Here is a 72,089-nt window from a genome sequence, read left to right as displayed (position 1 = left end):
CAAAAAATTTATAATTTTTAAGTTAATAAGTTATTATTGATTCTCAAATAGGCTAACCATACACCGACACCATTTTATTATTCACAATTAATAAATTATAGCATCAACAAATGTAAAATTTATTGTGAAATTTGTTGTAACTTTATGCTTATTCTAATTTAATTGGAATCCTCTTTGTGATCACAATTGGGCGTGTATATACCAGAATCTAGTCAACAGTTGCTTTATATCAATGAAAAAAGCAGGAAAGGAATGGCTCTAGAGATGATAGTGTAAATAGTCAGGATGGCCACATGTTCACATGGTCACTCACCTTATATTATTCTGTACCTTCAATAATCTAGCCCTCTACGTCGTCTAGGTTCACTTCTTACAGCTTTATTTCCTAAGATTTCTCTAATTTCGAGCCGAAGTATAGAGCTATAATAGAGGACCTAGGTAGGCAACTAATTCCAAAGATAGGCACTAGAGCTTGCTAGAAATAGTAGGCTTAGTGCTTATAATCAGGGTGGTCGATACCATACCGGTACCGGCCGGTACATACCGTACAGACCAGTATACCGGTACCGGTACACTTCTATTTTGTACCGGAAAAAATACCGGCCGTATTGGACCGAAACACAAAATGCTGCGTTTTTTTTTTTTTTTTTTTTAATTGTGGTAGTTTTTGTCTCTAAAATAATCAATAATGAAAGTATTTTGTAGATAATTTCATTATTTCACCTAACCTTTGATCTCTCCAATTCTCTTACTTAATTTGGATTTGGTATTTGAATCAAGAGTTCCATTTTCTTCTTTTTTAATTTTTTTTATCTGCATCAATTCTAATCTCCAGTTGATCTTTAGGTTGCTGTATCAATCAGTACACAATAGTTGAAATGGAAGGTATTTATGAGACTAAAAGTTGGAGAGTCTGTGTGTGTATATGTGTGTAAATAGAGATTTTGTGTGTGTGTGTGTGTGTGTGTGTGTATGTGTATGTGTATGTGTGTGTGTGTGTATATATATATTAAATATATAAAATAGCGGTAAACTCTAAACAGTACACTGGTATTAACCGGTATCCGAAATATATCATACCGGTGGCTAAATTGGTACAGTCTCCGGTACGGTATTGACTTCCTTGCTCATAACCATACCCAGCAACCCAAACAAATGGAAGAGCCAGAATATGCATGTGTCCCCTAGAGTTTCCCTGACCACTTCACTGGGAACTCTCTTATAACTAAAGGGTCATTGTTGCTACTGAAGTGTTTGGAGGAACTCCTGGTGGCACTTGATACTCAACAAACAAAACAAGATCCGACTGATCTTCATTTGAGAAGCTGTGAATATTATATTCAAATGTCTGCTATTTGCATCTTGCTCTTTTTATGACTATATATGCTTGCTGTTTCCTTTTAATATCTTCAGTATTTACAGCCTCCTTCTTTCCCTTTTGTACTTATTTGCACATTGGACACTTCTGCTTGTCATGTACAATTTTAATAATTCTTTAACGTAACCTACAGAAGCATAAAGTTTATTGTTAATGATTTATATATAGCACAAAATGAGGATACCGTTTTATTCATCATAAAGTGAAATTACTGTATACCAATAATAAATTGATATCCAACATTGTTATGAAATTGAGTGTGAATTTTAGTGTGGATTTGAAATTTTTCTTATTTATATGTGATTAGGAAACAAGAGGTGCCTCATACTTTTACTATTATTATTATTATCAAATTTTAGGAGCCATTTGTGAAACTATAAGTTCTACTTAAAGATCCACGCGTTTTTGTTTTTTGTTCACCTTGAATATATATCTTTCCGTTGATCAAGTTGACAGCCATTTTGAATCTGAGACTTGATACCAATAAAAATATGCTCTAACCGGTGAAAATAAATTGTGCAGATTTATTTATTTACTTATTTATAAAAAAATTACGAATGTTCTATTGATTTAGAGCTCAACAAATCCAAAATTTTCTTGGATTGGGTAGATTGGGTGGGTCAGTTTAATGGATCACTGACCAGCCATAACATCTAGTGAGTAGGAAAATAATGAAAAGAATTCGGAAAATGTATGGAAGTCAATATATATGTCAAAATAGACTTTTTTTAGAAATATTTAAAAAGAATATAATTATTTTTTATCAATTATAAGAATATGTAAGAATCGAGTTTCTATTACGGAAATTTATTTTATTAAAAACAAGTAGAATGTGACTTGTTCAATGTGTTTGAGGGTCCTAATAGCCAGTTTATTGTGGTCATGTTTAGTAATGGGCCTTGGTAAGACCCTATTTTTCTTAGACTTGTATGTAAGATGCAAGCATGATCTATGATGGATAGATATAACTATTAAAACTATATCCCCTTCTTCACTCTTAAGGCTAGACAAAACCTTAATTTATCCCATCAAACGACATCCTCACAGAGGGTGGTTGGAAAGCAAGACCTGCATAAGTTGTGTGTCAAGTACGTGCATGTGAATTGTAATTGTTGTTGTTGTTGTTGTTGTTATTATTATTGTGGATTAGCTTAGGTTTGTTCATGTTATATATCAAGAGGTACATAATTAAGATCCAGTTATTTTCATCATCGATCCTGTTCTAGTTACTAGCATGTTTTAGTTGAATTTCAAATGTGGTTTTATAGCAGATTATGCTAGGACTAGAAACAAAAAAAGATATTGAAAATTACTGTATATGGTATATAAAGTTTGATAAAATTAATTTTGTTGGAAATTATACCCCCAGTTGATATAATGCAATGGAACCTTGGGGAAACCAAACCTCAAGAACCAAATGCATTATTAAGCTTTTAAAGAGTTGCCTTTTGATGTGTCTTATAATCCTTCCAGACACTTCGGCATCAACTTGAAGGAAAATATTTAGGTTTTATGGTGTTTTTGAAATTATTTCAGGTTGGAAAAATTCACTAAGATGAGAGAGAGAGATATGACATATAGCTAGGTTTGTCAAGTCAACCTTCAGTTCAAGAATAGGGTTTGGGTTTTAAGGTGTAGCGTTTGTTTATTCGTTAAGTTTAGGGACTTTTTAGTTTTTAGTGTCATTTTCAAGGTAACACAATGCACTAGCTAGTATAAGTTTTGTATTCATTGGAAATGATTTTGAAAAATTCCAAAAAAGTACTTTAAAGAAGTGAAATTTTTTGAATTTAAGGATTATTACAACAACACTCATTCATGTTTTAATAGAAAAGAGACAGATTTTATTAATTAAATAGAGTGTACATCATCTCGTAACAACTTGGCAATAAATGGAGGGTATCCTCAAGCCAAAAATTCAAATTCTCCCTACACTGTGCCCCTAGAGCCAAAGCAAGGGCAGCTCGATTACAAGAAAATGGGATTAAATTGAAGACAATCTTCCTAAACTGTGAACATTTCCCCTTTGCCTCTTGAATCAAATGGTAGAAAAGAAAACAATTTCTTGGCAGGGATGATAAAACAGTAAAAATAGTTTTAATGTCGCATTCGGCAATGATGACCTGCACTTTGTCACAACAAACTGATATATATATCTATATAGAGAGAGAGAGAGAGAGTTGTGTTAATGGGCACCGTGTGGTGTCTGTTAACCACAAAATTCTTTTACTTTTTCTGACACAAATTGTCTTTTTTTGCCATTCATATCATTTTTTTCAGCTTTGTAGTATTATATATAATTTTTTTTTACTTTTTCTGACACAAATTTTGTCATTTTTTGTCATTCATGTCATTTTTTTCAGCTTAATTTGTAATACTATTCATAATTTTTTTTTAACTTTTTCTGACATTTTTTTTGTCTTTTCTGCCCTTAACCAGCACCAGTTGGTGCTGGTTAACATTCTCCATATATATATGCAGTGTCCTATACAATTACAGTTCTCATTTGTTCAGCCATCTCGCATGAGAACATCCAAAGGGTCGTGACAAACAATCTCTCTTTATCTTGAACCAGAGTAGACCAATAGGGCAGTAACATGCATGTTGATTTTTTAAATGTCAAAATCTCTTGATTGTTTGACATAAAAGAAAAACATGTATAACTGAATGCTGTAACAATTTGCTAACCATAATTTTGTGCTTGATTATCTTTTTAAGTATATTTGTTTTTTTTTTCTTGGGTCTTTTTAAGTATGGTTTTTGTTATTGTTATTGTTTTTTTTTTTGGACAATTGTTACAATAGGTGGGGAATGATGATTCGGATCCTAATAATCCTCATAAGAGAGATCAGTTAATCTTATTAAGTTATTAAGATTATTTACAAAAGTAAATATTAAAAAAGAATAAATATTTAATTATGAGTTTTATATACATATTTTTCAAAAATAAAAATTACATTTGTTAATACTTTATTGGCTGACGTACACAAAACCATTGTAATAGTGTTTTTTCTTTGATATTTGTGTATAAATTGAATTTATTTATTTTTTTGAAAAATTATGTGAAAACATTATATAATCTAACATTAAATGCATTTCTGAGGACACACACAATAACACGCCGTAGATTCATTTTCCATGTATAATGATAAGATACCTTTAAAACATTTGTTAAATGAATAAATTAAAATAAAAAGTTTGATTATTCTTTTTATTAAAAATATAAAATTTTATGAAAAAAAAAAATCAGTTACTAAAAGCAAATATATAATGTTTACGAGCAAATATATAATGTTTATGAGTAAAATTTTCTTATTAATTTCTATAATAATTCATTTGAGTAAAATTTGAAGGGAATGATAAGGAGTTCAGTTTTTAGTGTAATGAGTTAAATTAATTATGAAATGCAAAACTTTTTTCTATCCATAAAGTTATGGATAAATTAAAATTTTATTAATATGTAAACTAAAATTAGGAGTAAAATATTATTTCAAATCTATAATATTAGAAGTGTTTTTATCCGTTTCAAGGGTCTCGTATCCTTTTGTTTATTTTCTTTCTTTGTCTGACCAAGCTCAGACCTCTTTGTATACTTTTTGTTGTTGTTTTAATAAAATTTTTATCTCTTCACTCTAAAAAGAAAAAGAAAAAAAAAAAGAAGTGTTTTCATTAGAGAAAAATCCTCAAAATTAAAATTTTCCTCGTGTTATATTAAATATATATTAAGAAATTTATACTAAAAATTATTCTTTAAATCTCTTAATTTTAAGACTTCAAATCCAAAGACAACTTATAAAGTGAACTCTCAAGTTCAACCCTATTCAAAATCTCAGGCGCGCGAATAGACTAAAGTCTTGTGCTCTGAAAAACGATTTCCAATTACTTCTAATTAAATGATTCTAGCAATAAATAAGTATATTTATACACTAAATGATAATTATTACGACTAATGTAGAGATAGGCCAGGAGTATTCATACACACTCTGTGGTGTCCAATGTTTCGAGCCCTACCTCCCCTCTCTTTCCCTATTATTTAGAATTTTGATCAAGTCTAGGTATTGCACCCTGTGCAATTACATTTTGCTGTTGAGAATTGAAATTAATTTTTTAACAATAATCATATTTGTTGAGGATTGAAGTTAAAAAGTTAAACTCAATCTTCAATTGTCGCCTGTAATTGCACGCATCTAGTGCAATACCTTAGGGGATTTCAATCCAAACCTATAAAAATAGAGATAGTGTTTATTACATACAAGCTATTTGACACAAACCTTAAAGAGCAAGTGAAATAGTGACTTGAAGTCGTGATTTTCAATTGTATAACAAGTTTAACCCAAAAAAGATTATTAGTGCGCGTGTGGTTAATGTCGGATATTGATCAATGAGACTTGTTGAAGCCTATTAAAGGGTACATGTGAGACATGGAATGCGAATAAAGAACCTCAAAAATGATTACAAAATGAAATGTCAAAGAAAAGCAAATAACCCTATATACCTGAAAATGAACACTGCATATATATGGGTATGTTTTACCCACCAACTCTCTTTATTGTTTATCAATGTCAGGTGACAACCAGAGTTCCCCCAAACACTTCAATGGACTAAAATTACAGTTCCAGTGAAGTGATCGAGGGAACTCTAGGGGACAGCTGATCTATACTTTCTCTTCTTCTTGTTTCTTGGTAAGGCAATGTACAGTAAACCCTACTATTTATAGAAGAGGTTCTCTATCTTTAGTCACATGATTCTGTAATGAATGCCTTTTGGATTTGATGGACCAATAGGGATGAAAAATATCCTCGTATATGGACACTTGAATGTTGAACCTAGTCTGAATTAATAATGGGTCACATGAAGGGTAGAGAATAAAATTTTGATGAGTGGTCAGAAGCTAGCTTACGACTTACCCAAACACATGCTTCCTTTTATCTCTAATGGTCTGTCATTTTTCAACATAATAAGGGTACAAAAGCTTGCATACTAGAAGCACTTATTGGCCTAACTAACACATTAGTATTACGTACCTAGCTTGATGAATGGTCACAATGTATGTGGTCCTATACCTTATCGTTTTAGACACACAATGGTTTTCACAATCTTTTTCACAATTATTGAAGAGAAAATTTGTGCTTAAAATAATATCACTTTCTCAAAAATTTACTACTTACATCATTTTTAATTATTAATATCAATTGTAATGTCACATCACTAGGAAAATTGTTAAGGCTCAAGGCTTATTGATAGTTTTAGTTTTCACTTGGCACTCATTTAAAGTAATGCTATAGATATAAATTTTTCATAATAAATCTCCCAATGTTGTAGTTTAATAAAGAGGCTCCGTCTCCAATATTAATTGGAATCTCTACGTTGTCTGCACTTGCAACACATATTGCTTCCAGCCACCTTCAAGGCACAGCTATTGCGAGTAAGATAAGAGAAATCAACAACATATATAGAACTCAAGAAAAGTATTATGATATTGTTAAAAAAACTATATATTCAAAATTTATTTGAACTTGATTACTTACTTAATACTTATATAGAACCCATGTTAGGGGAATTTCTTTTCAAGATCTATCAGGAACAAGGATCGCTTCTTTCAGCCTTGAGTGCCAATGCAAAAATCTTTATGTCCAAAAATCATTTTGAACAATGGCAACCCTATCATAAAGATGATGAATTTCACAAAAGATATGTGCTCCATCTCTCTTTCTTTTTGCTTTCTCAAGTAATCACTTCATCTACGGTCGAAATGACTGTTAACCTCAACTTTATATAGGCGTGCAAATATAAAATGCTTTCAATGCAGCATTTAGATAATATGTAACATATTACACATTGTGATGTGCCATAGCTACCAAGATTCATCCATATGCTCAGAATTTGAAAAGTTATCGTGTTGTTCCTTCTTGCACAAATCCATGTATGGAAAAACTATAATGTTCTCATGCACTTCCCATGTTTTAATAATTAATATTTCATTTCCCTTCAATTTTGCTATGATTCCCAGCTAAAATCATATATCTAGGATAAAATTTAATAATTAATATTTCATTTCCCTTCTTGTCTTTCCTTTTTAAGCTAAACGCAAGGGACAAGTCATGTAATTTTGGCAGGTAGGAGAGAAGCAATTATGACTGTAAAATTTGGCAGCACAAGTAAGTGGGTGATGCTTATTACTCGTGCATTCACCTTGCACCAAAAGAAAGAACGAATTGAATGAGGGAGAGTGGGGAAGAAAGAAAGAAAATTTTATTTCATAAATTTCTTAAAAGTCACGAAATCCATTGTCTAGATTTCTTATTTTTTATGGATATTATTATAAATTTATAATGTTTGTAGGCAACAAAGTAATAAATTGTATTATCAGTATTGTATACTATTATATATGATAAATTACTTGAGAGTGGGTTTGAATTTAAGATTACCTACTTTAATATCATAAATAAATATTGACGCTAAAGGCTTAAGCCTTTTACATAATTAGGGTAACGATATTTATCAATATCCACTTTTATTTCTTGTCAACACCATTAACATAATGATCATAAGACCCATAGAGACTTCCATGTACATAAACATAAAAGACTGTTGTTGAGTAGAAAAGAACTAAAATGGTAGGAAATATATAATTTCTCATTATGTTATATAGAAATTGCAATCTACAATTCATAAATGGAACAAGGGAAAAAAAAATTGGGACATCCCAAATGCTTTGACTCTAGACGGATGGTGTTGCACCCCACATACTAGAAAACAAGATCAACTTTTCCTAATTCACTACTTGATTATTGGGAGAGTTGTGCTTGCTTCTCCATGAGTTTTCTCTTTTGTTGTGGTCCTTCCCTTCTTCTATCCCACGAGTTTTAAGTGTAGCTGAAGTGCCGAATTGGATTATGCACCAGTTTGGCTAAGGTAAACCTCAGTTTTTGTAGCTTCTTTTCCCTGTGCCTTATCCTTCTCTTTTCATCTTGGTTTCCGTCCCTCGGTTCAACCTCCTTATGGTGCAATACTATAAGAATAACAACAGAAAAAAAAAATGATTTACTAGTTATTTACATAAATGTAGTACTTTAAAAAAAAGGAGGTTATTAGCTAAAATGTTGATATCTAACTTCAACATTTTGCAACCATAGCCAACATGGATGCATAAATAGTGTTTTATTCGGGTAACACTATTTATGTATCCATGCTGATATCTTCTACATTAATAAAAACGACGATGAGACCCATAGCAACTAAAATGCTTGTTTGGAAATATCATTTTCATATAATGTTAATTATGACAATTAAAAAAAAAAAAAAAACAAACCAAAAAGGCACTCATCATTGGCTCGTTAAGTGCATTGCAATTTGTGTAAAATGAACAAAAAACTATAAAAGGAAAGATGTCGTCAACGAAAATCATTTCTTTAGTAAATCAAATGACACCCGGGGTTCCCTCAAACACTTCAGTAGGGAGGACAACCCTTTTGATTAGTACAGATAGTTCCCAAATGAAGTGTTTGGGGAAACTCTAGGGGAAACCTGATCATGCCCTCTTTAGCTACTTTGCCTTATTTGCTTTATACAAAATGGTTATTAAACCACTCGATTTATATTGAGTTCTTCTCTTTGCATTTAGATGCTTTTGTTATTTCTGTTCAAGAAGAAGAAAGGTAGCAAGTGAACTTGGACGTAACTATGGACTAGATGGTAGAGAATATTGGACAAACAACTTCGGGAGGCCACACATGCCACTAAGATTCGGAAAATGTCATATCTACTACTACTTTTATTAAAAGATTTACAAGTGAATGAGACAATAAATATAAGTTATTTTTTTTTTAACTAGTATAATAAACAAACGTTTGAATTTCTTTTCCTTCAATTGTTTACACATTTTAGTTTGTAATTGTAGTATCTATAGCAAAACTGTTGTTCAGTGTTTTTCACTGTCCCGCCAATCCTTTTCAGCTTTTCCACTACAAACAAAAGCAACTCCTTGATAGAATCTAGTACATACACCCACTGAATTATGCATGTGAACTAGGTGGTATTAGATCAAAGTTTGTTCAAGTTGGTACCAATGCAACTCGTAGAGCTATTCTTGACCACCCAACACATTTCTGACAATATCTGAATAACCCTACTAAAAAATATTACGCATGTGCATGATATAATTGATTTGCATCATTAGCTATCAGAGCATAAATTAAGTGGGAGAACATCTTATATCCATAGTCGTTCTGGCAAAATCTTTTTTGATTGCAGCATTCTTTGAACGTAATTTTGTTTCTTTCTCCTTCTTCTTTGTATGAATCTGCTAATGAATTTTTTACAGAATGATTAGAGAGAGAGAGAGAGACGTTTGCTATTGGAGTTGATGAGATTACTAGATTACAGTTCATGTGCTCCAAACTTGTAGTACCCTATTTTCCTTAAACATTCTTAGGTTACTTATTGGCTAAAAAATGCAATTTTTTATTATTTAGTTTATTTTTGCTATTATTTAGCTTGTTTTTGTTATTATATTGGCCCTATTACACTTTTTGGTATTATTCATGGATATCATAATATTATTTCAGCTACCTCTTAATTTTATCTATAATACTTTCAATAAAAAAGAAATTAGTCTGAGCTAATAAGTTGTTACTAAATGGACTCTTAAACTTTTTCTGGCTTTTAAATTTGTCGAGATTGGTTAGTGGAGTCACTAGTAGTAGTGCACGTTAGCTATTAACTTGTGTTCTCATGCACTTCCCATGTTTTACACAAAATCAATTTTGCTATGATTCCCTCTTAAAATTATATGTCTAGAATCAAAATTAACAATTAATATTTCATGATCCTTCATGTCTTTCCTTATTAAGCAAAACGCCAGAGTCAAATAATGTAATTTTGATAGGAAAGAAAGAAGTAATCATGACTATATAAAATGTGGCAGTACAATTGAGTGAGTTATGCCGATTAATTACTCGTCCATTGTTTAGATCTCTTATTTTTAAAGACCTTATATAAATAAAATGCAACAAACTGATATTATTATAATGTCCATAGGCAACGAAGTATTAAATTTTAGAGAATTAAAATAATCAAGTATCAAACATGTACTATTAGTAATTCCCATTTCAAAACAAGCAACCAAATTATTTATTTATTTTTAAAAAAATTTTGGAAATTCTTAGGGCATTATTTAGGAATTGAAGTTTTTCAGTAGGATCGAAACGTAATTTTGCTTTCTAAATTGTCAATACCTTTTTATTTAAAGAATATAATAATAGTTCTTAATTTGGGGGCACGCTTAAATAAGGATTAATGGTAGCTCATCCTAATTCTTGGTAATGCAATAATACTTTTAATAAGATTAGAATGAACAAATCATAAAATCAGCTTAATATATTAAAATAGTTACTCTATATATATTTGTGTGTTTCAAGTCTAGGTGGAGCCATGACCCCCCTGGCACTGCCTATGATTATGATAGTTTAATATTTAATGCCCCTGCAGTGTATTTAGAAGTTTGGGAGAGAAGAAGAGAGTATAGGGTATGATGGGGAAGAAGAGGGGATGAATGAGGAATTGTTCTCCCTTCCCCTTATCTAAATTCTTTAAAATTAAGTAGGATGGGGGGAATATATATATATTGGACGTTTTAAAATTTTTTTTTTTTTTCAATAATTCACTAGTATAGTGGGAAGACTATGCGATTGAGTTATTATTAGATGTTTTAGAAGTAAAAACTGGAAGAAGAAAAAATAATAAGATATCATATAAAGTGACAATTATATCATTATTGTAAGGATACGTTTTGGATCCTAAACCCAAAAAATAAAGGGATTAAGGCCCTAAGAGCCCAACACAATAAATTTGTAAAAAATGAGTTTGAAACTATACTTCAATGAGTTGGAAAACAATCATAATGGGCTAAAGATGACAAGAAAACAAAGAAAAAAGTTTCGTGCGTAGAAAATCTTCCTCGGCAAAATACAAGGAGAGTAGCTCTTGTATATATTTCTCTTAAACTTGATTACAATTACTGTTCTTATTGCTACAGTGTTTTCTCTACAGATTCTCAGATGATCCCCTTATAATGGGTTTTTTTTTTCCTTATATTCTCCTATTTTGCTTCATCTCCACTCTCCACGTGTAAGTCAAGTTGCTTGCTTTTATCTTTATCCCATCAGCATCTTCTTGAAATCTTTAGAGGTAGCTGTAAGACTGAATATCACTATTCACGTATCACCTCCACATTAATGCGGCCAGAGAGTCAGCTGCAAAGCATTTAATACGGTGGTACCAGCTTTCTCTTAGATATTTCTTAACTTCCCTTTGTCCTATTTCCTCCTGATGTTTATCCTTACCAATAGAATCATCCGGAGTGTTGCTCTTGATGGTAGATCAAACATTCTGACCTCTGCTCTGCTCTGCTTAGCCGAAGAGACATTTCTCCTCAAACTACCTTCCCAAACTTCATGGTCAGAATCCTTTAATTTGTATGTATTAGCTAATGTCTAACTATCCTTGGACTGCTAAACATTTTCGGACAAGGCCCACAATCCAATATACACCCCTGGGCCTTCCATCCCCACAGTTATTTTGTTTAGTTTAAAAAAATAAATATAAATTGATATCATAGGGGGAAAATTGATGTGATAAAATTATTCAATTTAAGTGGAAAGGTCTAGAATTTAAAATGAGGAGTTTGTAGACAAATTTTACCCCTCCAAATTCTATCAAATCCTTTCCTCGATCCTCTCTTTAAAAAAAATAATCCAAACTGTTAGGACATATGTGTTTCATGTTAGGAACATATGTCATCATGTATTAGTTAATCCTTTGACAAAACACACTTTACTTGAAATTTGGTAGATCTTGAATGTGTTTAATTCTTCAAATAACAAGATTTCAAGTTCAACAGTTAAAGCTATGCAAATCTGTCTAAGAAATAGGTGAAAGAGTGCTGGTTGGTTTTTAAAGCTCGATTGTTAGTATTTATCGAGGTTTAAAAAAGCTGTTTAAACCCAATGCTCGACAGCTACTCGATAGATAGGGTATCCATCGAGATTTATGAAGAAAAAAAAATTTCAGCTTTGATTTTCATTCCAATTCGTGATTAGATGTTTGGGCTTTCTTTTCTCACAACCCTAAACATATATAAGGATTGTTTTAACGGCCGTCACAACTGATGCACATCAATGAAAAAGTTCTTCACAAGCATATTGCGAACCGGAGACATATGCCCTAGTTCATTTTTCTCTTGAAGTAGCTGTTGTGTTTGTACACCGTAGGGTTTTGTGACTAAGGAACTTCATGACCTTCATCGTATGATGAACTGAAAAACTTTGCAACCAATATCTTTCTCAGATTAGTGATTAAGTCGCATACTAGGATCCACGCATCTATTGATTAGTCACATACTGGAACCGTGCATTAAAAGAAGAAATTGTCACTACAAAACAAGTTCAATTGAATATTGGGGTAAGGGTTCAATTGTAGGTTGGTATAAGGTACTGGGATTCCATTACTTGTAACTGCTTGTTGTGATAATAGTGAATTCTCAGAAGTGGTGCCCTTAAAATCATCTAGTGGGGTTTTTGTCTTGGAGGTTTTCCTCATTCGCAAACAACTCACCATGTCAACTTTAATTTCTGCTACATTTTACCTTAGTTGGTGATTTGTTTGTGCTGCCACGTGTTTTTCATATTAATTTGAGAATTAATAAATTTGGCTAATTAATCAATTAATTCATCACAAGTGGTCAATACATTCTTGGCCTGTCATAAACATACTTGCAATGGAGTTTATCCACTTTCCCTCTACTCGACTCTCCTCCTAATCTAGCCAATGATTTTTTCAAACTTTGGTCATAATTAAAAAGAAAAAGATTTATGTAGTAATACACTTAGTTTGAGAACACAGACGCATGCACACACGTGATTATTATATTAAATGGTATGTGCTATATATATGTACACATTACAATATTGCACATATAAGGGTAACATTCTATTTTGATTTCTTCTACACCATTGAGATAATTATCATGAGACCCATAGAGAATTCATAATATGATACAAGGTAATGTAGAAAAGAACTAAAATTGTTGGAAATATAATTTCTCATTATGCATGGGCCATATGGCAATTGCAATCTACACAATAAAAATAATAATAAAAAATAAATTAAATAAAAAAAAGATGGATGGAGTTGCATTTGCACCCCACATATGCTAGAAAAGAAGATCAACTTTGTCTAATTTGCTGCTTAACTAGTTGAAGAGTTGTGCTTGCTTCTCCACGCAATTTTTTTGGGTTTTGATGAGTTTTTTGCTCTCTATTGTTTTGGTTTTTCCTTTCTTCTAACCCACATGTTTTCATTTGTTACCGACATTCACAAATTTCCCACCTCTAGTTGGGACCAGTGTAGAGAATTGGATTATACACCAGGTTGTGTTGGAAAATTTAGACCCCGGTTGATATAATTAATAAGTTTTAAACCCAAGTTGTTAATTATATTTATTATGAATAAACCTTATTAAAACAAAAAAACATCAATATCATGTCAATATCATGCACAATGGAATAATAAATAAGACAAAATATGATGACTCAGGAAAACCAATGAAATAAACTAGTTTTACAATAAAAAACCTAGGGGGAAATCTTCCCAAAAAGTAATTCACTATAGTAAGGAGAAGTTTTAGATATAGTACAAAACTTTTGTCCCTAAACTCTACAATCTCCATAGATGAACTTACAGAAAAAACTTTCTACCGCTTCAGAATCTCTGAACTCTTTAATATATGAACGCTACCCTTTTGCACGGATTCTAGTTCGTGACTAACTCCAGCAACTTGAATATATTGTTGGCTGCAAAGTTCTTCACTTTATCAATAATGAAGATTAAGAAGTACTTGGTTACAAAACCCTAAAATGCAAAAGACGCAGTAACTTCTTGTAAAGAGAATAAGACACTAAGTCACTTTTTGCATATGTTCTCCACATATAACGGCCTTTAAAATAAGCCTTATATATGTCTAGGGTTGCGAGAAAAAAAAAAGCCCTACACATAGATGTTAGCTAGAGCCAAAAATCAGATCTGGAAATTCTGATTTCGTAAATTTTGATAGATTTAGCTTCTGTTGAGCTTCTGTCAAGTTTCGCTCTTAAATCTCAATAGATACTATTTCTGTCAAGGTATCTATTGAGCTTTAATGAATAGTTTTTCTTCACTTGTTTCTTAGTCCAATCTTCATGGTTTTAATACTTAACTTGAACTCTTGTTTCTTGAAATACTAAACCTATCCTAGTTCTACCAAATTACAAAAAAAGTACATTTTGTCAAAGATATAGTCAATTATATAAAATATGTCCTTAACAGTTTGGCTAAAGTATACTTCAGTTTTTGTAGCGTCTTTTGTTGTGCCTTATCCTTCTCTTCTCATATTGGTTTCTTTCCCTTGGTTCAACCTCCTTATGGTAATACTATTTATGCATCCATGTTGATATCTTATACACCAATAAAACAATGACGAGACCCATAGCAACTAAAATGCATGTTTGGAAATATCATTTTGGAATAATGTTAATTATGACAATCTAAAAAGTAATAAATGGAGCAAGGAAAAACAAAAGGCAATAATTGGCTAGTTAAAAGCATTGCAATTTGTGTAAAATGAACGTAAAACTATAAAAGGGAAAGATGTCATAAACCAAAATGATTCCTTAGTAAATCAAATGACACCCGGGGTTCCTCCAAACGCTTCAGTAGGGAGTACAACTCTTTTGATTAGTACACGGATTCCCCAATGAAGTGTTTGAGGGAACTCTAGGGGACACCTGACATGATGAGCTCTTAATAAGCTAGTTTGCCTTAGTTGCTTGATACAGAAAATGGTTACTAAGCCACTCTATTTATATAGTGAGTTCTTCCCTTTGCATTCAGCTGCTTATGTTGTTTCTATTCGAGAAGAGAAAGGCCTGAGATCTGCAGTGAGTGAACCTGGACGTAACTATGGACTAGATAGAGAATATTGGACAATCGGCTTCAAGAGGCCACACATCCAATTTAGAGTTGGAAAATGTTAAAGCTATTGCCAATTTTACTATAAAATATTTACAAACAGACGTAATAATAAATATAATTGGTGTCATTTTAACAACATACTAAATAATTCTCTAAATTATTTTTCTTCAATTGTTGACACATTAATTTGTATTTGTAATATCCCTAACACCACTTATTGAGATTTTCACTTTCAATCCAATCCTTTTCAGCTTTTCCACTAAAACCAAAAGCAACTTCTTGTTAGAATCTAGCTAGTACATACACCAATTGAAAATAAATAAAAGGGTATTCTTTGTGTGAAGCAGGTGGTACTAGAAAGTTTGTTCAAGAGAACCAATGCAATTCGTATACCTATTCTTGACCACACAACACAGTCTGGCAATATTTGGATATCCAGTACTAAAAAGATTATGCTTGTGCATTAATAAGAGAGACAGCTCATATAATTGATTTGCATCAATAATCATCAAGGTCTAACTGCTTAATGAGTCCTTAAGCATGCACTTGGGCATACGCACGCATTCCCATACATTCTGAGCTTTCGTATATCCTTGAAAAAAATTGTTCATTAGCCTTTTAAGTGGGAAAATATTGAAGCTCATATGTCCATTCACCTCAACATTATTGTTCCTGCTCTTCATCTTACCGACCAGATTCAATTTCATCAACTTGGTTTACGTGGAATTTTCTCCTCTCTAACAAGTCTCCTACCATATAGACCACCTAAATTCCTGTATTTCAGGAAAAAACTTCACTATAAATAGGGTATTTGAGGTGCCTTGGCTTACCAAGAAAAAAAATCCACAAGGAAGAGTCAATTGTCTCCTAGAGTTCCCTTGAACACTTCACTGGGGCTCTTTTAAGAGGCCATATGCTAGTGGTACCCTACTGAAGTGTTTGGGGGAACTTTGGTTGCCATCTGACATATATTAGCAAGACAAAATTTAGTAGGTGTTATATCTTTTTGGCCCTAGTGTTAGAGCATTAGCATTGAGTGTGCTATAGCCAAAATGTTATTGTAGCATACCAAACAACTAAAAATGGCTCTATTGTTAGGAATGCTACAAACATATGGATAATGATTGTTGTATTGGGATTTAGTTGGTTAGTTAGTTACAATCTCAAGTATGTTAATCACATTTAACACATATTGGAACTACTAATGCACATGGAAAATAAAAGGACCATTAGGATTAGGTCATGTGGGCCAATAAAATAGTTTATGGTTATATAAATTCCTACTTGTAATCACATTTCCATTATTGAAGAATAAACCAATTGCTTAGTGCATTAATACATCTCTGATCTCTCTCTCTCTCTCTCCCTCTCTCTCTCTCTCTCTCTCTCTCTCTCTCTCTCTCTATATATATATATATATATATATATATATATATAGAGAGAGAGAGAGAGAGAGAGAGAGAGAGAGAGAGAGAGAGAGAGAGAGAATGACTACCTTGAATTAAGTCAATTCCCGTACAATTCCTACTTATTCTCATTAGGAACCACCGAGTTCCTAGCATCCATCCAATTTGTTATTAATTTGGTAAAATAATTGCAAAAAAATTCACTTTGCTTAGGTGATTTGCTTTTAGTATCAGATCACTGTAACATCTATTACTAGTTTTTTATTATTACCTCTCTCTCTCTCTCTCTCTCTCTCTCTCTCTCTCTCTCTCTCTCTCTCTCTCTCTCTCTCTCTCTCTATATATATATATATATATATATATATATGGAGAATGACTACCTTGAATTAAGTCAATTCCCCTACAATTCCTACTTGTTCTCATTAGAAACCACCGAGTTCCTAACATCCATCCAATGTGCTATTCATTTGGTAAAATAATTGCAAAAAAATTCACTTTGCTTAGGTGATTTGCTTTTAGTATCAAATCACTATAACATCTACTACTAGTTTTTTATTATTACCTGTGTGTGTGTGTAGCAAATCACAGTTCCCCTCCTCTATCTTCTCTCCTCTCTAACTCTTGGGGAAACCTAATCATGCCCTCTTAAACTACTTTGCTTTGCTTTATACAATATGGTTACTAAACCACTCTATTTATATTGAGTTCTTCTCTTTGCATTCAGCTGCTTAATGCTTATGTTGTTTCTGTTCAAGAAGAGAAAAGGTAGCAAGTGAACCTGGACGTAACTATGGACTAATGGTAGAGAATCTTGGACAAACGACTTCGGGAGGCCACACATGCCACTAAGATTCAGAAAATGTCACATCTACTACTAATTTTACTATAAAAGATTTACAAATTGACGAGTCAATAAATATAATTTATGTTTATTATAAAAGATTTACAAATTGACAAGTCAATAAATGTAATTTATGTTTCTTAATTAGTATAATAAACAAACGTCTGAATTTATTTTTCTTCGATTGTTGACACATTTTAATTTGTAATGTAGTATCACTAGCAAAATTGTTGTTCAATGTTTTTCATTGGCCAGCCAATCCTTTTCAGCTTTTCCACTAAAACCAAAAGCAACTCCTTGATAGAATCTAGTACATACACCCACTGAATTATTTGTGTGAACTAGGTGGTATTGGATCGATCTAAGATTGTTCAAGATGGTACCAATGCAATTCGTAGAGCTATTCTTGACCACACAACACATTTTTGACAATATCTGAATATTTCTGACAACGCATGTGCAGGATAGATACAATAGATATAATTGGTTTGCATCATAAATTAAGTTGGGAGAACATCTTATCCTTAGTCACTCTGACAGTCTTTTTTGATTGTAGCATTCTAACGTAATTTTGTTTCTTTCTCCTTCTTCTTTGTATGAATCTGTTAATGAATTCTTACAGAATGATTGGACCAAAATGACAAAATACCCATTTCGCCCAAAATTTCCAGCAAAATGCTCTTATTTTGAAACTATTTAAGGATATGCCCTTATTTTGAAACTCAATTTTTTAAAAATCGAGTTTCAATGAAAAACTCGATTTAACCAAAATCAAGTTATATGCAAAAACTTACATGGAACTCGAGTTCCATGTAACTTTTTGCAAGTTTTTTGCTTATAACTTAATTTTCAAAAAATCGATTTTTTCATTGAAACTTGTTTGTAGAAAATCGAGTTTAAAATATGGGCATATCCCTAAATAGTTTTAGAACAAGAGTATTTTGCTACTTGTTTTGGGCAAAAGGGGTATTTTGCCATTTTGGCCCTGAATGATTGGAGAGAGAGAGAGAGAGGTTTGCTATTCATGAGTTGATGAGATTACTGGATTACAGTTCTTGTGTTCCAAACTTGTAGTACCTGGCCTATATTTTCATGAATCATAGTATATTTTCCTTAAAACATACTTAAACGTATTCCAAATTATTATTATTATTTTAAAAATAATTGGACATTCTTAGGGCATTATTTGGAAATTGAAGTTTTTGCAGCAGTGTTCAAATGTGATTTTGCTTTCTAAATTGTCATTATCTTTTTCTTTAAAGAATACATCACTAGTTCTTAATTTGAACATAATTAAATAAATTAATAGTAAATCATCCTTATTCTTGGTAATGGCATAATATTAGTTAGGTTTAATAAGATTAGATTAAACAAATCATGAAATCAGCTTAATATATTGAAATACTTACAAATATTTGACCATATATAAGTGTGTATATATCTAAAATCAAGTCTAGGAGGGTCCATGACCCCCCCAGCCCCTCAGCGGCTTTGCCACTGCCTATGATTATGATAGCTTAAAATGTAAGAAGTTTTGTACTGCTAATAGTAACAAAACCTTCTTTTTTCTTTTTATGTTATTAATTAATAACTGCCTATGAAAAATGAGAAAAAGAAAAAAAAAAGGTATTATTTAATACCTCTTATGTGTTATAATTAAGTAGTAGGAGAGGAATGGATATGCATTTCTTTTGTTTGGATGTTTTAAAAGTTTTTTTTTTTTTCCAATAACTCGATAGTATAACGAGGGTATTTGAAGCTTATATTATTTAATAAAAAAAAATTAAAGTATGCGACTAGGTTACAAGACTTTTAGTGAATGTTTTAAAAGTTAAAATAGGCATTAAGTAGAAGAAATTATAGGATATCATATAATTTAAAAATTATATCTCTCTTTTATTAAATTTAAAGAAATAAATATAAATTGATATCATAAGGGAAAAATTATTAATTAAAATTCTTTAATTTAAGTGGGAAGGCCCATGAATAAAAATGAGGAGTTTCTAGAGAAATTTTACCCCTCCAAATCGTTTCCTCCTCTCTTTAAAAAAAAAAATTAAACATGATAAATCAAACCCTCAATATTCTTTTCCTCTACTCCTTTCTCCTTTAATCCATCCAACTATTTTTTTTAAATTTGATAAAAATTAAAAAGAAAAAGATCTATGTGATAATAAACTTAGTTTGAGAACACACACTTACACATGCACAAACACGCATGCGCACACATGATTATAATTATATTAATGGCATGTACTACTATATAGTATATATACACACATTACAAGCTAATATTTTGTTTTCTTCTACACCATAAAGATAATGATCATGAGACCCATAGAGACTTCAATATATGCATGACACATGGTAGTGTAGAAAAGAACTAAAACGGTTGGAAATATAATTTCTCATTACGTTATGGGCCATATGGCAATTGCAATCTACCACCAAAAAAAAAAAAAGGGACGTCCCAAATGCTTTGGCTCTATGCGGATGGTGTTGCACCCCACATATGCTAGAAAAGAAGATCAACTTTGCCATTCACTGCTTGACTAGTTGGAGAGTTGTGCTTGCATCCCCACGCAGTTATTTTGGGTTTTCATGAGTTTTCTGTTCTCTATTGGTCCTCTTTTCTCCTAAACCACGCATTTTCATCGTTATCACCATTCACGACCTTCCCACCTCTTGGTTGGGACCAGTGTAGCTGAAGTTATTCCGAATCGGATTATGCATTCCAGTTTGGCTAAGGTAAACCTCAGTTTTTGTTTCTTCTTTTCCTTTTGCCTTAACCTTCTCTTCTCATCTTGGTCTCTTTCCCTTGGTTCGACCTCCTTATGGTACCTGTGGTATAAGAATAACAACAGAGAAAAAAAAAGGATATAGTAGTCATTTACAAAAATGTGATACATTTTTATTTATTTTTTCAAAAAATATTGGAAGTTATTAGCTAAAATTGTGTTAAGAATTGAAGTAATTACTTAGGAAAAAATCGGATAACAAACTACTTTTTTTTCTTTCTTCAAATGGAATAATCCAAGATGAAAATTTTGCATAATCTACCAAATCATATCCTTACAAAGATGGTTTCAAAAGTTGGTAAAAAATTAACAGATGTCCATAATAATAAACATAGATGTAGACATTTTCACATATATAATCATGATTATTCTTAAATATGTACGTACCATGTAGACATTACAAGTTTGTTAATAATGCATTTATTAGGGTAAACTATTTATGCATCCATGTTGATATCTTCTACACCAATAAAACAATGACGAGACCCATAGCAACTAAAATGCATTTTCGAATAATGTTAATTATAATAATCTAAAAATTAATAAATGGAGCAAGGAAAACAAAAAGCACTCATTGGCTAGTTAAGAGCATTGCAATTTGTGTAAAATGAATGTAAAACTATAAAAGGGAAAGATGTCATAAACCAAAATAATTCTTTGGTAAATCAAATGACACCCGGGGTTCCCCCAAACGCTTCAGTAGGGAGTACAACTCTTTTGATTAGTACACAAATTCCCCAATGAAGCGCGTTTGAGGGAACTCTAGGGGACACCTGATATGATGAGCTCTTAATAAGCTATGCTTGATACAAAAAAAGGTTACTAAGCCACTCTATTTATATAGTGAGTTCTTCCCTTTGCATTTAGCTGCCTATGTTGTTTCTATTCGAGAAGAGAGGTCTAAGAGCTGTAGCAAGTGAACCTGGACGTAACTATTGACTAGATAGAGAATATTGGACAATCGGTTTCCAGAGGCCACACATTCTATTCAGAGTTGGAAAATGTTAAAGTTAATGCCAATTTTACTATAAAATATTTACAAATGGACGTTATAATAAATGTAATTGGTGTCATTTTAATAACATACTAAATAATTTTTTAATTTATTTTTCTTCAATTATTGACACACTAATTTGTATTTGTAGTATCCTAGCACTACTCATCGAGATTTTCACCGTCAATCCAATCCTTTTCAGCTTTTCAACTAAAAGCAAAAGCAACTTCTTGTTAGAATCTAGCTAGTACATACACCAACTAAAAATAAATAAATAAATAAAAGGGCATTCTTTGTGTGAAGCAAGTAGTACTAGAAAGTTTGTTCAAGAGAGCCAATGCAATTCGTAGACCTATTCTTAACCACACAAAACAGTCAGGCAATATCTGAATATCCAGTAATAAAAAGATTGTGCTTGGGCATCAATAATTGACTTGCATCAATAATCATCATGGTCTAACTGCTTAATGAGTCCTTAAGCATGCACTTGGGCAGACACACGCATTCCCGTGCATTCTGAGCTTTCGTATATCCTTGAAAAAGATTGTTCATAGGCCTTTTTAAGTGGGAGAATATTGAAGCCCATATGTCCATTCACCTCAACATTATTGTTCCTGCTCTTCATCTCTTACCCAAATTCTGACCAGATTCAATTTCATCAACTTGGTTTACGTGGAATTTTTTCCTCTCTAACAAGTCTCCTACCATATAGACCACCTAAATTCCTGTATTTCAGGAAAAAGCTTCACTATAAATAGGGTAGTTGAGGTGCATTGGCTTACCAAGAAAAAAAATTCACAAGGAAGAGTCAGTTGTCTCCTAGAGTTCCCTTGACCACTTCACTGGGGCTCTTCTAAGAGGCCATATGCTAATGGTTCCTACTGAAGTGTATGGGGGAACTCTGGTTGCCATCTGACATATATTAGCAAGACAAAGTTTAGTAGGTGTTATATCTTTTTGGTCCTGGTGTTAGAGTATTAGCATTGAGTGTGCTATAGCCAAAATGTTATTTTAGCACACCAAACAACTAAAAATGGCTCCATGCAGTGTGTTGTTAATGTGCAAAAATAATTGCAAAAAAATTCACTTTGCTTTGGTGATTTGCTACTTGTATCAAATCACTGTAACATCTACTACTAGCTAGTTTTTTATTATTACTTCTCTCTCTCTCTCTCTCTCTCTCACAGTAGGAAATCACAGTTCCCCACCTCTATCCTCTCTCCTCTCTGACTCTCTGCGACTCTATCATCCCTCTTCTCTCTTCTCTCTCACTTTCTCTTAGAAGCAGATCACGTTTTGTTTTATGGCAATGGTGGCTATGGGCTATTGGTAGTGGGTTGCATTCACCAATCTAGGTTTCAGTTGGGTTGCAGTGGTTGCTATAGGAAGTGGTTTTTTCTATCTTGTTGATTGTGGCAATGGGTTGTGGCCATTGATTTAGGTTTGGTTGGGTTGCAGTCATCGATCTTGCAATCGGTTGGGTTGATCTTGTTTTCTGTGGTGGAGTTCTTTTTTTAGGTTATTTTAATAGGGGATGTGCTAAAATAAAAAATGGGATATAAAGGTGAATTATGAAATGGTGTGTAAATTTTTTTTCCTTACTAATCAAATGGAAAATTACAGAGTTTACTATATCAAAAGAGAAATTGCCATAGAGCATAATTTATACAACCAAACGAGGAACAAAAGTTTTTTTTTCCTAAAATAAAAATCATATTTTAGCCTAATATAAGTGTATATATTTATGAAACTCCCTTTTGATGAGTTAAATCCCGATCCCTACACACCCTCCCACCCTCCCCCCCCCCCCCCCCAACAAGAACCAAGAGTGCGTGGAGATAGGACAAAATTTTCTAACTAGAAAGAAAACTATCAACTTTATTCACCGGTAGACTATAAATGGGTTAAATTTAAGTTATACCTAATATAATTTTAACAAAAATTATACATCTTTATAATATTACACTATTAATTTAAAATAAATTCATTATATGCGGAGCCATAATGTTATTTGATAGTGGGTAAGGGTCTCTAAAGTAAGAGCTTCCAATTAACACATTAGATAGGTGTTTGACAAAGTATAAGGGTAGATTAGTTATATTGTTAAAATTCATGGGAAAAATATCAACTTTGAACTAATTTGAGTTTTATGCAAGTTGCTAAATAGACATTTGAATTGGTTTGAATTTATTTTTAGTTTATACAAACTAAACTTGTAATTAGCTTTTGACATTCGTGAGGATAATGACTCAAGCGCTTTAACCTTTCATTGGCATGTTCTTTTGTTTACTTACATGGTATAGCAGTAATAAAGTTAAGCATGTGGCATGTATCACATTTAAGGATTGTTCTAACCACTTTGAGATAGCCTTATATAAATCTTAAGAAATCTTGTTTCATGATTGATAGTCTAGCTTTTCTAGGCTTTGACTTGATATTGTTGGTCCAAAATACAATAATAATGGAAATAACACAAAGAGAAACGGAATAATACTTCTAAATATTATTAATTTGAGATAAGAAAATACATAACACTATTTGGACTAAAACACGACACTCGCTATATTTAAGGAGATTTAAACCCTTGGTTGGCTAAGTTTTGTAACTGGTGTGGACCTTCTCTGACTTGTCTCCCCCAAGATACAACAGCCCAACAAGCGTCGTATGGCTAAAATAACCTCTGCACAAAGTGCTCAAGCCAAAAACTTCACTAGAAAGAATACCCTTCTTTGACTAGAATCTCTCCATTTTTTAGTATATAAGAATGCTTGTATTTGTTGGAATTTTTGGTGTGATAACGTTGTAAGTGCTATTGGGTCTAAATGAGTCTATTTATAGACTCAATGGGCTTCAAGAAATTATTACCCAAATTAATTCAATTAATTAGGTCTATTATTCTAATGTAGTGGGTGTTACAAGATTAATTACTGGATATTAATCTGATAGGCTGGAGTTACACAATTATAAATGAGATAAGGAGTTTGAGGAATGAAAAAGCACAAACGAATAGTCCATTAAGTGGGTTAATGACTCTTCATTTTTCATAATAAAAATTAAGTATTAATTCGGGTCATTTACTCACCAATGGATATGGTAATTATTCTAAATGGGTTGTCAAGTAGAAGGATCCATGAGACTAAAATTCATTTCCATTTTTGACACCTTCTCCCTTCACTCTCCCCTTGCGCACATATCTAACCCAATATCTGAATCAATATATATTAGTCTCTTAATCACCACTGTAAGGACACAAGTTGCACCTAAGCCCAAAAACAAGAAAGGAATAGGCTCAAAAAGCTCAATACAATGAATTTGTAAAGAGTAGGTTAGAAATTTGGATTTTAGTGAATTTAGATAACAAAGACAATGGGCTAGATCACAATATGACACAAATGAGATAGTTTGTGTAACGAAAATTGTCCTCAGACTCAAGCTGAAGAGACTGGATCTTATATTTCTCTTTCTCAAAGACAGATTACAGATATTGTTCTAATGTCTACAGTGTTTCCTTTGTCCTATACCCCTGTGATGCACATCCTTATCAACAGAGTCTTCTGGGACGTTGCCTCAGGATGGTAGATAACACATTCCGACCTCTGCTTAGTTGATCCGAAGATATATTCCTCCTTGGACCAACTTCTCAGATGATCACGATCAGACTTCGCTTCTCTATAAACTAACATGGACCCTTAGTAAGATGTTTACCCATCCTCGGATTGGGTCCCCGGCCCAATATGCATATAAATATTGACTCCTGGACCCACCTCCCCCATAATCGCAATTAAAATGAATAAAATAGTCTCTTTTCTTTTCAATGTAGAATTAAATATTTTCACTAACTCCTCATTTTCTATATTTACTCCTACATCTTTACATTTATGTTATAATATTTATTCATTTTGATTAATTAATATTAAAATGCTCCAACAGATATCTACAGGAATTAGAGTGGATGATGAATATATCAAGGCAATCCAAGAGTGGCCAATACCAAAAAGCTTGCAAGAAGTTAGAAATTCTCATGGATTGACTTCCTTCTATCATCTATTTATCAGGAACTTCAGTTGTATCATTACTACACCATTAACTGATTACATGAAGAGAAGTGAGTTCAAATGGACTCCGGAAGCTTAGAAAAGGTTTCAACTTGTTAAAGACAAGATGTCTAACACCCCTGGGCTTTCTTTACGTGCACACAAGTTACTTGTACTGCACTCATATATGCTCATATAAAAGGCAATTTCTTGCATAGTTTCAGACACACAAAAAGATATATAGACTATATATTCTCACACAGAAAATTCCATTTGAAGTAATTTATCAATGTGTTCCACTTCCATAGCATTAGCTTGATCTTGTGCCTAAACTTGAATATCCATTACCCGGTAAAAATTGAAAGATTTGCAACTAGATGGCAAGAATTCGTAAAGGTGTGAAGAAGAAGCTTAAAGAGTAATAAAAAGTATAAAGATGTAACCAATGTTCATTGATGAAGAAAGACTTTTGATGAATTCTGTGTGGATTTATTTGAAGAAATATTGATTTTCTTCTAGTACATATTACAAAGGAAAAGAAAGATTGGTCCATGCCAGATTCTCCAGAAAATAAACGACAATGCATATCGAGCTGAACTTCCTTCAAATATCCATACAAATCTTACCATCAATGTTCAAAATTTGTCAGCATATCATGGGGAGTTGAGCGAAAACTCATAATCCAGTTCTCTCCAACCTAAAACCTAAAGAGCATGATGTGGTGGCATTATGAATATGTAATTCCAAATAACCATTCAAGAGGTATCCATTGTAAGATTAAGAGTCACTTGGAAATGTATTCTAAGTCAATTGCCCGTTTGGTAAGAGATTTCTAGTGACGTTGTTTGTATTTTTTAAAAATACATGTGAATAAAAAAGTGTGAAAATTCGTGTAATATAGTTTAAATACTGAAAAATGTTGTTTAGACAACAATAACAAAGTCTTGGAAACTGTGTTTTCAACTGTCAAAAGTTGTACTAATCATGGGCTTGGATATGCATTTGGCTTTATATATGGCAGAGTTATGGGAGCCCAACTCAAGTCTTTTGTATTAAATTTTTATGGCTAAAATGCAAAATTCATCATTTATGTTTTATAAAAGTTCATTTAAATCTTCTAACTTTGTTTTCATTCATTTCAGTCATTTAAGTTTCAAGTTTATTATCAATTAAATTTTTTTTTCATCAAATTTAGTTATACGTTGTGGCTAATTGTCTAATTTTTTAATTTTTTTTCAAATTTTTTTAATTGAAAAAATTCAATTCATGATTGAAAAATATTTTCCAATTTTTTTTTTACAAAAAATTTTAACGGAATTTGACAAAGAGGCTTTAATCGAATAAACTTGAAACTTAGAAGACTAAAAAAAATTAAAGAACTGAAATGAATTTCAGAGAAACTCTTAGTTCGGTTTTGCATTTTAACCCATCTTTATTAAGTATAATAATTTGTTTAATAAATCCCATTTACCTATCTCTTATCTAGATGTGCCTTTAGATTTTCTAATTCTCTCTTCCTCTCACTTCAGGCCGTATCAACTTCTTTTAATAAAATCTTAATCTGACCACAGTAGAGATTGAATTCGATGCCAAAGTAGTTATGCGCCTCATTTCTCAAAACTATTAACTTAATAGTATTAAAAATTATCTATCCTATGATCTTGTTGATGAATGCAACTGTCTGAATTCCCACGGGTGAGTCTAAAATAATTCTATGGGGAAGTGAATGAATGTTCCTAATTCCTCCTATTGATGTTATTTTAGTTTAGACTTTTATTGACTATGTATATGTTAACAGGTTTTCTCTTGAGACTCCACCAATTATTTAGCTTTAGAGTCTATTTAGTTGGAGAGATTTTAGGGAAATGGAAAAGGGGAGAGAAAAGTGGATAGAAAAACATTTTTTGTGGGTGTTTGGTTAAAAAGAAGAAAGGAGGGTAAAATTGATAGGGGGCTTAGTATTTTCTTCTAAGGCCCAACAAAATTCTATCTCTCTAATTTTGGGAGAAAATAGAGAGGAATAGTTGCAGTCAAATAACTAAACTACCCCCTCATCTTATGTACTAATAGTTTCTTTTTTTTTTTTTTTTTTTTTTTTTAACTCCGTGGGTACATTTAGGGATGGGCATGGGTAGGGTATGAATTGGGTACACCCATACCCTACCCAAAATGTTTGCCCATGGATTCTCAGATACTAATAGCCGTTAATATCCATACCCAATCCTTACCCGAATGTATTAACCACGGATATCCATACCTTACCCAAAACCCATTATAAAAAATGCATAGAATATCATACACCTACCAATCAATAAAGCAAAAAAAAAAAAATTAAAATCAAAATTAAAAAAAAAAACACAAATATATATATTATCAAAATTTTGCTAAAATAGAAAAAAAAAATCCATAGAAAAAAAAATAAAAAAGAAACCATTGTATCTCACTCAGCTTGCTCAGCAAGACTAGCCAAGTAAACCAGATTTTCCCTCTTTATCCATATGTGAGAGACCGGGAAAATTGCCACTCAAAAAAAGAGAGATTTTCGAAGTGTTTTTAGGGCACCTCTCTTTTTAGGTAAGTGGTATGGAGTCGCTAGTTATTTTTTATACAAAAAATAAGAAAAACTAAATACAAATTTGCATGACTGAATGTTCCATTCATTGATTGAATAAAAAAAAAATACAAGTTCAAAAATTTGAACTTTACATGGTTTTGGGTCCTAGTTACAATTTACCAAAAATACATAGTTTTTATTCTAGTTACAATCTACTCAAGATAAAAAATAAAAAAATAAAAAAAACAAAGATAAAAAAATAAATAAATAAATAAAGCTAGATAAAGCATTATTTTTTTTCTCTCCAAAAAAAAAAACACTCAAGATAAAAACAAAGATAAAGCTAGATTTACTTAACCAAAAATCTAAATCTGAAGGCTAGGTTACTAAATGGAAAGGTGTTAGGCATCCATTCCATCCAAACAAAGTCTGGTCTTCTAGACTCTTGTGACCAATGTATCATTTTATGCATGACATGAATGATATGTTGAACATGTGAAATAAAATCAAATCACAAATTTATTTATGAATGAAATCTCTTCTTTTGTTTTTTTTTTTTTAAATCAGATCTGATTTGATTGTTAAAAAATTGATTTTGATTTGTCAAAATACCAGATCTGTTTTGTAGTATATAAAAAAATAAAAAGTGGTTTTTGGAGATAAAAATTCAGATAAGTTTTGTGATGATAAAAAAAAATGGTTTTTAATGACGGAAAAATCAGATATTTTTTTTGAGAACTTAAAAAATGGGTTTTTTTTTTATTTGTAAAAGATCAGGTCTATTTTTGAGAACTTAAAAAATGGTTTTTAATGACAGAAAAATCAGATCTGTTTTTTTTTATGTTTAAAAAAAAAAAAGAATGGAAAAGGTTTTTTAAAAAGAGAGTTTCACTCATAATATGAATTTATGCCATCTTAAATTAAAACAAACACAAACATAGTAGTACATGACCTCTTTCTTTATTTCAACAATTTGCATGTATTAAAAAATCAGACTTGCATATTAAAAAAGATACAAATTAGTTTTGATTTGAGAAAAATTTAGATCTGCATCTCATAAAGATACAAATCTTTTTTACATTGAGAAAATTCAGATCTACATCTAAAAAAGATGCAGCTCTCTTTTTACATTAAGAAAAATTTAGATCTGTTTTTATATTGAGAAAAATTCAGATCTACATCTAGAAAAGATACAAATTTGTTTTATTTGAATAAAAAGAATTATTTACATGCAAATTATTGACATTCAAAAAAGAGATTATAACAATCACGTAAAAAAACAACAATCAACAATTCATATTATGACTATTTGAAAAAGAAAGAGATATAACATGCATCATCACATCATAAGAAAAAGGGTTAAGAAACAACATCTTGCATAAGCACTCTTTGTTCTTGGTAAAATGTTTTAGGGTTCAAAAAAATTTGTTCAATTCTCTTTGAAACATAAAAACCCTAATTTAGGCAGCAACACTCTAAGAAGGGATTAGAAAATATGGGTGATTTGAGAGCCTAAAACGTATGCCTTTCAAAGCGTGGAAAAAAAAAATGTCCCTGAATTATGAGATTCAATCCCTATTTATAGAGGTCAAAGAACTCTAAAAAATAGGTGTGGACGATTAGGGCTTGAATCCGGATGCATCCTTTCGCGAAAAAGTTGAAAAGGATGTGCATTATCGTCACCCAAAAGCCGTTGGGCCAAAGCTCAACAAGGTGCAATTTGGCGTGCAAGGGCCAAAGCTCAAAAGTGTTGAATTGGTGCTTGGAGGCCGAACACACTTTTGTGTTCAGGTGCCATTTGGACTCTTTTTCTAGGGTTTTTTGACCGATCCTTGTATCTAGACGTGTTTTTGTCCTCTGTCTATGATTTTTCATCTTTTTTTTGGATAATTCAGGCTTTTTAAGAACAATTATCTTGTGGATAAATCCCTTAAAATAAATCTTGATAAAGTTCAGATTATCCACAATTTCATTGTTATCCAATCATCCCTTTTATTCCTATGCATGCATCCCTGTCTTAAACATTAATTATCAACCAATCACAAAATTATTTAATTAACTTTAATTGTTCAACCAATCAGAATTAATTTAAATTAATCGTTTGTGGTCGACTCTATTTAGACACGATGCATATGGACTGTGCAAACTTGATCAAGTGATATCTTTCGATCTGATGGTTCGATTTAGAAACCATACACAATGTTGCAACCTTTAGAATCTCAAGATCATTTTCATGATATATGAATGACATGATGCATGTAATGCAAAGACAAAATGATGTATGTAATGCAAGAATAAATTAGTGCATGTGATGCAATTAAGATTTTTTTTGGGTACATGGATGGTCACTCCAGTCATCTTTCTTGATTAAATCATGGGTGCAAAATTGAGTGTCTACACCATAGCTTCATTTCTGAGCTCTCTCTCTCTCTCTCTCTCTCTCTCTCTCTCTCTCTCTTTTGGAAAGCTTGTGATTTCACCAATTGCTTTCTGTGAAATGTGGTATAAGGCGGAGAGCTTTGTGATATGTATGTCCGTCTCTCTCTCAACACCATGGCTTTGTGTCTTAAGACCAGATGTTGAGAATGTAACCACCATCAACAACGGCTCGTAGCAAGCTCACATAAAGGAGAAAGATGAGTTGAGTTTGATCGACCATGACCCACTCCAATCACCTTCTCTCTCTGCTCAGTACATCATAGAAAGCTTCGATTTTGTTCTCTCTCACAATTTTGAAGAGTGATCGTTTTCTCTCTCTTTGATTACGTTCTCTCTCCCTAATTATGTTCTCTCTCATGACTGTTAATCTGGGTTGTTCGAGGTTTTTTTTTTTAATGATTTTGATTTGAATGTGTTTGTGTGTTTGAGGAGAGGCGAAAAGCTTTGAGAGAGAAAGAAATTTAGGTTTTTTGAGTACGGGTCGAGTTTGGGTAATATCCATACTCTACCTGCAAATTTCGGGTAATATCCAAACCCCTACTTGATTACTTTCTAGTTTCTACCCATAATTAACCGGGTATTATCCGAAACATTTAAATCGAGTAAGGTTAGATATCCATTACTCAATGAGTATGACCATCCCTAGTCTAGGGGACAACTGATCTTTCCTTTCTCTTATTTTGGTTTATTTTTTGTTCTTGGCAAAGCAATGTAAACCAAACCTACTATTTATAGAAAAGTTATCTATCTTCGTCATGATTCCGTAAAGGATGCCTTTGGGTACGAGAGGACCATTAGAGATATATATATATATATATATATCCACGTACATGGACAGAAAATTGAACCTGGACAGAATAATGGGTCAAATGAAGGGTAGAGAATAAAAATTTCGGTTGAGTGGCCAGAACTTTTCGGCTTACCCAAACATGTTCTTTCTTTTCATATCTATGGTCTTTCATTTTTCCACATATATATGTTATACGGAGTACAAAAAAGTACATGCTTGAAGCACGTATATTAGTCCAACACATTAGTATTACAATACATACGTTCAAGTCCCGCCGCCAGACTTGGACGAATGGTCATGAAATATATATGTGTAGTCCTGAGGAACGGACCGTACGTTATTCTTCCTTTTTCTCTCTCTTCTTTTCCTTTTTTCCTTTACTTTTTGGGATTTAACTGAACGTGATTTTTTTTTTTTTTTTTTTTACTTCTTTCTCTTTTTTTCTGGGCATGATTTTTCTTTTTTAATAAATTTAGATCATTTTCTCTTCTTCTTCTTTTTGGTTGGTTTTTTGTCATTATTTTTTAATTAGTCATTTTTTAATAAGAGCATACGAATAAATTTATACAAACTTATTTTTTTCATATTTCTACCTTTAACCAAACATAAATGAAGAAATTTAGAATTTTTTCTATTCTCCCACTTTTTCATCTTCACAACCAAACAAACCATTAATGAAGTACCTTTTTCAACCCACTTAAAGAGGATAAAAATATAAAATTCTATGTACATGGATTAATTGAATTTTAGTCAAACAAATAACTTGGCCAACACTTTCTAACTCCGGATGTATATAGAAGATTAGTGCTTTCTTCAAGCTAGATCCTGAAATGTACTTTAGTGCTTTCTTCAAGAAGATACAAAGATAATTCCTGCATTTGTTGAGCTTAATTTAAATCCATAGAAATATTCTCAGTTTTTATAAAAATTTCTAAATACCGATTCAAAATATTTATTTGCTTAATGAACCAAACAATTTTCATATTGAAGGGAAAAAAAAAAAGTTGAAATTTTACTTTTCCGGACGTACCAATTACAAATGCCAATGGCTCCTAAAATATTGTAGTTTGAAAGTAAGTGCAAGATCCTGAGCACCTTTATTAATCACAATGATTAATGAATTGACGTCATTTTTGTTTTCTTTTTCTTTTGTTTTCATAAAAAACATTTGTATTAATTTTAAAATAATAAAAACCAAAATCAAAAACAAAAACAAACATTAGCAATACACTTTAGGATAAAAAAAATATTATACTAAATTTCTGAACTAAAATCATGAATTAAAGACACAATTTTAAAATTGAAATCATGTTTTTAACTCAAGATTTCAGTTTAAAAAATATGTGTAATAGTGTGTGTAACAAATGTTATTCCATTATATGTTGTATCAAAAAATATGTAAAATTCTCTCCAAAAAGTTGAAAAAGACTAAAATGTGCAAAGAAAGCACAAAAAGAAGGAAACAGAGAAGATAATCAAAACAAATCAGGCAGACATAGTCCAAGGAGCAAAGATACAGAATAAAAATGAGGAGCATTGCAACATAAAGTCAAACTGAAACACCTAATTATACTTTCAACTAAATTTGAAGGAATAATATCAACAGGGGAAGCATGTTAATTATTGCTGTCCCTGCTAATTAACCTCATTCTTTTTTTCCTCTCTCTTTTTGGCTAAAATCCCAAGCCTACTTACTATAATTAGAAAGGCCCATTTTGTTTTTGTTGGCTGAGCATGAAGTGCCACCAGGAGTTCCCCCAAACATTTCAGTAGCGAGGATCAATGACCCTTTACTTCTAAGAGATTGAATCCCAAGTGAAGTGGTCAAGGGAACTCCAGGGGACACTGGATGCATGTTTTGGCACCTCCATATATTTGTATTGCTGGCTCTATACACAGGGTTATGAGTACCAATTTAGTCTACTATTTATAGCAAGCTAGTAGTTTCCCATGCATCTTTGCAATTCGTTGCTCTACACATTGCCTTGAGAGTTGAGAAATCTAAGGGGATAATAAAGCTGTAGGAAGTGAATATAGACGAAAAAGTGGGCTAAATTGAAGGTTGAGAGAATAATATCAGGAAGAGTGGCCATGTGGCTATTGCACCTTTTCACAATCTATCATCATTAGAGCCATTCCTTTCCATCATTTTCCATTGATATAAAGCGACTATTAATGGCTGGATTCTGGTATATATATACGTACGCCCCCATTGTGATCACAAAAAGGCTTTCTAATGTGAATCAGTGCTAGCTATTACTAGAAAGTTTTGTCAAGTGGTGTACTAAAACGATAAGGTGTGTACAGGACCACACATATATTTCATGACAGTTCAAGTACTCTAGCTACGGGACTCGAATGTATGTACTGTAATACTAATGTATTGGACTAATATACGTGCTTCAAGCATGTACTATTTTGTACTCCGTATAACATATATATGTGGAAAAAATGACAGACCATAGAGATGAAAAGAAAGAACATGTTTGGGTAAGCCGAAAAGTTCTGGCCACTCAACTGAAATTTTTATTCTCTACCCCTTCATGTGACCCATTATTCTGTCCAGGTTCAATTTTCTGTCCATGTATGTGGATATTTTTTATCTCTAATGGTCCTCTCGTACCCAAAGGCATCCTTTACTGAATCATGATGAAGATAGAGAACTTTTTCTATAAATAGTAGGTTTGGTTTACATCGCTTTGCCAAGAACAAAAAATAAACCAAAATAATAGAAAGGAAAGGTCAGTTGTCCCCTAGAGTTCCCTTGACCACTTCTATGGAACTCTAAAGAAACCCTCAATTAAAGGGTAATTCTAGCCCACTGAAGTGTTTGGGGGAACTCTGGTTGTCACCTGACATTGATTAGCAAGAGGAGGTCTGCCTTGCACTTAACATATATATAAGTAATCATTTTTCAGGTATGTATATATGGTTCTTCGTCTACATTTCATGTTTCACAATTCTTTCTTTAACAAGCTGTAACTCAACCAATGCATCATTCTCTCATGAGTTGTATAGATTTAAGACTTACTGGGTTTATGTGTAACTTACTAATGTAACAAATGTTTCATAAATTCTTTTATAGCCTTTGAAGTTAATTCTATTACAAAGAGTGACATGTTGAATATTTGACATTAGTCACACTAATTGTCATTTAGTATATATTAGTATGTAGTTTCTGGAAACAATATTCGTGATTTTGAAAATAGTTGAACTTTTAAATTCACTTATATTGCATTTGAATTTAAAGGTTTAAAATTGACGAATTCAAAGACTAGTTATTATTATAAATTGTTTGATATAAATTTGATGGAATATAGATTTAAGCTTTAGAATTATGCTATAATAAAATCACTTATAATGTTATCAGTTGAAATAACATCTCAAATATTTATATATATATATATATATATATATATATATATATATATATTATTTTTTTAAATTATTATTATATCTCACATGGCAAAAAGAGAATTAAAAAAAAAACGAAAAAGCATATCAAGAGAAGATGCCCATTTAATACGAGTATACGACTAAGTATTTAAGACAAAAATTTAATTTATTATATAATATACACAATATTGTTAGCTAAAATTTATCTATGGTCTTGGGAGTGGTAATTTATCGGAGTTGTGCATGTATTTGTGTTTTTTAAATTAAAAAATCAACTACATCATTTTGTATGAAATTTTAGGGTTTTTAAGATTTAAGAGAGAGAGAGAGAGTATAATGCCCAACCCACTTTTTATTAAAAAATTAATAATAATAAAGGTGGTCAGATTTTTTACCCACGTGAACCCCACCCACCTATCCCTTAATTCCCCACCACTCATTTTCTCTCAAAATATCTCCCCTTTGACCGGCTAGCTCTCTCCTCTCTTCTCACTTTGTTCTCTTTTTCTTTTTCATTTTGTCTCAAACACCCAACAATCATCTCTCACACTCCTTGACTCTCCCACCAGTGCATCACTCCACCGCCTCCACAATTATCTTCTGGCGAGTTTTACTAAAAAAGCTCCATAAAAACCTCTTAAGCTCCTACATCTCATCTTATGTAAGGTAAGAGCTTTTATACATTTTGTGGGTTTTCATATTTTGCTAGAGGTTTTTGTAATCTAAGTTTTGAAAGTGATATTCTTGTGATAATTTTTATGGGTTCTGCTTTGGTGGACCTATTTGGGTGAATGGTTGTGGATTTTGTACAATGATAGCCATTTGAGATTTACCCATAGTAAAGATTTGGGGGTTTTGACTTTCTAATGTAAAACAATTGATGAATTTAATTTTTATTGTTTTTTTGGAGCTAGTGGAGGATTTACATTAGGGGTTTATAATGATAGATATTGTTATATATGTTATTTCATGGGTCTCTTGAAAATGGTATACATATATGGTGGAAAAAATTTATAAAGTGCTAGGATCTCTTATAGTAAAGAAGAGGCTTTGAATGACATGATTATAAATTGGAGTCTAAGCTTTGTAAATGAAATTGTTGATAAACTTTGGAAGTGAAATACATTATTTTGTGAGGTTAAGTACTTAGGCTTGCCTAATTAATTTCTTATCTAGCAATTTATAATTCATAGCTAGATAAAGTGTCAAGCCTTATGCTTATCGTGATAGGTTTGTTTGGTATTGTTTAGATTCTAGCTAATCTACTTTGGTATTGTGGAACTAAGCTTTTTGCGGGTTGCAAGGTAAGTAACTTTATAATAGGATTTTTTTGGAAATAACCATGTTGAATAAAGCATTGTTTTTGGGTTAAACACATTTTGGAAAATTATTATGGAAACTATATTTACCTAGAAAGCTTTGTGTTGTAACTTTAATGTATATGATTATTTGTGAAAAATGCATTATATTTGGTACTGCATATAGGGAAATGTATGATTTGTTAGCATAGAAAAGATAAGCATCATTTATAAAATTCTTGGGAGTGGATTTTATGAATTTATTGCATTATTTGCAAATTCTAAATCTGCTTTATCTTAGCATGTATTATTTGGGAAATTCTCGCAAAATATTTATGACAAGAAATAATTTAGAGGACTTTGAGAATATTGTGGCTATTTGGTTATTGAAATATTTTATGAAACTACTTAGAAGTGAACTGTGTATTTCCAATACTTTAACTTGTGAGCTTTTGATGTGGTTTTGTCATTTTGCCATGATATTGATGATTACCTCGTCTGTGTGATGACCTCGTCTGTGTGACGACCCATCTGTGTGACAATCACGTCTGTGTGATGACCTTGTCATGTGGCCTTGGGTGAGGTTTCTGGATTGGAAATGATATTGGATATTTATAGCTCACAATGAATAATATGTAATTTCATAGTTACTTTAGGAAGCTTGATGCTACAATATGTCTATCATTCTTGTCATGATGTTAAGGAAATTTATTTTGCAAAATTCAAATGGAAATTTCCAAATTTTAGCATGTCTGTAAAATATTCATTATCGTGAAACTTGCATTTCCCCACCCCATAAATTATGCTACTTACTGGGCTTTGTCTCATTCCATTATTTTACAAACTCTTTTAGAGTAGATAACTATTATTTTGAGACAGCTTTTTTGTGGCTAGCAGTAGTTAGACTAACTGCTGATGGAGGCTGTCTTTTGTGATGGAGATAATTGATGATGTATAATTAGAGTAGGCTTGACCCAATTCTTTTGTATATAACGGTTATGCTTTTATTTTCACTAATGGGACAAGTTGATGATATGTAATTATTTATTCAGACCTTCATTCTTTTGTGACCAATAGTCATTGTATTTATTGCATAGAGCTCTGACTTATTTTGAGAGTATATTTAATAGAATTATTATAATAATTCTTGATGTTAGTACTTGATATGATTTTATTTGGATTGAATTGCCAAAAGGAACAAAATCTGCAGGTACTTTTGAGATGTTTTTATCATGCTTTGGACCCTTTTGAATTCGGGGCGTGACAGAGAGAGTTATGCTACATGGTTACAAAACTTTTGAAAAAAAAAATCTTTCATTTAGAATTTTAGGAGTATTCGGTGTCTTGGGAACTAAAACTCTTATATATATATAAAAAAAAGATAGAAATTCTACTTTAACTTAATTTAAATATATGTGTGTAAAGTTTCCTCTTAGTGACTTAAACCCTGATCCTTGCCCCCACATCCTACAAACACTTAATACTTGTGAGTGATTATCGTGCCAAGCTTGAGCGGTAGTCAGCTAAAACTTTTTGTATCTCCTCCTAATGTAACGCTTTTATAATTCTTATAAATTCATCCTATGGAAATCTGGGGACAACATTTCATTTATGTAATTACATTTTGCAGAGGTATTGCAGGAAGGTTTCATCACTTGGTTCGGTTAAAAATAAGCATGTATTTATAGAAATTTACAGATCATCCATTAACACGTGATAATTGAAAGACTATTCCACTTGCAATAAAGTGAAAACAGGCCTTATTTTTTTGTATAAGGGCATCATGTCACAAGGTATACTTCTTGAGAGAGAGAGAGAGAGAGAGAGAGAGAGAGAGAGAACTCAGTTATTCATTACTTAAATTCATAAGTCTTAACATTTCATGAAGTTTAAAATCCAGGCCCGATACACTTGGGCATACAGACACAAACAAACAGATATAGTTGCTAAACACAGATGACAGAACACCTTAGAGAAACAGTTGATTTCTCAATACCCCACCCAAGTAAAACAATGAAACACAGCTATAAAATGTAGAAAAACAAAACCTTAGAGAGAAACCACCTTGTGGCTCGACCGAGGCACCTTCCTGAAATAAGTCCTTACAAGATCAAAGTAGAGTAGAAACTGTGCAATGGCATAAAACGTTATAGGCAAGCATGTCACTGCATACACTGGAAGCGCCTTGTTTTTTAATTTATCTTTAAGCACACAAAAATGTCCTGCACAAAAAGAGACTAACATCGATGCAATGGACACGAAGAGTGAAGTTAATCCAAGCAGAAGTTTCCTTGGTAAGTCGCTACGGAAATCTTTTTCGTGGTATCTGGAAGTGAGGATAGCAAGAAACAAGAACAAGGCTGTGACAGAGAAGCACAGGGCGACAAGTGAGGTCACAGCAAAGACGTCAAATGCAGGATACGTTTCAAGGTTTGGTGAGCCGCTACTCTCCTTGATACCACCTGGGATAGCGGTTGATGTTGCAAAGGCAACAGTGGCAATGAGTGCAGCCACAACTGAGCAGGATTCAGAGGTTTTGCTAAGCCATTCACCTCCCTCTTGGACGAGTTTCTCGTGGTGTTCAGTGAATAACTGTGCCGGAATCTTCTTGTCGATGTTGGGTTGGTAAAGTAGGTATTGTGGCACGGTTCTTTTCACATACTGCATTTATTAAAAATAAAAATTAAAAAAGATACAGTTTTAGATTTTTTCTAAACAATTTCATAACAAAGTATACTTGCAATGATGAAAAATGTAACGTCCTGGTAGAAAAACTTCAATTGCATTGTCAATCAATGGAATTAAACCAAGTGTTGAACAATTATTTTAAAGAAATTTTAATGAAAAAAAAAAGAGGAATTGAAGAACGTAGAGAAAATCATCTAAAAAATTTATGTGATTTGGTAATTACCTAAGTCTATGATTTCCTTCAAATTGGGGCTACAACATATTTGAAGGAAAACTTTTCCTATTGAATTTTATTAATATACGCTTACCGTATTGCGAGGGTATGCCCAATCTATTATTCGATTATTATTCCATTAAGGCATAACAAACTTTAAATAAAGCTGCTTTAGGACCTAAACTAGAGACCGCTGTTACTATTGTCATTTCAAAATACAAGTTATTATCTTTAACACCAAGTTCATTTATTTGCAATTTTATCAAGAGTTTGTTAATTAACTTACATCTTTTGATACTTTCAATAAAAACGTTTAGAATTCAACTGTCAAATATGTGAAAATGCAAAACTGACCCTTTAACTTTCAGTCTTTTTTCATTTTAGTCTTTTAACTTTCATTTTTTGTCATTTCAGTTCTCTAACTTTCAATTGCTGTCAATTTGATACTCCGTTAGTACTTAGTTAGACGCGACCGTTAAAGTCACTGAAACAACAACGTTTTTCCTTCTTTTTTTTTTAATTTTAGAATTAAAAGAAAAAAAAAATCTGTAAATTTTTTTTTTTTTAAAGGGAAACGACCCTGAAATCAAAAAACTTTGAGACCCAAATCCCTAACGTAAATCAAAACAAAGAAACATTGAGAGACCCAAATCCCTAACGTAGAGAATTTGAGGAAAGGAAGAATCGGTTTGAGAGAGAGAATTTGGGGTTGGCAGTTTGAGAGAGAGAGAGAGAGAGACCGAGTCCGTTTGAGAGAGAGGCTAAGTCGGATTGAGAGAGAGACTGAATCGATTTTCCGAGATAGACCGAGTATGAGAGAGAGACCAAGATGAACGAGACTGAATCGGTTTTCTTTGATTTCAGGTAAGGGGAAAAAAAGGGGGCAAAAGCTAAACATTTAGCACCCAAAAACAAAAAACACCAGAAACTGAACTAACTAAATCATATTTCTAGCACAGTACTATTACTATTTTCTAGTTGAAGACTTCATTAAATCGAAAAACCAATACAAACCCAGAAAAAACTTACTGCTATAACTATTTGCTAGTCCAAGACACAAGAAACAAAGAATCAAAACAACTTGATTCATTGGAAACACCAAGACAAACCCAAAAAAGCATTACTCTTTTGAGAGGGTCTGTGCGATGAGTGGCGGAGGCGCTCAATGTAGGGTGTTGGCCATGAATGGCTCTGAAGTCTTGGAGAGAGAGCTCGATCTCTGAAGTGGGTATAGAATAGCCTCGGTCCTTGATCATTTCCAGCTTTTGCGAGCTAGGTAGTATCTGTGACTCTCTATGCTTTCTTGGTCCACATAGCTGCTCATACAAGGTCCTAGAATCTCCTAATCCCCTAAATGTTTTCTTCTTCTTTTTTCTTTTTTTTTAATATCATTTTTTTAATTTTCTTTAAATTCCGAAATTTATTTTTAAAAAAAAAGTCAAAACGACGTCGCTTTGGCTCAATTAACAGCATGACATAACTGAGGTTTACCGGAATACTAAATTGATAGTAATTGAAAATTAAAGGACTGAAATGACAAAACTAAAACCTAAAAGACTAAAATGAAAAAGATTGAAAGTTAGAGAGTTAGTTTTGCATTTTTACCTAAAAAAAATTAAGTAGAGCCGTAGCCCTAGCCCATTGAGGGAATATGATTGACAATGTTCTTTAATTAATTTGTACGCATTAATTATAAATTGGCCTAGCACATATTGAACACTACCTCCCTCACCTAGATATGGAGTATTGCATATATGTTAAGAAGAGCTCCATTTTTTTATTAAATTAGACGAAGTGATTCCTCCACTTAATCTGTTGAAAAAATAAAGAAATTAACATGATTCAACTACTTGTAACATGTATATTTCATGTAAGGTTCAGGGCATGCAGTAGTCAAACGCCTAGGCAAGCTGTTTAATAAAAATCAAGCAGTTCACGATGGTTTTGAGTTCATACCTCGTACCACTTGATTTCCCATTGCACTTGCAACGCGGCCCCAGGTATTAGCCAGGGCTTATTTTTCCCTAGCTTCGCTGCAAGATGCAATGCGTTGTTCCCATCTTTATCCAATTTTTGAAGCATTGTCTCTGTCAGTAACTCTCTCTTAAGCAATAGCTGATAGATCTTGGGTTGTCTGTTCTCCACTGCCAAGAGTGCTATATTTTTTCCTTCGTCCGTATCATCATGGATAGCCATTGGAAACTTGTTGAGTATTTCCTCGACCATTTCCGTGATACCATTTCTAGCCGCAGCCAATATGGATGCCTCTTTTTTCTTATGCTCATCCTCTTTAGAGGATGAACTTATCCATAGCTTCGCTGCAAGATGCAATGCGTTGTTCCCTTCTTTATCCAATTTTTGCAGCATTGTCTCTGTCAGTAACTCTCTCTTAAGCAATAGCTGATGTATCTGGGGTTGTCTGTTCTCCACTACCCAAAGTGCTATGTTTTTGCCTTCGTCCGTATCATCATGGATAGCCATTGGAAACTTGTTGAGTTTTTCGTCGACCATTTCCGTGATACCATTTCTAGCCGCAGCCAATATGGATGTCTCCTTTTTTTTCTTAAGCTCATTCGTCTCAATATCCTCTTCAATGGATGAACCGCTGTCCATGTCAATAACTTCGTCCACAGTAGGTTCCTTAAGGAATGGTATCCGCTCCGGGTTCTGCCCATTTTCTAAGTAATAATGTATGGGTAAAGCTTGGATTGTACGTTTTAGGACTCTAAGAGATAAAACGTGCTTCTCTTTTATCTTCTTTAATTCATCTGATCCTATTAATCAAGAAATAATTATAATAATTATAATAATATTCATCTGATCCTAATAATCATACAAGGGAATATATATTATGAAGAGGCAAATATATTAATATGCATGTAACATGTAACTACATGAATATATTAACTCGTACACTTCATGCACACATCTTCTCTGTATCATATATATCATATTCGAATTGTAAGTCCATTAAATTTGCACTGAAATCATGATTTCAAATGCAAATTTTGCTTGTATATACGGTTGTGTGTGTAACAAACACTGTTATCAAAATAAAACATTAACTCAAAATCAACAATGCGAACAAATGGTGTACAGAAAAATGGAGCACAAGTTGTGTATAAATAACATTTCCCAAGTTACAAATGTGGAAATACTCAAGAAAGAAAGAAAGAGTACATTATCAAAATAAATAAATAATAATAATAATAATAACAACAAAAAGAGAGTAATGTACCAACTCCAACGATGACCATTATTGCTGTATATACAAATATGGCAATGTAATAGCATGCGCGAGAATATCTCTGAATTAAATGAAGCTTTTGACCTTCACTTTTAGCTTCGGATCCTTTACAAAACAAAATCAGTTCATTATAATGCGCAAATAATTAAGGTTGCGACATGTGACATGCCTAACTTTTAGCATTAGGTATATAAGGAATGATGCAATGGTTGTCAAAATGAAACATGATACGTCTGCTTCAAGAATAAATTCTTAGATCTATTAAAAGAATTCTAAAACCCAAAGGAAGGATAGAAAACCTCTATTAGAGCATCAGCATCAGCTATGCTAAAAAAATTATATTTTCACACATCAAGAATTTATTTTATATATTTTCACACATCAAGAATTTTCAAAATTTACCTACATCAGATGTTCTATTTTTTCATACAACACATTAAAATAATATGTACAACACATTAAAATAACCTAAAAAATCTCATACAAATAAAATAAACAAATAAATAAATATATTCAAAACTCACAACCAACACCACCACCACTACCCACAACCCACCCACTAGATTGGAACCCCACCACCACCCATAACCCACCCACTAGATTGGAATCCCACCACCACCCACAGCCCAACACTACCACAAACCCACCACAACCCAAAATTAACCAATTACCACCAACTTTTGTAACCAAAACCCAAAATCAATCCAACCACCACCCGCCACTGTAACCACAACCACTAAAATCGGCCCACAACCCCCCAAAATCAGCTACCACAACCCATCAAAATCAACCCACAACCACGAAAGAAAACCCACAAAAAAAGGAAGCAGGTGAGATGGCAATGTGGCTGAGGAAGAGGGTGATCGGCAGTGTGGCTGAGAAGGAGGGTCAAATTGGTAGCTTTTGGCTGAGGAAGTTGGTGAAATCAGCGGCATGATGTAGCAAATTAGCGGCGGAGGGTGGTAGATCAGTGGTGGATAAGGAAGAGAGTGAGAGAGGAAGATAGTGAGAGAGAAGACTGAGAAGCAACAAACTGGGGGGGGGAAAGGTGGAGAGAGACAGAGAGATACAAGTTTAATAAATAATTACATAGCATTATTGTCCATACAATTCCATTAATAGGATTGTATTCTAGCAAATGCCAACATTATTTGGCATTTGAAACATCTTAGGAGGCATTTTTTTGGTGTTTGGTGTGTCAAATGCCAAATATTTGGCACTTAGCACACTTGATGCTAATGCTCTTAAGGATTCATTTTGTTACAAATGATAATTTTTGGGAAGCCAAACCCAAAACTGGATGTTGGGCTTAGATTATAACCCCAATGCTATCGGTGAATTGTGATAGACCCATTTTAGCTCTAGCCCAGATTACACCCAACAAGAATTATAATGAGGTCTCAAAAGTAGCTCCTGCAATGATGTCAAAACAAATGATGGCCCACTACAATAAGTGCTTGAATAATAGTGCAACAATGAAACAAGATAAGCATCCAACGATTAGTTATTAAACAAGCTAAGGAATGTGTTCACATTGGAAAAATCTAGTGTTTCCTCCTCTATTATCAAGTCAAAATTAGGAGAGAACTCCATAGGAAAAAAAAAAGATTATAAAACTTCAATGGAAAAGTAATAAAAAAATACTAATGATTTCGTCTAAATGATTATAAGTAAAAGAGGAATACTTACACTCCGTTTGTTTCAATGGAAAATATTGTGTAAAGATAGTTTTCAATATTTTCCAGTATTTGGTAGCATTAGAAAAAATGAGTCAAAAGAAAACTATTTTTTGTCAACATAAAAAGTATGACTTATTTTTAGAAATTGTTTTCCTTTTTTTTTTTTTTAAAACAACTCTATCTTACAGTAAGCTAAATAAGGAAAGTTAAAATATTGCTTTTTTTTTTAACTCATTTGAGATTACTACCAAACGTAAGAAAATGAAATAGTTTTATAAAAACATTTTTTTGAAAAATAACTCATTTTCTTAAAAACATTAGTGGGGAAACAAATAGAGCTTTAGAGTGGAGAAAGAGGGCTGATTCAAACTAGATCTCTTTGTACCATGTCATACTCATAATGATGAATATATAATAAATGATGGGGCTTTGTGCAGATGGATGGGTAAATATGTATAAATTTGAAAGAGGGGTGATAATGTTTAACTAATTTCAGAAAAATTATTGAATACTCCAGCAGTACCATAAATGCGTACTCCCCCCTCTTACATGAATTGTGAGTCTCACTATAAATTTAATTAGTAGAACTCACAATTATGTGAGAGGTGGGAGTACGCATTTATTATACTCCAGAAATACCCCAACAGTTACCCCTAATTTTGGCCATGGCTTTTAAGGCCCTTTATCGTGCTGGAATTTTTAGAGAGAATGGAGGAGAATGCTTATGGACAAGTGTATGGGAATATTTATGAAGGGGTTTATGAACTAAGAGACTAATTTATGAAGTAGTAATGAAGATAGAATTCTATCTTGGTGCGGTGGTCACTCCACAAGTATAAGTGCTTGGGGGGTATGAGGGGCAAGAGCCGGGATTCAAGTCTCTAAGAGGAAGCTTCATACACATATACTCTTAAATGAGGTTAGATTAGAAATTTTATCTTGTATCAAAAAATAAAAATAGAATTTGGAATAGTTGAGTTGATGATTGAGGAGTAAATAGTGGCTTCCTTTTATAGTGGAGTTTTAAGGAGTAATTAGAGAAATCAAGGTTAGAAAAAAAAAATCTCAAAATATCTATAGTAGGAAATTTTGTGCTATCTGTTTTACATCATTGCTTTTGATCAAGCTATATTTCAGAAAAGTTATCCACATTGTTTCAAGAATTTCTATTGGCACAAATATTCCTTAGACCAACAGCACCTTGCTAGCAAGGATATGAGGATATCTGTGAATGCTTGTTGCATGCTTAGTAGTACTTGCTAGGTGTCACATTGATAACGAAGGAATGTCCTTTCTAAGGACTTCTTCTTTGTGATCTCCATCGTTGAAACTGCCACTGTCTCGTTCCATAGCCTCCAAATAAGTGAAATGACAAAGGTATGATACTAACTAACATAGTTGCTCAAACAAAATACATTTTTTTCAAGAATAAACTCTTGAATCAACGACAGGGCTCCTTGAATTCAAAAAGAAAAATTTAGAAATTACAAAGGGGGAAAATTTTTCTATACTGTGAAATTTTTATTAGTCAATACTCATAATACCATGGGCTACAACTACTTTATAATAAAGAAATTGTAGAGCAGCTAAGAGATCCTAGAAACCCCATATTTGTGTTAACCATTAATTTAAAAAATAAGAAAAAATCAACAGAAAATATTCTTAAATAGATTCTAATTAATACTCTACAACATATAAGGACTTAATTTTGACCAAAATGCTCCTAAAGATTTGTAAAAGGAGGAAATAAATTATGTTATATTCTAGACAATCCTAAAAATTACAAACAATTAATCAAAAACAAAACATGGTTAGTACAAGACCTGCATTATCGAGTCACGTGCCTCGCTAGCTTCCAAAGAATGAATCAATGAAATGGTAGAGGAGAAAAAGTGGCCGGTGGCTGTATAGAGTTTAAGCAGCGAATCCCACGCTCACCAACATATGTTTTATTTACATGATTTATTTTTCTCTCTTAACTTTACATGGACATCTTCAAATTAGAATATTTGTTTTTAGCCAAAGTGAGAACAACGTTAATATTTCATATTATTGTCTATAAAGAATAAATTAATTCATAACAGAATATATATAAACGGTACACTATTATTAACCACCATTAAAATATGTATTCTTCTAATTTAAACAAGGGTCATGTTAACAAGTACCCTCAAAGCAATTATTACTGAACTATATTAATATATTTTAACACTATTTTTATAGGAAATATAAAAAATAGGCCAACACAATTAATTGCTTTATCATTTTTTCATAAAAATATTTTTAAAAATAATTGCTAAATCAATGCTCTTAGAACATTTGTTAACATTTTCCTTTATACAAAAAGGTCTACAATTCGGTATTACTTCTTTGGTCTTGCATCATATAAGGTCACTGCCATCGAGGACATAAACCTATAATAAATCTCAAACCTAACCAATGTAGAATTCTTTAGCTGTTTCAACACACTCGTATTAAAATATTGCATTCCTCGCCTTGATGTTTTGGATCTTTTGATTTGTCAGGGGTAGCACTCGATCCATCCTCTACATCTGCTTTACTGCCTTTGTTAAGCGCTTTTCCTTTGGTAAACACTAGAAAAGTAAAGTAGCTTAAATGATGAACATAAGTGCATAGAGCAAATAAAGGAAGAAAAAGGAAAATAATAATGGTAATAATGATACTTGTTTCCTTTAATCTTTTTTTTATACATCAATAGTTAGAGTGAGAGAATTTGAATTCTAAATATCTCCATTGAAAACATAAAAAAATATCAATTGAGTTACAAAGTTATGCACTATTTTCATTTGATTTTGTGTATGTTGTGTACTGTAGAGGTGTTAATCTTTCTGTTTACATAAGTCCAGCTCACACTTTGGCTTAGCTCATTAAATGAGCTTGCTGGACAAGTTACCAAGAGTTTGGCTTATTTCTATTACTTTTTTAACTAAAATTTTATTTTATTTTAATGAGAAACTGCCACATCATTTATTAATTGAATAAAATATAAAATTTAAAACTCACTATTATTTATTATTATATATTTAAAATAAAATAACATATCTAGTTAAAAATATACGGCAATTAGGTCAAACTGATAAGTCAACAAAGTTAAATCTTGCCGAAAGAGAAGAATTGAAGTCATCTTTTATATACGAAAGTGAAGGGAAGTTGGCTTACATTTATTAAGATGTGATGTTAAGTATGTGAGACACGTTGAAAGAAAAGCTGATGAAGAAATAAAAGGAGGCCATTCGGCCAGTGCGTTAGTGAGAAGTCCCAATTAGAGTGAGAGTTAGGTGGCGTTTGGATTCCACTGAAGCTGCGTCTGCGTTTTCAGTTTTTTTTTTTTTTTTTCTCCAGCCGCAGTTGTTGACCCAATCTTTTGTAAACAGTGCATTCGTGCACTGTTTACAGACCCACAAATTTTACTTTTTAACAACTTTTTCATTAAAAATAGGTCTCGTGGTACTATTCACACATTTTAAAATTATTTTGCTACAATGTTTTCAGTTTTCAGTTTTCAGTTTTCAGCAATAAGTTCTATCCAAACGGACCCTTAGACTGTGGAGAGTGGAGAGCAAGCAAGAGAGAAGAGAAAAAAACACAGAGAGCAAGAGAAAATTATGAGAGATATACTGTGTGGATGAGAGCAGTAAGTAAAATGAAAAAGAAAGTTTTTTTTTTTTACTTAAATTGTATTTCTAAGTGTTGTAATCTCTATTTAAGATAGTGAAATTATTTAATGTTTGTCCCATAATTTTTTATTTTAAAGAGAAAAGTTTTTCTACGTAAATCCTTGTGTTCTTGTGTGATTATGCTTCCACTCTACTGGCTGAAATTTATTCACATTTATATAGAATTTTCCCCAGCAGTAATATTCAAGTTTGTGTGTAAAATTAAATTGCAAAAGGTATGTTTAAAATTTTCATTTTACTTCCCCATATGATCGAAGAGTGCCTTTGTTTCATATGTAATTTTCACCATCCGAAAAAGTTCACGTGGCATAACAAATGGAGAAGCAACGTGAATCTACCAAATGGTATAGTGGTCCTAAAAAAAATTGTTTCCATGGTGTGGGGTCTAAAAATGATCCTTTTTTTTATCCAAGATAAAAATTCTACTCTAATCTAATTTAAGTGTATATGTGTGTGAATCTTTTTTTTGGAGACTTGAACCTCGGTACTTGCCTTCCACACTTCACAAACACTTATACTTGTAAAGTGACCATCGCACCAAGAGTATGTGGCGGTCTAAAAATGATCTTTAATTAATTGCCTCGATATTGTGTTCTATCCTTAGTGATGCCTTTTGGATAAGTTAATTTTAAAGTAAGGATTCACTTCACCTACCATCTCGAGCCATTTTTTCTAACAATCGATAGAAGTTGACGCATGTTTCGTAGTTCTCCGGAAAACGGGGACTTTGTTTGCCCTTGCATCTTTTAATCATTTGCTCTGGAACGATTGACTTGAGCACATCATCAACAGGTATACCTTCCAAGCAACAATAGAGGATAATTAGATGTAATGTTGGTGATAGATATAGGTCTAGATAAGTAGATATACTTTCACTTATGTTGAGGTGGTCAGTTGTTAATGAGAAACAAATATTAATATAATTTATATATATATATATGTGCATATATATATATATATGCAAATTAATAATATTTGTCTACTTAATAAGCTGGGAAAAAAGTTGACGTATAATTTTTTTAAGAAGCACAAAAATAGCATGTAATGTATGTACAACTTGGATTTCAAATCAATCGAAATTCGAATGCTTGTGATTTGTGTAACTTGACAATTTAAAAATACTAACAATGATACATGATCTCGTTCCACCACCCAAGGTGGCAACCACTTCTGAAGGCGGCAGGCTTATCTGCTATGAGATTGAGAGGCAAGATTCCATGCTCGTCCACAGAAGTAACAAGGGTTTCGTGCTGGAGAAGTATCCGATATGCCAAATCTGTAATCCACGTATAAAAATTAAACTATGCTTTAGCAGTTCTCTATTAGCAGTCAATTTCACTAGTAAATGCAATAAAATTTTCTACAATATTGTTACAAGTAGACAGGGGCCTTCATTAAGTTAAATATAACGTCTCCCAATTGTTTTGTAGTTAAGTAAAAATAATCGGTCCCACTATAGGTGTACCATAGCTAACTACATAAATTTGAGATTAACTTTTGTTGTTGTACAAAATAACAAAAGTTTAAAATTGAAAAATAAATAAATTAATTAAACCATGCATCATACCGCAGATGTAAAGCATAAAGTGAATTATTAAGAGCGCGACAAAGGATTTTTCTTAATTTTTGACAATTAAGACGATGGACTATCAAATTATGGAGAGCGGGATTGCAATATATGCAGGGAATGAAAACAAGTCGTCATGCCAATTGTAAAAAAATTGCCATAAAACTTATAATAACTGTATATATATATATACAACTTCCTTTCACTAATTATCTCGTTGAATCCTCAATTTTTTTTCCTTTCTTTCTTTATACGCACCTATTTAACATTATGATAACATATCTTTTTCCTATTATAACATAACTTTTCTTAAAATGAAATATTTTTTTCTTTCATTCTTTCTATTTTTTTTCACACCAATCGATTTTTAGTGTAAGTAAAAATTAAACCATTAAAGACTTTACCAGTCGAACTAACATTCTATAATAACATAACTTTTTATAAAAAAAATTAAACATTAGTTCATAAGTAAGATAATAGGGTGATGAAGTGAAAACTTTCGGCAAAAATGCTTACCCCAACACTTCCTCTTGATGGCACAGTGTAGAATAGTCTCTCCACCATTTCTCCTATAGTAGGAATCATCTAGGTGTTCACTACAGATGTGATAGAGACAAAGGAATATGTCTGTTTTACCATGAAGAGCGGCCAAGAATAAAGGGCTCTCACCCATCTGGTTACGTTCATTCCCCAATGATCGATGTGCTTCAGCAATGCAGATACACTTTCTCAGACTCCCCGTTGCTGCTGCCAGATGCAAAGGGTTATTCCCTTGATTATTTGATATTCTTAGAACCTCTTTGACTTGGATTGAGGCTTGTTGAGAAATTATTTGTACAAGGTCTTCAACAATATTTTCTGGGCCATGGGAGACAGCTAAGTGCAATGCCGTTTCACCTAACTTCTTGAGCTTCTCATTGCGAAACAAGTTGTAATTATTTCTGTAGCTCTCAACAACTATTTCCCACTCACCAAATATGATTTGATTGTGTAAATTTTCCACCAACGTGCGATTTGTTTCTTCCTCCAAATTATAGTCACGATTTATAATACTCTCCAATAGCGCCATATTGGAGGACAAACAAACTTCTATAATACTAAACTGATGGTTGTGGAGATCACAATGTCCATCGGTTTTTGTACTAAAAAATAAAAATAAAAAAGCCTGCTGTGGAAGACAAAAACAAAAACAAAAAAAAGTAGGACAAAGAAAAAGAAAAAGAAAAAGAAAAAGTGGATAATTATGCTTAAAACTTGAATAATTAATATTCCATGCTTAAAGATGTTTCAAGAATGTCTTCTATATAGCTTTTTTTCCCCCAAATATCTTCTTGTACTACGTAATTAAATTCAGATTAATATGTCTTATAAATAAAATCAGATTACTATAATAAATGAAGAAAATCAACATTAATAATATGCCCAATGTTATGCCCATAAAGGCTGCCAATTTGAGAAATGACAAACGCTCCCATCGATGAAACAAATTCAATTTCAATTAAATACAATGTAATGAAAGTATGTGGAAATCTAATTTAATGGAAAATCCAAACCATCACTTTCGAATACTGTACCCTATCTTTCTAGCACGAAGTAGAAGTTTGTACTCCAAGATTTTACTGCTCATAAGACTTGAATCAGTTCATATTAACATATATATACCAATAAAATGTTAAAGAGTGTCCTTCTTTGTTTCCTCTTTTTTTATTTTTTTTTTTATGATTGCTAAATAGTGTCTTTCACGTTATGTTATGATATATAAGAACTTATAAAGATTCTTCACCATAGAATTCTAAATTAAAATTTTCCAAATCTTATATGATTATAATGAACCCTCCTTTAGCGTTTCACGTTGAGATTTCCTTTCACAAATTTTCCAAATTGTATATGGTAATAATGAATCCTCCTTTAGTGTTTCACGTTGAGATTTTCTTTCACAAAGCAAAAAAGGGAGAGTGCTTCTTTAAGGATAGAAATCAGATATGATGTACTATTGGAATTGTTGTTGAGTGATTGAAAAATAAATAAACAAAAAATATTTAAAAAGAAAACTTGGAAGCAAAGTAATTAAGGATTTAATATGGTTCAGCCTGAAGCTTATGTCCATTGCGAAAACCCTTAATTTATGGCTATCTTTCGTATATGTATTTAATTAAAATGAATCCAGTGTTAAATTTATATACTAGAAAACTTTGGGCTAACCCTGGACTAACTTTAAGGGTAACATACTTGCTCTATGTGTTAGGAACATATGTTATGTAATTGGTTAATCTTTTGACAAAATGCACTTTACTTGTAATTTGGTAGATCTATGATGGGTTTAAGATTTCAAAAAACATGTTGTTTAAGTCAAGTGTTAAAATCATGAAGATCTGGCCAAGAAACAAGTGAAGAATAGATGTTCATTAAAGCTCGACAGAAATAGCTGGTGTCGAGTTTGTGTCGAGACTTACAAAATCAGAATTTTCAGATCTGATATTCGGCCTCTACTTGTATATGTGTATAGGATTTCTTTTCTCACAACTCTAGACATATATAAAGCTTATTTTAAAGGCCGTCACAAGTGGATGCTAAGAGAATATAAGCAGACAGTGACCTAGTTCATTATTCTCTCTGAAGAAGCTACTGCGTCTTTACGTTAAGGGTTTTATGACCAAGAAGCTTCCTGATCTTCATTGTTAATGAACTAAAGAACTTTGCAGCCAACATCTTCTTTAAGTTGCTGGAGTTAGTCACGTACTGGGATCCGTGCATCATTGGTTAATCACGTACTGGGATTTGAGCATTAAACGGAAAGATTGTCGCTACAATATAAGTCCAATTGGGTATTGAGGTCAGGGTTCAACTGTATGTTGGTATTTCGGGATAGGCTATAGGTTTGGTAGAATTCCTTATACTTGTAACCATTTATGATTGATAATAGTGGATTCTAGGGAGTGGGGTAAGGGTTCAACTGTAAGTTGGTATAAGGTACTGGGGTTTTTGCCGTGTAGGTTTTTTCCATTCATAAACAAATCACCGTGTTAAATTTAATTTCCGCTGCATTTAGTTATTTGGTGATTTGTTTGTATTGTCATGCTTGTTGCATGTAATTAAACCTAATTAATTCACTTGGTTAATTAATTGGTTAATTTATCATAAGGGGTTAATACATTTTTAGCCTATTAGTACACTTGATAAGCTTTCCTATTGGAGGAGTATCCCAGAATTATTCCTTCATCACTTCGGGAGTCAAGCTTTCCTACATTTTCTCCATCCTTAAGGATGAAACAAGTACTTCCAAAGATTCTGAAATACTTTACATTTGACTTTCTTCCATTCCACGATTCAAAGGGAGTCTTCTTTGTACTGGGTCTGAAATATATCCTGTTAACTGTATGACATGCATTGTTGACTGCTTCTCCCCATAAATTTTTGGCCATATCTTTATTGTGTAACATAGCTCTTGCCATCTCCTGAGTGACTCTGTTATTTCATTCTACTACACCATTTTGCTGAGGAGTACTAGGAGTAGAGAATTCTTAAGATATACTAGATCTAGTGCAAAAAGTTCCATGTATGAGTTCTCTAATTCTTTACCATGATCACTGCGAATTTGATTAATCTTCATGTTCTTCTCATTTTGCAATCTTGTACACAAAGCTTCAATGTGCTCAGGAGCATCTAACTTGGATTTGAGAAGAATAACATAGGTGAATCTGGTGAAATCATTTGCTACAACCATGATGTATCTCTTTCCTCTAAGAGATTCGGCTCTAATTGGACCCATGAGATCCAGATATAGTAGCTCTAAAGATCTGGATGTAGTTGATGTCTGAGTGTCTGGATGCTTTGCATTTGTTTATTTCCTAAACTCACATGGTCCGCACATAACATTGCTAACCCTGTTGAGCTTTGGTATTCCCAACACTGATTCATGCTTAGATACAATTGATAGATGTTTGTAGCTAGCATGTCCCATCCTTTGGTGCCATAGGTCTTCATTTGGCAAATGAATACTATTGCACACAATGTTAGCATCAGGTACCAATCCATAGCAATTATCCAGAATGCAGACTCTGCTTATGAGTTTCTTTCCAGACTCATTCAAAACAAGGCATTTCCCTTTTGAGAATAGCACCATGAAGTTTTGATAATAGTTGTTTAAGGTTACCACTCTCGAGAATCTACTATTATCAAAACTAGTGTTTAACCCGCGCAATGTGCAGGATCATTTTATGAATTAGAAAATGATCAACTTAATATATTATACTTAATGTGATAATAAAATAGGGAAGGGGTTTGATGGTTAGTTGTTCAAATAATGATGTTAATGTATAGGTGTTCTTCTAAAAGACAGACATAATTTAGCATCAACACATGTGATGGTTAGTTGTTCATTTTCATGGTTTTTTATTTCTTTTGTTGCGCGTTCTTTCCTGGAAGCTTTACAGGTTTTAAAGTGTATTTTTGGGTTTTCCAAAATAAAAAAAAATTATTTTTAATAAAATAAAAAATAATTATAATAATGACCATGGGTGATTCATCAACTTCGGGCTTGATCAATTTATCCTGACGGGCCCAATTATGGTTCTCATCCGAGACCTATAATTATAATAATTCTTGATAAAAACTTTAATTTTTTTATATTATGACAACATTATACACTCCTTATCAAGGGTTAATAAATTAATAACTTTTAAACTATCGAAATCTTGGTAATTTCCACAAAGCAATTGGTTTTACGGAAGATATGCTCAATCTGTTTGTTGGGAAAGGTCCTTAAAAGATATTCCTTCAATAATTTAAAAATATAAATATAAAAAAGGAAAAGGTTGCAATGTTTGGTTGCTAAGAGAATTAATCATAAATTCTAGGTTTTTGTTGCTAATATGCCAAATTCATGACACATTAGTGTCTAGATTGGCATGGCAATCAAAACGGTTCATTTTGCAAACTTTAAAAATTATTATTACTGATAAATCACTACTAATTAATACCACATTTATGACCTTTCTTCAACCTGGAGTTTTGCCCAAAATATGGGGTTCGGTCCATTCATTAAACACACTATTATTTTAATCTTTTAAACCTGTGTGGGAAACTACAAAGTTGAAGTGCAAGTAGAAGCATGAACACAATTTTTTGCAGGCCATATATATACACACACACACACATACAAAATATCATATGCTCTCCGCCAGTACCCATATTTACCATTCCACACCATCCAACTGATTGCTTGCATGTGTTAAAAACATGGTGAAAATAGCACTAAGTTGAAAATTCCATATGATTGATAGACAGATTTTAAAATGGTCTTTAACCATGATTAGATGTCCATATTTTAGTGGTACAGTAGAATTTTTAGCAAATTTTTAAGCATTATTTCATTCTCATAATGACAAATAAAGTATCTATATATAAATCACTTTCTCAATAAAAAGAAGTATCTGTAAATCAATCAAATCTTTTGATACCCCTTGCAGCTTCAGCTTTGTGGTCATGCCACATTGGCTGCTGCACACACAATGTACATTACACTTTCAAATTTCAAAATCTACAATTTCAATTACTCTTCAAAAACAGGAAAACAGGTAGGATGGAAAAAGAGGAACTGAAAATTAAATTGAATTATGTGGTTTCTTTTTTTCCTTCTGGTCTTAGCATGCTAGCTGCTGCTTCATTTTGAATAATGATAACGCTTTCTCTTTCTTAGCGCTCCACCCCCCCTTGAATAGTAAGCGGTAAGTCATTGGTTCAAATCCAATAATCGGTAAAACTTGTTGAAACCCCTATTTTTGTTAGCATGACAGCAAGTACAAAAACTAATGTTTAATACCTTGCAGTTCAGAAATAGCACACATCAAACTTATATTCAATCAGTATTCCCGAAAATTTTGAAGCTGGAAAGAGAACTAACAGAAGTATATGAGCTTGTATAAAAATCATTAGTAATAAGTAGGACAAAGCAAGAGAGATGAAGTTAGACCAAATCAACCGTTTCATGAAGAACTGTGGGTAGGATTGGACCTTGGAAGGATACAATTGTTACTACAAAAAACAATTATTTGAATGTAGTTACAGATCTTGTTGCCAAAGTCCATGTCTAGACATTTTAAATGCAAAATTTTCTTCACTTTTGCTTACTATGAGGTGCTTAGCATAAAAAAAAAAATAAGCATTCTACAACAAATAAATACACAGTATCGAATGAAATGGAAAAAAAAAAAAAAAAAAAAGAAGAGTTTATTACAACAGTCATTGGATAAAGTCTATTTTGATTCGAACAGCCTCTTCTTCAACTCCTTGATTTGTTTTCTCAATGTTTTGATTTATTCTTCCTACCCAAACATTTTATGCTCATATGAATCCAATCACTTCTAACCACAGTTTACCTCTTTGTAATTTTCCCAACCATATAAATGAAGAAATTACACTGATAACATTTAATTATATGGTAAAATACAAATTGATAACTTAAGAAAAGAATATATTGATTTTAGTCATTAGCACCACAGGAAAATGACAATATGAACAGTGTAGTCCTTGTAATCAAAGAATGGAGATGCTACAAATTAGGAGTTTCTTGCTTTCAATTATTATAGTGTTAACCTAAAAGAACATACTTGAAGACTATTTATCATGTAAATATCTCAAATACAAAGGATCACGAAGGAGATGATCTGAAACAACACAATTGTAAAAGAGAAAGATGTGGAAGGTTTGCTTGAAATTAGCTAAACACAACATTTCTATTATAAATCTCAACCACATCTTACATGAAATTCACCTGAAACAAAAGTATCCAAAACACCAAAAAAATTTACAACCCATAAAGCAAATGCACCACACACACAATGGCACAAAATAATTCTAACCGCAACAGGAACAGGAGCTACTCAGCATTGGTACGGATACCCTTCACTTACAGCTTCCCAAAGCCATAATGAGTGTGACTATGCTTTATTAATATGGAAAAACTTTTCGAACCAAAACAGTATTTGAAGAAGAAAAGAGTACGCTGACCTTTAGAAAAATTTTGTTGTAGAGAAGAGATGAGGCAGAGCAGCAGATCAGATGGCAATTGACCTCAGTTCCTACACATAAATCAAATGCACTCAGTTGTCCTTCCCTTTCTCTGTATCGCAATATCGCTAGGTTTTTTTTTAGAGAGAGAAAATGTTAAGTACAGTTTGATGAGAAGAGATCGCTAGGGTTTTTTTAGTTGCAATTGTTTTTTAGCGGTTTTTTTTTATTTTTATTTTTTTACAACCACTATCAAACGGTATTAAAAAAGAATTAAATTTTTTTGTTTAAGATGTTTGCCTTAGAACTCATTTCTATACCCTTTCTTTGGTCGATATTGGTGATATCATGGTGCAATTTGTATTATGCTTATATTGAGCCTGCTGTGGGTAGTAATTAATTTGTTATCCAAAATATCTATTCATTTCTTTATTGTTACTATTATTATTCTAGAAAGTATGCTTCAAACATGGATGGAACTTTTGAAGAAAAATAGCCTTTTACCTTCCACAGGCTTTAGGGTGTTATCTTTAGAAGCAACAGCCAGAATGAAACCTTCAACACCTATATATAGAAAGAAACTTTAACATTGATAGTGTAAAGAAGTAGAGTCACTGAAACATTTACCATTTGAAAGAAATAAATATTGGTGAACAAAGAATAGATGAAAAAAATATCTTCAGAAACTAAGTAGGATTAAAAAATGAGAATTATTACTAAATTGCTTCAGACATACAAAGTTCTTAAACAATTTAAGCCATATAGGTCCTAAGTTCATGTGAAACAGTTATTTTTGGCATTTCTGGGAAGTAACAATGTGGAAAGAAATACCCTTTCTTTATCTCAGATTTAGGCTTCTTATAAACTTCCTTTTCCTCTTTTTCTAACAAAGGCAGCACCACCTTAACGAAAAACAGTTCCATGAATCAAAATTCCTAAGCAAATATAAATATCTCCATAAGCAGAGCACACAACAATAGGAGTGTAGGACTGCTATATTAATAGGAATTATTTTCCTTAAAGTGAAAACTTATCTGTAAAAATTCAGTGAACCCTTCACATTGAAGTTAAGATTCAAAATAACTTTTAGTAAGGATGGAAAGTTTTCTATTAGATTTTTTACGTTGTACTTCCTAAGTGATGGAAATTTGGTCTAGGCATTTTTACAAGCACTTTGGGGAACAAATAACGCAGTCACGAATCAAAATCTTCAACTAGTAGTACAACTTTAAACAAAATACAAATGTATAAATAGTTACTAAGTATTTAGCATCTAACCACTGTAATTTATCACACACACACAATGAAGTATGCAAAAAATTTCCAATACCAAGAGCAATATAAACAAAGAGAAAGTAAGAAAAACTCAGAAAGGACACTCACAATGTGGTTCATGTGGGCGTGAGAGATGCAAAGGAAGTCTTGCTGTATCACCTGCTAGGGGCAATGACCAATATTGAAAGCCAAATTGAGAGTATGCAAACGTATGCAGATTTTGTGGCCTGTGATTGACAGATCCTTCACCAGTAACTTTGTTTTATATTCATAACACACTCAGCTTTGCGACTCAATCGAGGAAAACAAACCGCCATCTGAAAAATACACATAATTTAGTAAATTGACACAAAATCAAAATAGAAAGGAAGGAAAAATCCACAATAAACAGAGGCCTAAGAAGGACAGTAAATAAATAAAATTTACTAAAATTAACAACAATTTATAGCATAATGACATATTACCAATAAATTTTATTTATTTCAATCAACCTAAACAAATAAAGAGCAATAAAATTATGGTATATAACACCAATAACCCAGGGGTCAGAGGACAGTTCGTGTTTTGTGTTTTTTAGGGAAAAGATGGAGAGGCTAAGGGAGAGTTGAAGAAGAAGCAGATATCTTTGATTTTGCACGGGTTCAACCTTAATCAAAACCAAATTATCCAAATACCTAAATTAAAGAAAATCAAACCAAATCCAAATACCTAAATCTAAGATAACAAAAATTAAAATACCTGCACTGGTAGCAACTTTGGCCGTATATGACGTTGGTGGGAGGCTGGCACTTTTTGCCACTGAAGGAGTGAGAGAGTGCCCATGGGCTATGGTTTAGGGGTTTTGAGAATTGAGAGAGGCAGAGTGAACGGCAAAGAAGAAGAAAGGGTATGAAACCTAAAATAAAAATAAAACAGTCACATATTACTGAAAAAATTGAATGATTTTTAACCGGTTAATTTTTGAAATTGAATGATTTAATTCCAAAATAGACGAATTGAAAAAAATCTATTATCGAAAAAATTAAAAAAATGAATAGTCACATATTAATACCTGATTTCCTTATCCCTAATTTTTGAATCCAAATCTAGAACCAAATTGAAAAAATTAAATGCATATAATAGATCTAATTTACCTAAAATAAATCAAAAAAAGAATAGAACCCATCAGAGGCATTGTTTGTGGGCAGAGGGGACTTTTTTCGTTCTTGACGCTGAAGTCAGTATCATCTTCCTTCTTCTGCTTCTTTCTCTGGTAAAATCAAAATGGCGAATGAACTCTGATCTTAGTGAGAGAAACACAGAGGCGTTCTATTAGAAACACAGAGGCGATAAACCCTAGATCTGACAAAAACGAAAAAAAAAAAATCAAAGTAAATCTAAGCAATCTAGAATCTGATCGATTCGAAATTGGTACCTGGTTTAACTTAAGGGCGTGCAGATGAAAATGTCAAACTAAAAAGCGAAGAGAAAAACTTAATTTCAATACCAAAATCGAAAACAATCCAAACAAAATATCAAAACCTAATCATAATTAATAAACAAACTTAAATCGAGATAAAAACTCACCGGTGAAAGAAATTAACGGACAGTTAGATGAAGAAATCTGACAAGAAAGTGAGAGACATCTTTTCATTCTTGATTGAAAACTGTGGAAATATTTCAATGGGCTTCTGTTTTTTCTTTTTCATTGGCAGGGAAAATCTTTTCTTTTGGGCGTTTGTGTTAACAAATGGAAAGAATGGATGATTGTGTGTTTTGGGTTTCAATTTTTAGAGCGTGCAGTTTTTTATCCCGCGATCTCTCTCTCCTTCTCCGTTCTTTGCCTCTCTATTTCTCTGTCTCTCTTTCCTCTCGGTCTCTCTCTTAGGCCGGTCTAGGAAAAACTGAAACCCGACTCACCTGTAAAAACTGTCCGATCCGGCCCGAAAACCGGCCGACCCGATGCCCGTGACCGGTCAGCGGCGGGTCTCTACCCTCTAAACCCGAAAACGGCGGGCCAACTGACGGGTTCCAGCATGAAAACTCGATTTTCAACCAACCCGACCGGAATATACACCAGAAGTTGATGTTCTCCGCCGATTAGAGGGTTCGCTAGTCATATTTTGTCCGATCTATCGAGATCCACCGAGATCTCGTCGAGATCTCGCCTGATCTCTTCGAGTTCCGGCCCGATCTAGTTGAGATTTTCCCAGATCTCTTCGAGATCCGCCCTAATCTTGTTGAGATCGCCAAGATTTCTTTGAGATCTGTTCAAATTCAACAAAAACCAGTACATTTCAGCAAAATCCGGCAGTTTTTTGCAAATTTCGGCGACGATTAGCACATTCCGACGCCGACCGAGACCCGACTAGAAAACGGTGACATCCGACCACCCGAATCGCGACCGTCGGCGGGTCGGCTGCAGATCCGACTATCAGGGACCCGAAGTGATCAGGTCGGTTCCGGGTTGGGCACAAACCCGACCCGGACTGACCCGTGGACAGGCCTACTCTCTCTCCTTTTTTTCTCCGTGTAGCAACCCTTTTTTTTTTTAAGCGGTTAATTTCCTTTTATACAAGGGGGCTCCCAAACAGTATTTTAACATGTAGTGAAACATTGTAACATGCGGCTATTTTACTTTAAAAAAAAACTGCATACGTGGCAGCATTTTAAAGGGCTTTTTTTCTTATTTGTCAACACCTCCTTAAATGTAGGAACCAACTTTCTCTCAACTTCTTCTATTATATATATATAGACAAGCGTTTACAAGTAAAGGAATCCCAGTACCTTATACCAACCTACAGTTGAACCTTTACCCCAATATCCAATTAGACTTGTTCTATAGTAACAATCTCTCCTTGTATTGCACACCTCCCAGTACGTGACTAACCAAAAGATGCGCGAATCCAATACGCGACTTGATCTCCAACTTAAGAAGGAGGTTGGCTGCAAAGTTCTTCTATTCATCAACTGATGAAGATCACGAAGTTGCTTGGTCACAAAACCCTACGATGTACAAACACAGCAGCTTCTCAAGAACTAGGGCAAACTAGGTTTTCGGTTACACTTGAGGAATTATGCTCTTGTGCAATTATGCTCTTGGATGTGCAACCTGATACGACCCTTAAAATAATTCTTATTGTTGGGAAATTTAGACCCCGGTTGATACAATTAACAAGTTTTAAACCCAAGTTATTAATTAGATTTATTATGCATAAAACTTGTTAAAACAAACAAACATCAATATCACGTCAAAACTAAGTGCAACGGAAAAATAAATAAGACAAGATATGATGACCCAAGAAAACCAATGAAACCAACCAGTTTCATAGTAAAAAACCTGAAGGGAAACCTTCCCGAAAAGTAATTCACTATAGTAAAGAGAAGTTTCAGATCTAGTACAAAACCTTTGTCCCTAGACTCTACAACCCCCGTAGATGAACTCACAGTAGAAACCTTCTACCACTTCAGAACCTCTAAACTCTTTAATATATGAACGCCACCCTTTGATGTACGAATCCCAATACATGACTAACCAATTGCGCGGATCCTAGTACGCGACTTCAATCACCAACTAAAGAAGAAAATGTTGGTTGCAAAGTTCTTGACTTCATCAATAATGAAAATCAAGAAGCACCTGGTTACAAAACCCTAAGGCGCAAAGACACAATAGCTTCTTCTTTTTTTAGAGAATAAGGCTTCGGTCTCCTTTTGCATATGTTCTTCTTGTATTCTCTTATGTGACGGCCTCCAAAATATGCCTTATATATGTCTAGGGTTGTGAGAAAAGAAACCCTACACAAATACAAAAGCCTGGCCCAAAAATCAGATCTGAAAATTCTGATTTCCGTAACCTCGATAGATAGCCTCGATAGATAGCATCTGTCAAGCCTCATTAAACCTCGATAGATACCTATCTGTCGAGTAGCTGTCGAGCAGCTGTCCACCAGGTGTCCAGCAGCTATCCGCAGGTGTCCAGCTTTAGTAAACACATTATTTTCACTTGTTTCTTGGTCCAATCTTCATGGCTTTAATACTAGACTTGAACAACATGTTCTTTGAAGTATCAAACACATCCTAGATCAATCCAAATACAAATAAAGTGTGTTTTGTCAAAGAATTAGCCAACTACATAAAATAAAGTCCTTAACACTTATATATGTTTAGGGTTGTGAGAAAAGAAAACCCAAACACATACTCACGGATTAGATGAAAAACAATCTAGAAAAACTGAGTTTCATAAACCTTGATAGATAGCCATCTATCGAGCTAGCTGTCGAGCCATGGGCTTCAACAGCTTTTAAACCTTGATAGGTACTAGCTATCGAGTTTTAAAATCCAGCACTTCATTACTTGATTCTTGGACAGACTTGCATGGCTTCAATACTTGAACTTGATCGACCTCTTATTCCTTGAAATATTAAACACATCCTAGATCTACCCAATTACAAGTAAAGTGTGTTTTGTCAAAGGATTAGCCAATACATAAAATGTTGACATATGCTCCTAACAATCAATCACATATGCTCCTAACAATCAATCACATATGTCCTAACAATCTCCCCCTTTGGTAATTCGTGACAAAACCACAATAAACAAATGAGCACATGAGAGAAGTCATAAATCACTCAACTCATACTCACTTGTTAAGTACAATAAAATATATCCTAACACAAACTCTTGAAAAACTTTGCAAGAAGAGAGTTTATGGCAAGGAAGACTTTAACAACCTGTATTTCTGAAACACTTAAACAAAACTCATCAAGGCATCTTTGTGTGAAACAGAAATAAAAGATTGCATACAATAAATAAGAAACATGTGTATAAAGAGATAAAAGAAACAGCACATATAGAGATAGGTGAAAGAACATACATCAAAATATATAAACCAAATATAAGTACAATGTATGTCAAAATGGTCACAAGACCCATGTACAAGATCAATGTATCTAAACTAGAAAGAAGAAAAAAATACATCAAAATCCTCACTACATCCCTCATGAATATTCAAGAACACTCCCCCTATCTCCTAACTAACCCTCCCCCTATGAGTATGACTACTCTCATCTCAAAACTACTCCCCATTTTTGTCACGAGTGACAAAGGGGTAAGTACATCAAGTAGACATCTCATCATCACTAGGCAAGCTAGCATCCTCATCCTCATCCTCATCACTATCGGAGCCATCGTCACTCTCATCCTCGGACGCCAGTGGAGATGAAGAAGAAGCAACCATGAAACCACCCATCACAGCCTGTCGTCGTGCAATACGACCCACACGGGTGTTCACCTGACACAACTCATCACTAAGTGTGTCTAAGCAAGCACCCATGTGCACAAGCTGTGTCATGATGGCCTCAAGAGTCATTCCACCTGCTGAAGACAACGAAGCAGAGGTGGATGGAGCGGTAGAATCTGAAGGAGCAGCCATCTCGGTCTGAGTCCGTCTCGAGCAAAGCTATGCAAAACTCTGCTTAATAGTAGCAACATCAATGGCACACATGTAAGTGAAGTGGGGAGACTTAAGCCAGGAGACAGAGAAATGGCAAAGGAGTCGCGTGATAGATGAAGGAAAAATGAGCTTATCACAGGTTGTCGTATCCTTATAGACATCTATAAGGGATAGTATGAAGTGAGAAAGGAAATCTATGGTAAGGTCCTCAATAAGGGAAAGAAAAAAGCGAGCACGAGGCTTTGTGATAGTGTTATAGTGAGAAAAAGGATGGAGAACAAAGGTCATAACCATGTTAAGAAACCTCAGACCTTTAGCAAAGGTCGTGCAATGAGTGAACTGACGATCATCCCAAAAAGAAGGTGTCTCACAAAACAAGACTAGAGTTCGTCTTTAGACACAGTCCTTAAATGCTCACAAACAAGATAGTTAGGAAACTTTACCCTAGGAACGTGTAGCACCTCAGATACAATACCCGAAGTAACTACCATGCGTATACCCCGAACGTGAGTGACAAAATAAGGTATAGAGGTGTCAAATCCATGCATATTGGAGTAGAACTCCCGGATGATCACGGAAGGACATGTGACAAGAATGCCACAAAGTGACCCAACCCCTACTATGAATGACAGTGGGTAGGTCAGTGTTAGAAAAATCGGACAAAATGACTTGGCGTTTCTGAATAAATGCCTCGTCGTGAAAAGTTCTCGAAGAAGTCCAATTTGGCCTTCTCATCACGGAACCGTAGGTGAAATAGAGTGGGATCAAGGAGAAGAAGATGAAGATGCCCCGGAACGAAGAAGGTTCCGAGACAGAACAGATTTACGCTTAGGTGCCATGATGCAACTAACGTAAGAGGGAGAGAGAGAGAGAGAGAAAGAGAGAGAGAAACAATCAGAAAAGTACCAACCAACACATATATTAAAATATATATAATTGAAGGTACGTATGCATGAGAATGCATGAAAATGTGACATGCAAAAATAAATACATCATGGGCTCAGCTCAATCCAAACCTATCAGCACACAACATAGCAACAAAGTAAACACACATCTAAAATGTATGAAACATTGTTAGAATGCATATATAATGCAATGCATGAAGTTTAAAGATCATTTTGACAAAAACCCATCCCAAAATTTTATCAAAAACCTCAACAATTTGAAAAATCCCAAAAGATTTCAAAAACCCAAAAGTTAGGTCAAAAGATATGAAATGCATGATTAATGAGTGGGAAAGCATCATACCAGAGAAGAAACAAGATCTTGAGACCGAAAAATGAGTGGGTAAGAGGTTTGAAGTGAGAGAGAGGTTTTGGGAGGTGAAGAGCCTAAAAGTGTCAAGAGAGATCGAGGGAATGAGTGCAGATATCGTGATGGCTCTTTATATAGAATCCTCATAAAGCTCGATCGATCGAGAGCTATCAAGAGCTATCAAGCTTTAAAAAGACGCTTTTTAGCTGTCAAACCAGCTATCAAGGATCAACAAGAGGTTTGTCAACAAAGAAGCTCGATGGATCGAGGTAGCTATCAAGAAGCTATTAAGGAGCTATCGAGGAGACAAAAAGTTTCTCGATTAATTGAGATAGCTATTGAGAGCAATCGAGATTGCGATAAAGAAAAGCTGAGGAGTCTCGATAGATAGCCTATCTGTCGAGATCTGTCGAGGAGCTATCGAGCTTGCTTAAAAACAGTTTTTCAAAGAAAAGAAAAACACAGATATGAATGCAATCAAGCATGCTACTCAATCAAAAATCCAAACAGCATTTTAAGCTCTCAAAATCATCTCTCAATGAAGAAAAATTTCATGCATTTAGATCCTAAAACACACACACACACACACACACACATACACACACACTAAACAAGTCTAACCAATTTTATATTTCAAAAACGAGTTAAGACAGTTTAGTGAGCATGCATTAACACATGTAAACCTTGTGATGGTCAAATCACATTATACCTGCACATGTATTAAGAGTAGTAAAGAATATTGCTTGTTGTGTGTGAAAATATCTCAAGATTGCATAAATGTCTATATATTATGACAATTTGAGATATGAGTAAATCAATTTAGTTCACACAAGATCATAACTGTTTGATGGGGACTATCACCTTTGAGGTACATCCTATAACTCCCACATCTCCTAGAATACACACTTGTAATCATATATAAAGCATTTTTATCTTTTTGCTTTTATTGTTTCTTTGCTTTTTTTTTTTTTATTAAGCATATCATGCATGGGCATATAAGATAGAGAAAAGAAATACTCAATTATATTAAGTTTTTTAACATTGCACTTTTATTATGCCGAAGCATACATATGTAATTTCATGATTGGCGGGCAACAGTGGTGAGATGGTTATCTATGTCTTTCTCTTAGGATTTTCTAATCTTTCCCGTCAAAAAGAGTGATACACAAGTGTTAAGTACAAGAAATTACTTAACCTTACTCATCACAAATACGAACCACAAAGCTCACTTGCTTAGTTGTGCATAGAAATGCTCATCTAAGTTACAAAATATACAAAGTTTAGAAAACTTTTTTTCATTAGTCATTCAAGGTACACAAGTACCAATGTACAAATACACACTGTTTTTGTATTTTTCTAATTTTTCATTTTTTTTATTTTATTTTTATGAATGAAAAAAAAAAACAAAATAAAAAAAAAACTGAAAAACAACCAAAAAAAAAACAAGCTAAATAAAATAATGCATAAAAACTAAACTCTCTCAAAGAAAAAACACACAAGTAATGCAAGCAAAACAAAAAAGGGAGAGAGAAAAAGTGAGTAAATCACTTGGAACTATTTTTCTTCCGCACCTTGGAAGAACCTTTTCTTTGAGCAAACCCTTGAATCGGTGGTGAAGGGGAAGTATTGAAACCGTTCAAGTTCGAAAGGAACATGAAAGATTTGAAAAGATCTCCTAAAGGTGCAAAAGAGGACGAAAGTTGATTCTGGCTTCCCGATAAAATCATATTGTTGCTCTATTGAGTGGCTAACCACTTATAGCAATTTGGTCGAGTATGTACAGCTGCGCCACAGTGATGACAAAGATACTGTTTCTTCTCTTTGGACTTTTGAGCATTACTCTTCTAAGCCCTAGGATTTTTGGTTTCTTTCTTAGCGAGCTTAGAGGGTGCTCCTAAGATAGATTTATCCTTATCTATGTTCTCACTAGCTATCACATTTTTCACATCATTATTCTCAGAATCAATATTATTAGCTGGAGAAATAAAAACAGTAGTACTAGAAGAAGCAATATTAGGAGAAGAAAAATCATACACTAAACCAGTTCGATCGGAGGCAGATTTTTGCATGCTGAGCATCTCATCAAGCTTTGCACTTGAGGTCCTCTCCAACTGAGCTCTCACTTGGAACAGTTCCGCCTCAAGCTTCTTGGTCTTCCCAGCCAAGAAATTGTTCTTAAACTTCAGTGCTCCGATAGTCTGATTTGCTTCATCAAACTTTGTGGAGAGCTGTTCTCATTCAAGCTCCACATCATTGAGCTTCTTGGTGACCAACCTATACAGCTTCTCATATTTCTCTAAGACCTTGTATAACTTTGCATAGGCTGTGTGGATGTCATCTTGCTCATCCATCTTCTCAAATTTTCACTCCACCAAGTTTTCTTCTTCATCCACATCTTCTACAATCCTTTCAGCAGGATTGACAGTAGCGGTGAAGGAATTCAAGATTCCGTCATTCTCATTTTTGGTATCATCCTTAAGTTTAGTGTCACTCAAGGTAGTAGTAAGTGCCTTGTTTTTCCCAATATACTTGAGATAAGTGGGGCACTCTATTTTATATGACCGAATCCTTGACAACTAAAGCACTTAGGCCCTAAAGGAACAGTGTACTGACCACCACCCCTAGCATCCTTCTTCCCTTTGTCTTGGCCCTTAGATTGTGAAGAACTTGATTGCCTACGGTCCTTGTCGAAGCCCTTTGCATTTGCATTCTTCATGAACTTCTTGAACTGCCAGGTGATGTAGGACTTCATTTTAGAATCTTCATCATCAGAAGACTCATCAGTGTCACTGCTCTTAGCCTTCAGTGCCATGCTCTTGCTCTTGCTCTTGCTTTTGCTTGACTTCCCGAGCCTAGACAAACCCAACTCATAGGTCTGCAGATTTCCAACAAGTTCTGTCAAAGGAATTTTATCAATATCCTTTGATTTCTCAATAGCGGTGATCTTGGCATGAAATCTCTCGGGCAGAGATCTGAGCACTTTTCTCACAATCTTGGGTTCTGGAATGGTTTCCCCAAGATTAAATGCTGAGTTCACTATGTCCTTGAGCTTGGTATAGAACTCATCAAATGATTCATCCTCCTCCATCTTGATTTCTTCGAAGCTAGTAGTGAGCCTTTGAACCTTCGAATTTTTAACAGCCTTGGTTCCTTCATAGGTTGTCTGGAGAATGGTCCACGCCTCCTTTGCAATTTTAGTGGAGGAGATCTTCTTGAACTTCTCATTAGTGACAGTACTAAATAAGGCATTCAATGCTCTACTGTTGAAGTTAGCCATCTTGATATTTGCATCATCCCAATCGGCCGGCGCTTCCTTTGGCTTAGTCTAGCATATCTCCATAGCTTGCCACACCTTCTCATCTAAGAACTGCAAGAAAGCTCTCATGCGTACTTTCCAGTATTCATAGTTAGTTCCATTAAATAAAGGAGGTACAATAAGTGACTAACCTCTATCCATGACAAACAGGAGTCAATGGATCTCACAGCAAAAATTAAACCCTAATCAGAGTGTGCCTACTCTGATACCACTTGATAGGCCAAAAATGTATTAACCCATTGTAATAAATTAACCAATTAATTAAACAAGTAAATTAATTAGGTTCAATTACATGCAACAAGTGTGGCAGCACAAACAAATCATTAAATAACTAAATGCAGCGAAAATTAAATTTGACACAGTGATTTGTTTACGAATGGAGAAAACCTACACGGCAAAAACCCCCCACCAAGTGATTTTAAGGTCATCATTCCCGAGAATCCACTATTATCAAAACAAATGGTTATAAGTAAAAGAATCACAGTACCTTATACCAAACTACAGTTAAACCCTTACTCCAATACCCAATTGGACTTGTTCTGTAGTGACAATCTTTCCTTGTATTGCACGGCTCCCAGTACGTGACTAACCAAAAGATGCACAGATCCCAGTACGCAACTTGATCACCAACTTGAAAAGGAGGTTGGCTGCAAAGTTCTTCTATTCATCAATTGATGAAGATCACGAAGTTACTTGGTCACAAAACCCTACGATGTACAAACACAGCAGCTTCTCAAAAACTAGGACAAACTAGGTTTCTAATTACACTTGAGGAATTATGCTATTGTGCAATTGTGTTCTTGGATGCGCAACCTAATACGGCCCTTAAAATAATCCTTATATATGTTTAGGGTTGTGAGAAAAGAAAGCTCAAACACATACTCACAGATTGGATGAAAAACAGTCTAGAAAAACTGAGTTTTATAAACCTTGATAGATAGCCATCTATCGAGCTAGCTGTCGAGCCATGGGCTTCAGCAGCTAATAAATCTCGATAGATACTAGCTGTTGAGTTTTAAAATCCAGCACTTCATTACTTGATTCTTGGACAAACTTGCATGGCTTCAATACTTGGATTTGAACTTTTGTTCCTTGAAGTATTAAACATATCCTAAATCTATCCAATTACAAGTAAAGTGTGTTTTGTCAAAGGATTAGTCAATACATAAAATGTTGACATATGTTCCTAACGATCAATCACATATGTCCTAACATGTACCATAAGAGAACCAAGAAGGTGATGAAAACTGTCAATGTTGTGATTGATGAAGCTTTAGATTCTGGTTCTGAGAAAAGTAGTGAGGAAATACCTAAGACAATTCTTCCTTCAGAGCCTAAGGTTGTTCAAGAAGTATTTGATCAAGAGCATGTTTCTCCAAGTACTCCAAGTGTTGTAGAAGTCTCAGCAGATATTCTTACATCACCTAAGCCTGAGTCTCATGAAAAGAAAGGACCTTCCTCAAGGATCAAGCTGAATCACCCTCCTGAAGTTATTGTGGGAAATATGAACCCACCAAGGTGATAAATGTGTTGCTAACTTTGTGTCTTATTCTTGCTATTTGTCACAAGTTGAACCCACCAAGGTTAAGGATGCCCTCTAGGATGAAAACTGGGTTGAGTCCATGCATGATGAACTGCTCTAGTTTCAAAGGAATGATGTCTGGACCCTGGTACCTAGACTAGAAGGAGAGCACATCATTGCTACAAAGTGGATATTCCACAATAAAACTGATAAGGAGAGAAATGTGATTTGCAACAAGGCTCGTCTAAGGGCCCAAGGATACTCCCAAGTGGAAGGAGTGGATTTTGTTGAATCATTTGCTCCTATAGCTTGCTTGGAATCCATTAGAGTTCTTCTAGCCCTGGCTTGTCACCTGAAGTTCAAATTTTACCAAATGGATGTAAAGACTGCATTCTTGAATGAGTTTCTTAAAGAAGATGTCTATGTTGTTACAGCTAAAGGATTTATTGACCCACACTTTCCAGATCACTTATTGTACCTTAAAAAGGCTATATATGAAGTACAGTAAGCACCTAGAGCTAAGTAGACCGGCTTACAGAATACCTGGCCTCACATGGCTTCACAAGAGGACAAGCTGATCAAACTCTTTTTATCAAAAAGGAGAATGGTGAATTGATAGTAGCTCAAGTCTATGTTGATGATGTCATTTTCGGGTCTACAAAGGATGAACTCCCTCATAACTTCTTAAAGCTTATGTAGGCCAAGTTCAAGATGAGCATGATTGGAGAGTTAAATCACTTCCTTGGATTGCAGATTCGTCAGCAAGAGTTAAGTATATTCATATCTCAATCTAAATATGCCAAAAATCTTGTAAAAATTTTTGGTTTGGAATTCCTAGCCCTGTTAGAACCCCTATGAGCCCTAATATTAAACTCACTGTTTACTTGCTAGGCAAAAGTGCTGATTCTTCATTATATAGAAGCATGATAGGTAGTCTCCTTTATCTTACTACTAGTAGACCTGACATTATTTATAGCGTAGGAGTGTATGCTAGATATCAGGCAAACCCCAAAGAGTCTCATATGATTTCTTTAAAAAGAATCATTAAATATGTCAAAGCCACTGTCGATTTCAGAGTGTGGCATAGCAAGGACACAAATGATGTCTTAGCTAGGTATTCTAATGCGAACTGGGCTGGGAATACTAATGATAGAAAAAGTATATCGGGGGGTTGCTTTTATGTTGGTAATAATCTTATCTCCTAAATGAGTAAAAAGCATAATTTCATCTCCTTATCCACTGCTGAGGCTGAATACATCATTGTCGGTACTTGTTGCACACAACTTCTGTGGATGAAAAAACTCCTTCTTGATTATGGTATTCGTCAAGAACATCTTACCATTTACTGCGACAATACCAATGCCATTAACATCTCTAAAAATCTTGTTCAAAACTCTCAAACAAAACATATAAAGATACGACACCACTTCATTCAGGAACTTGTCAAAGATGGCACACTCACTCTTGAGTTCATCCACACTGATAATCAAAAGGCCGAGTTGTTCACTAAGCCTCTTGATAGCAAACGTTTTGAATTCTTACACCAAAGCATTTGTGTAATCTCCATGGAGTGATCTCTCATCTTTCTCCTTTTTTCTCATGCATTTGCATCTAGTTTTATTTTATATATTTACATGTTTTTGTTTATTTGTTTTCAATTTTTTTTTATTTGTTTTACATAAAAATAAAAATAAAAATTAAAAAATCAGAAAAATGCAAATACAATGTGTGTTTATATATATTGGTACTTGTGTACCCTAGATGGCCATTGAAACAAAGTTTCTAAACTTTGTATCTCTTATAGCTTAGATAAGCATTTTAATGCACAACTAAACAAGTGAGCTTTGTGACTCATGTTGGTGATGAGTACAATTAAGTAATTGTTTATACTTAATACTCATATCACTCTTTTTGACAGGAATGACTAAAAAATCTTAAGACGAGGCTATAAATAACCATCTCACCACTAAAACCCGTCAAACATGTATAACATTTGTGTGTTTCAGTATAGCAAAATTGTGATGTTATGGCTTACATAATTGGGTATTTTTCTTCTATCTTATATGCCCATGCATGATATGTTCAAAAAGAAAATATGCAAAGAATATAAAAGCAAAAAGAATAAAAATACTTTTAATATGGTTGCAAGCGTGTTTCTAGGAGATGTGGGAGTTATAGAATGTATCTCGAAGATGATAGTCCTCATCAAACAGTTATGATTGTGTATAAGTGCATTGGTTTTTCTCATATCTCAAATCCTCATAATATGAAAAACTTATGCACACTTGTTATGTTTTCACACATAACACGCAAACTCTTTGCTACTTTTGATACATGTACAAGTACAATGTGATTTGGCCATCACAAGAGATACATGTGTTGGTATATGCTTACTAAACTATCTTAACTTGTTTTTAAAATATAAAATTAGTTAGACTTCTTGTGTGTGTGTGTGTGTGTGTGTGTGTGTGTGTGTGTGTGTGTGTGTGTGTGTGTGTGTGTGTGTGTGGATCTATGGATGCTTTGCATATATGTTGAGAGATGTTTTTGAGAGCTTAATATGTTGCTTGGATCTTTGGTTGAGTAGCTTGCTTGTTGCATTCATCTTTATGTGTTTTTCCTCCCTTGAAAAACTCCTTTTCTTCAAGCTCAACAACTTCTCGATAGATCCTCGACAGATTTCATTTCTATCGATCTTTCTTTCTTTAGCCTCGATAGAATCTCGACAAGTCTTCAATCCATCAAGATTTATGGGTTTCTTCTCAATAGCTTCTCAATCCATCGAGCCAAATTTCTATGCATTCTATTTGACCGATAGATTCTTGACAGATTCACGATCCATCGAGGTGATTTTTGCCATCGACAAATCCTCGATAGATTCATTTATGTTAAGATTTAGTGCTCGACTGATCTCGATAGCTATCTCGATCCATCGAACTGTGATTTCTATTTAAAGGACAGGCATAATTTCAAATTTCATATTCTCACTTCTCTCTTGATAGAAATCTCTCTCTCTCGACCCACACCCCCTTCCGTCACTAAAATTTATCAACCCACTCAAGGTTCAGCCTAGTTCAAGCCTCATTCTTGTGGTATGACCTCTATATCCTCTCTTCTTCATGCATTTCACGAATTAGACCTAGGTTTTGGGGTTTTTAAAATTTTTTTGGGGTTTTTGAGATTTTTGTTAAATTTTTAGGTTGAGTTGTGTTGATTTGCCGTTATATGTTCATGCATTGCATCCTCATTGCATTA

At 33.4% G+C, this 72,089-nt stretch overlaps 2 protein-coding genes and 2 long non-coding RNA genes across 4 annotated transcripts; 1 reads left to right on the top strand and 3 right to left on the bottom strand.

Moving 5' to 3' along the window:
• The first annotated feature begins 35,194 nt into the window (after window positions 1-35,194).
• Window positions 35,195-36,676, top strand: LOC142629760 (uncharacterized). Its single transcript, XR_012843111.1, has 2 exons — window positions 35,195-35,303; window positions 35,888-36,676. It is a non-coding gene; the product is annotated as an uncharacterized LOC142629760 (long non-coding RNA).
• Window positions 36,677-37,886: 1,210 nt separating this feature from the next.
• LOC142629994 (uncharacterized) lies at window positions 37,887-42,141 on the bottom strand. Its single transcript, XM_075804051.1, has 3 exons — window positions 42,076-42,141; window positions 40,794-41,611; window positions 37,887-38,596 (listed from the first exon to the last, which is right to left on the bottom strand). Exons 1-3 carry the CDS (start codon window positions 42,092-42,094, stop codon window positions 37,985-37,987), a joined length of 1,449 nt encoding a protein of 482 aa, XP_075660166.1. The 5' UTR covers window positions 42,095-42,141; the 3' UTR covers window positions 37,887-37,984.
• A 4,116-nt stretch (window positions 42,142-46,257) lies between these two features.
• Window positions 46,258-48,720, bottom strand: LOC142627880 (uncharacterized). Its single transcript, XR_012842953.1, has 3 exons — window positions 48,588-48,720; window positions 48,116-48,259; window positions 46,258-46,357 (listed from the first exon to the last, which is right to left on the bottom strand). It is a non-coding gene; the product is annotated as an uncharacterized LOC142627880 (long non-coding RNA).
• Window positions 48,721-49,485: 765 nt separating this feature from the next.
• Window positions 49,486-50,097, bottom strand: LOC142629141 (uncharacterized). Its single transcript, XM_075803123.1, has one exon. It carries the CDS (start codon window positions 50,095-50,097, stop codon window positions 49,486-49,488), a length of 612 nt encoding a protein of 203 aa, XP_075659238.1.
• Between the last annotated feature and the right edge of the window lie 21,992 nt (window positions 50,098-72,089).

This window comes from Castanea sativa, chromosome 3 (assembly GCF_040712315.1).
Source record: "Castanea sativa cultivar Marrone di Chiusa Pesio chromosome 3, ASM4071231v1".
NCBI classification, from domain to species: Eukaryota; Viridiplantae; Streptophyta; class Magnoliopsida; order Fagales; family Fagaceae; genus Castanea; species Castanea sativa.
Note: the sequence above shows the minus strand (reverse complement) of the source record. Positions and strands in the feature narration are given on the sequence as shown.

Excerpts from the sequence above, each read along its gene's own strand:
- LOC142629994 (XM_075804051.1), bottom strand. Across the intron at positions 38,597-40,793 it reads GGGAAATCAAGTGGTACGAG|TATGTGAAAAGAACCGTGCC; the intron begins GTATGAACTCAA and ends TAATAAATGCAG.
- LOC142629141 (XM_075803123.1), bottom strand. The coding sequence starts at position 50,097 with ATGGCGCTATTGGAGAGTATTATAAATCGTGACTATAATTTGGAGGAA.